The sequence below is a fragment of the Chiloscyllium punctatum genome, chromosome 36 (genome assembly GCF_047496795.1).
Source record: "Chiloscyllium punctatum isolate Juve2018m chromosome 36, sChiPun1.3, whole genome shotgun sequence".
Taxonomy (NCBI): domain Eukaryota; kingdom Metazoa; phylum Chordata; class Chondrichthyes; order Orectolobiformes; family Hemiscylliidae; genus Chiloscyllium; species Chiloscyllium punctatum.
In genome coordinates, this window is record NC_092774.1 from 51427503 (window position 1) to 51499591 (window position 72089).

The following is a 72089-nucleotide window of genomic DNA, read 5'->3' on the forward strand; positions in this document are numbered from 1 at the left end:
TTTTCGGTCTCCATTTGTCTTCAACGAAAGGGAGAGTCTATTTTAGGGTGGCAACGCTTTCACCATCCGGAACATAAATTTTAAAGACTTGACCTGCTTCTGCTATTACGTGACAGATTGCATGCACATCTGCATTTGTTATTCAGAAAATGTGTCTGTGTCCTTGAGCAGGTGGTAGTTTTACTGAACTATCACGCATTTTCTTGATTTAATTAAAATGATCCCATTTGTTATTTCCGATCCAAGTATATCAGTAAATCTCTGAATACATTGACACATTTGATCATCTCACTGGGTCTTGACTCAGACTGGTAACTTTGCCTCCAAACTATTGTAAAATTGTTTCTTTACCTTCCTCGCAGTTAACGTAATGACGATCTACATCCTGATTTATAAAGACTGTGGATTGTCTCGATGTGTCAGACGTTATATGGCGGCCATGGCAGTGGCGGATCTGCTTGTCGTTATCCTCGACCTGATATTAAGACACATTCCGATTGTTTATGACGAACTGTTCTTTTTCCTGGAGTCCATCCCCGTGTGTAACATTCACGCTGTCCTGCTTTATGCAGCCATTGACTGTTCAGTCTGGTTTACGGTCACTTTCACCTTTGATCGATTTGTTGCCATTGGCTGCCAGAAACTGAAAATTAAATATTGCAGTGAGAAAACAGCTGTCGTGGTTTTGGGAACAGTGACTGTGCTGAGCTGCTTAAAGAACATTTTCTGGTTTTTTATGTTCTCAAGTAAGTATTGGCTGAAGAACGAGCCCTGGTTTTGTTTTACCCCAATCAATGTTTTTGACTCTCGTGTTTGGGTCATAATCGAGTTCCTCCATCACATTCTAACTCCGACTCTCCCATTTCTCCTGATTCTGCTGTTCAATGTTTTCACCGTCAGACATATTTTCGCGACCAGCAGAGCCCGCAGGAGACTCCTAGATCGAAACAATGGGGACATTCAGAGTGACACAGAAATGCAAAATCGAAAAAAATCTGTTAATTTACTATTTGTAATCTCAGCCAATTTCATACTGCTCTGGTCACCATTGATGGTGTTTTCTGTATGGAGACGGATGTTTATGTTTGGGTATTTCTCTTTTCATCTCGATCGCTCTGTGCAAGAATTGGGTTTCATGATGCAGCTCCTCAGTTCCTGTACAAACACTGCAATTTATGCCGGCACCCAATCTAAGTTCAGACAGCAACTAAACAATCTGCTGAATTATCCCTGTTCTAAATTTAACCAATCAATAAAATTCACAAATTAAACAGTCCATTCAGGTGTTTCACATTTCAGTTCATTTTTTTACTAATAAAGCAACCTGTCGCCAAGGTAACAAAGTCAGCAGACATATGACGCTATGTTATCGTTCAACAGGCTTATTTGAAATCACAAGCTTTTGAAGCGTTGTGCATTTGTCAGGAGAAGTTAGTTCACTTGATGAAGGAGCAGTACTCTGAAAGCTTGTGAGTTCAAATAAACCTTTTGGACTAACATTTGGTATCTTGTGATTTCTGATTTTGTCCATCCCAGCCCAATGCCTGCACCTCCATACCATGTCTATGGTAACAGACTGAGTTCTGGGTTAATCAATCTTATCACAGGTATAATGTTGGCATATATCAATGCTTCTCTTCTCTCAGGGACCAGAGTGAAATAGCACCATTCCAGGCACTCTATGTACAACTTCAACTTGCAATGAACAAAACATGTTATTTTCAAAAGTGACAAACACCAGAGCCAACTTTCTTTTGTTCGTATTTTGTTTGGAGGTCTGAGCTGAATATAGACAGTCACCGTCTAAAGTCCTGATACTAAAGGAAGGGGCCGGGCCGAGATTATAGCGTGGGTTCGGGTTCACAGCACGTTGGCTCGTGAATAGAGAGGTCAGGGATGGAGGCCACTGCTAGGGAATTAGAGTGGTTGACGGCCAACAGAATATTTCTAGGTGAACAGAGGTGAGTGGGACAAGTAACAGTTGTTACGAGAAATGAGGGAAAGCAAATGACCTTTGGGAGAAACGCAGTAGGAATGCAGTCTGGGTTGTGGGAACAAGCTGTCGCTCGGAGTACAAAGTGGAGGTGCGGCTTTCGGCTGGTGTGAGAGAAACGCACCGGTGTGGGACAACTATGTGTAGTTAGTTGAACATTGCTGGAGTAGGTATACAGATCACTGCGAAGGGAACGAGGTGAGAATGAGAACATAGTCCGAAGCCCGGTGTACAAGTTGTAGAAGCACTACTTTCCGGTGTTAAGCAAAACGTTTGGCTGCAGCCAATAATCTTTTGCGAGGGGACCAGGGTAGAGGAGAAACTCGGGAATTACAATTGTTGGGATCAGCAGCTGGTTTAAGAGAAAACGGTGCTGCGTGCTGCCACAAACCATTGATAGAGGGTATCAACATTGATGAAAAGTGTTTCTAGTGGAGAACAGTGGAGAACAGACTACTGAGACCCCTTGGAATCCTAGTAGAAAACAAACCCACCAACACTCTCAAACAAAAACTAACAAACGTAAAAGACCCAGAACAACCGATGGACAAAACCAACGTCATCTGTAAAATGCTATGCAAGGACTGCCACAAACACTACGTACGACAAACAGGAAGAAGGTTTGCCACCAGGATACACGACACCAGCTAGCCACAAAAAGACACGACCCCCTCTCCCTCAGAGCCCTACACACGCATAAAAACTGGGACAACACATCTATCCTGGGATAGGCTAAGCAAAGACATGCCAGAGAATTCCTAGAGGCCTGGCACTTCAACCACAACGCCATAAACAAGCACATAGATCGAGATGCCATCTATCAACCCCTCAGAAAAACGAACAGGAAATGACATCACCACAAGCCCCAGGAAACCCATCCAGGAGAAAGATATAATAGAAAGCAGGAGACAACAGCTTCGCTTCACTTGGAGGTCACGACTGATGATGTTACCTAGCCAGGTAATGAAACGTCTGGATATCAAACCTACAGCTCAGCGAGCAAACCTACACCCTAAAGCTCAACCTGAGCTACAAACCTTCACAAACCTTGTTAAAGACTCATCTCCCGCCGACACTGACAGGCTCCCGTGTCAAACATCATGTGGAATCAAATTCTGCGTTTATAACCAAGGCATGGAACATGACATTATTACGACTGTTCACGTTAACGCTGAGAGACAAAATCCAGCAGATAATCTGAAAACAGAGATAAAACATTGTTGAGAATGTAGTCATTGACTCCGTGGTCAGAACGCTTTGCTGAAACTGTGCCGGGAATTAGTGTTTGATGTAGATTACTTCGTGGAACCTTCTAATGTTCACCTATTAGTTGCTACCCATCTGTTGATTTCTCTGGACTGCTCTAATGTGAATCTGCTTACTGCCTAAAAAATTGATTGAAATTATATTCCCGGATTGAACAAAAATAACAGAGTTCAGTCCATCATGCAAAGTGGTCTCGAGTCTATTGACTCCATTTATATTTTCTGCAGACTCGGGAAATGTAACCAAAATAATCAGCGACTCCTCCAACCCGGTTAAGTTTTCTTACAAACTCTCCCTGTAGGCAATATATATATATAGAAATATTTTAAAATTGCTTGCCTGTAAAAAATAGATTCAAGAATAGTTTATTTCTCTATGTTGTCAGACTTTTGCACAGACCCCTCAAATGTTCATATTGATCGCTCTCTCTGCAACTTCTCTGTAGCGTTAACATGGTATTCTCTTCCATGTTCTCCAAACTGATGTGCTTTATCTGGTACGAGCTGCCTGTATGGAACGCAAAACAATCCTGCTTCACTGTATTTGGCCTGATATCGCCCATCTGAGCACCCAATCTGTATGGTCCTGTAGGTTAATGCTTTCTTCCTCACTACTTACCAGGCCATGAATGTTTCTGTAATCTGTGAGCTGACTGATCACACCTCCTGCAATCACGTCTGTTACGTTTTAAAGTGAGAGCGACAGTTTTTTTATCAGGAAGGAAATCAAAGATTATGATAAAAGACAGGCAAGTGGAAATGCAGTTTATTAGATGAGCCACAATCTCATCGTTGAGACGAATGGCTTACTTATGCCACTACGTTTAATGACTGAATTCATCTCTTCAGGAGCGTTACACTGAGAATTAAAGATTCCCAAATTTCAATAAGTCTCCGGCGTGTCGCTAAAAAATGCAGATTCGAAACTACTTATCAGACCATGCTAAGATTACATTTCAACGACCTTCCTCCTTTGGCACTCTGACATAATCTCCGTCACTATATTGGGGTCAATGCGTTAATGATTTTGGCTCTTAAACATTAGGATGTTCCATTCGTTTTATCACAGTGTATCTATTAAGAACATCCACATTCTCACACAACAAGGGAGAGACTAAAGAAGTCACAGTGGAAAAAAAATGACAAAGACACAAATACAGAGTTGGTGGTGTCATAAGGATGTCGAGTGACAGAAAATATTGTTCCGAGCACATTGTGTCTTGACACAGTGTCTGATCCAGTGACGTAATTGCGCAAGAGTGATTGATGGGTTTGTTTGAAGAGGGAGATCTGCACAGTACAGCAATCAATCTCTGCTTAACTGAAATGTCTGATTTGTTCAGGTCAGAGGGAGATTTATTTTGGATGCAATTTGCAGTGCACGATCGTGACGGAGTGAGATGAAGATCGTGTGGAGATTTACTTTACATTTCGCGCTGTGTTGTTCCTGGGCTGGGATGATTTCATTCATTCGGTTAGCCGGGGATCAATATTGAGAAAACCTGAATAATTCTATCCCTGGCTAATACTGCCGTTAAAAGAAAACTATCCCCACCAGAAATAGGCAACAGTTTATCAATTTTCTTTTCTTGCATTATGAAGACCATGCCTTGCATTTCAGAATGTTCCAGTCTGCAACTTTTGGTTAAAGTCAACACTTATCAGGAAAAGACTAAAATCTTTCTGGCAGAGATATTTGTCTTCATCGGCATCTCGCAAAACTGTTTGTAGAATGAAGGTACCTCTATTACAGAATTGATCGGGCCAAACCTTTGCATGAGCCATTGCATTTCTCTCCTGACCAAATTGAGAAAGGCGCAAACTAGAGGATGGCATGCAACAGACTCTTCACCCCAAGTCACTCTGCCCAAGTCACTTCAATGACAGGCGAAAGTGTAGTATACTTTCCACCACGAGCCAAGTTCTGTCTTGGTGCCAATTGGTAGTTCTGGTGATGACTTTCTACCAAATAACTTTGACAGTCTGTTCACGGAACCAATTGCCAGAATGATAATTTCCTGAATTACCTCGAGGACATTTTATGATGATCGCTGTGAGATGGATTTGTTGTCAATGGTGCTTTTCCATGCACACTGCTTCTCTGAAAAGATCCTCAGCTCACCACTCCTCCGAGTAATGGTGACCATCGTTATTTTTATGCATCTCATTGCTCATGATTTTGAAACCCTCATTAAAAACCCAATTCAATTCTCTTTCTTAAAGCATTCCTAACGTCAGAAATTTGCGCTCACTACTGAAGTACCTTATTCTTGGAAACATTATTGTAAATCACGTCTACTCTTTGTCCAATGTGTTGACATTTTTTTCTGATAATGTGGTCTGTCACTGAACGCAATATTCCAGTTGAGGTTTAATAAATGACTTGTACAAGTTTAACATCAACTGCTTGTTCTTCTATTGGGAAACTGGCCAATAATATAAAAGAGGATAATAAAAGCAAAAAAAAAACTGTTAAGACTAAAATTGGGCCCTTGAAGACAGAAACAGGGGAATATATTACGGGGAACAAAGAAGTGGCAGAAGAATTGAATTGGTACTTCAGATCTTTGTTCACTGGGGAGGACACAAGCAATCTCCCTGAGGTAACAGTGGCTGAAGGACCTGAAGTTAAGGGAATTTATATTTGCCAGAGATTGGTGTTGGAGAGACTGTTAGGTCCGAAGGTTGATAAGTCCCCGGGGCCTGATGGTCTCCATCCCAGGGTACTGAAGGAGGAGGCTCAAGAAATCGTGGATGTGTTGGTGATTATTTTCCAGAGTTCGATAGATTCGGGATCAGTTCCTGTGGATTGGAGGGTGGCTAATGTTATACCATTTTTTAACAAAGGTGGGAGAGAGAAAGCAGGAAATTACAGACCAGTTAGTCTGACCTCAGTGGTGGGAAAGATGCTGGAGTCTATTATAAAGGATGAAATTACGGCACATCTGGATAGTACTCACAGGATCGGTCAGATTCAACATGGATTTGTGAAGGGTAAAATATGCTTGACTACTCTTCTGAAACTTTTTGAGGATGTAACTCTGAAGATGTATGAGGGAGATCCAGTAAATGTAGTGTACCTGGACTTTCAGAAAGCATTTGATAAAGTCCCTCACAGGAGCTTAGTCCGCAAAATTAAGGCACGTGGTATTGGGCGAAAAGTACTAATTTGAATTGAATATTGGTTGGCTGATAGGAAAGAGTAGTGATAAATGGCTCCAACTCTGATTGGCAGGAAGTGACCAGTGGAGTACTGCAGGGATGAGTACTGGGGCCGCAGCTTTTTAAAAATAAATGTTAATGATGTAGAAGATGGTATTAGCAATACCATTAGCAAATTTGCTGATGATACAAAGCTGGGTGGCAGGGTGAAATGTGATGAGGATGTGAGGAGATTGCAGGGTGACCTGGACAAGTTAGGTGCATGGCAGATGCAGTTTAATGTGGATAAATGTATGATTATCCACTTTGGTGGCAAGAACAGGAAGGCAGCTTACTACCTAAATAGAACCAGTTTAGGCAAAGGGGCAGTACAGAGAGATCTGGGTGTTCTGGAACACCTGTCAATGAAGGTAAGCATGCAGGTACAGCAGATAGTGAAGAAGGCTAATAGCATGCTGGCCTTCATAAAAAAGAGGGATAGAGAAGAGAAGCAAAGAGGTTCTTCTGCAGCTGTATAGAGCCCTGCTGAGACCACACCTGGAGTATTGTGTGCAGTTCTGGTCTCCAAGTTTGAGGAAAGACATTCTGGCTATTGAGGGAGTGCAGCGTAGGTCCACGAGGTCAATTCATGGAATGGCGGGATTACCTTACAATGAAAGACTGGACCGACTGGGCTTGCATACCCTTGAGTTTCGAAGACTGAGAGGGGATCTGATTGAGACATATAAGATCATTAATGGATTGGACACCCTGGAGGCAGGAAACATGTTTCCGTGGACGGGTGAGTGCCGAACCAGAGGACAAAGCTTAAAAATATGGGGTAGACCATTTTGGATAGAGATGAGGAGTAACTTCTTCATCCAGAGAGTGGTGGCTGTGTGGAATGCTCGGCCACAGAGGGCCGTGGAGGCCCAGTCTCTGAATTCATTTAAGAAAGAGTTGGATAGAGCTCTCAAGGATAGTGGAGTCAAGGGTTATGGAGATAAGGCAGGAAGAGGATACTGATGCAGGGTGATCAGCCATGATCATATTGAATGGTGGTGCAGGCTTGAAGGGCAGAATGGCCTTCTCCTGCACATATTGTCGTTTGTCTATTGCCTATATTGTCTATTCTTTGACATTCATGGCCAGGAAGAGATAGAAATTAGGTGTCTTAATGAGAACAGTGAAGGAGAACAATTCCATTGTATCCAAAGGCACAGTGGGTATCTGCTTAAGTATGCTCAAGCACTGCCTAACTTTGAAGAGAAGGATTCCGAATATAAATAATGTTGATCCAAACAAAGCTGTTAAGTAGATGTCATGAAGTACGTGCATCATTATCATAGTAGAGACGTGGGGAGTATGAGTTTGGGTATGAGGCTGTCAAGAAAGCTATCTTGAGCGTGTATCAACTATTGCCGGATGCTGTTAGGCAATGCTTCACCAATCCAAGGAGGAATCCTGGTCGAAGGTACTTTGAGTTTAAAAGAATCGAACAAAGTACATTTGTTGGGTGGATAAGGGCAGCGAAAGTAGGTCACACATGTGACACTATTAGTGAAACGTTTATTTTGAAGGTATTCATTAATTCACTTCCTGATGTACGAAGCTCTCATGAGGAAGACCATAGAGTTTACACTGCAAGATTAGCGACCGAAATGAATGATTACTGTAAGCTGTTTCATACATCAAAGTTTGGCTTCCCACGTTTATGCGGAATAGAAATCATGGTAAAGTGACATACTTCAGAGATAAGGGCAAATAAAGTCTCATGTTAGACCGTAAAATAGTTAACCACGTGATAAAAAGGAAATCCGTGTGGACGAAGGAGAAAGAAGGCAGCTCCAGTCTTTTCTGTGCAATAACGCATGTCACATGCAGTCCCAGATTTGGTGGTTTAGAAAAAGTCCTGGGAAGACGGAAGTGAGAAAAAAAACACAAGCTTTGTTGAATTTAAGCACACTAAAAACTAAACATCTGCAACAGAATATACGATATGATTAGCAGCTGGTTGAGAAGGAGGCGCCATATCTTACTAAAAAAAACAAATTATGAGTGAGAATCTGGCTTACTCATGTCCGCGAGTTGAATCAGATAATAAAGTTACATTTCTAAGCGTTTTGCGAGCATGTCAGTCATTGATATTACGAGATGACTAGTTGAGAAGAAGCATTGCGAGAAAAAGTTGGAATACCTGTAGACAAATCAATGTCCAGTTATCTAAAGTGAGGTCGGAATCCCCAGTAAGGAGTGATGAACTGAATGTCGGGCGGATAGAGAAATCTTCATTAACGGGAGTGCAATTTGTCTTATGTGGGATTGATGCCTTCTATGCTTTGAAAAGCTAGCTGAGAATCAGGTAGTGGAGAAACTACAGGAAATGTATCTTGGGATTTTTCATAATTGCATGATAACAAGATCATCAAGCCACAGATTAAAGTAGGAAGAGATATCAAAGAATGAAGACAAGGCTTTTGTAGGACAATCAGCAGAGATGATGTTTGAACAAATAGTTCCGACAGAAAAAAATAAAACAGATGGAGGACAAAGTGATTATTTTTAGTTCGAAGACATTTAATGAAATGCAACAGAAAGTCAAAAATCTAAATCAATTGTATCAAAAAGTGTACATCAAAAAATAACCTGACAGTATGCAAATCGTTACTATCGTAAAAATAAACTCTTGATGAGGAAATGGAGATGAACGAAAATTCAAGCGAATGAGAAATGGGAAGGCGTTTGTCAAGTTGTAAAACCATGGGGCTACGGAATTGCAGTGTTACAAATAGCACACGTATAACCAGTAGGAAATCATTTGGAAGTAAGCAAAAAACACGCCAAAATATAAACACATTTTCTTTTGCTCTGGACTGCCTAAGGATATATCTGGACATACCAAATATTCTGCTTTTTACTGTATCATTTTATTATTATTTGTGTTAGTGAGCAAAGAAAACATTTCAATGACCACTAACTTCCACTTTAAGCAACTTGTTTGCAGTGTGAAACAGTTCTTGAAAAGAACTAAATGTGTAATGATAACTGAAGTCTTTCCATACGGGGCAGAGTTCAGTTGTGATCAGACAGGGCCATAATATTGCAGTTTAGAGCATCAACTATCAGTTTACCCAGTAATTAAGACCCCGTAATTGGGCAAAATAGAGGTCAGTACATTACATGGGAAATAGCATCCTTTCTCATAGAGCGAGAGCTAAAAAGTCAGGAACAATGCAACTGCGGCATTCCTTTCGTATCACGGGCTCTTTATTCCTCATTGAATTCAGTGCTAGAAATGACTAATATTGATTGATGCACTCACAGAAAATATCCCACAGCGAGTGATTCACATGGAGTTTCTCTGAGTAGAAAGCTTTCCTCAAAGACTATCAGACTTTTGATTAAAAGTGGATGTTTTTTAACTGCTTCTGCTTACAGTTAACTATGAATATCTTTGATGCTAACATAAAGTGCCATTGATACAGATACAGTAAAGGTAGTAATATTACAACAACAACTGACACTGTACCTATTTCTCCAGCATATCTCCAACTGAACTTCGTGATATTACACAGAAAGTACAGTAGAAGATGAGTACACTCTATTGCTACGTAAAATCATAGTAATCGAGTCATTGAGTCATACAGAACAGAAATAAACGCTTCTGTCCAATCAGTCCGTGCTGAAAATAATCCCATTCCCACCGGCTTGGTCCTGTGCCAATTCTAACAAAAACTTGCCTGTTCATGTACTTTACAAAATGTCTTTTGAACGTTGTAATTGCACCTCCATCCACCACTTTTCAGGTATTTAATTACACACGCGAAACACCCTCTGCGTAAAACATTCAATCCTCATGTCTTTATTTAAATCTTTCTCCTCTAACCATAAAACTTATCGTCCTAGTTTTCAAATCCCTTCACCCAGGCAAAAGACAACTGAAATCGATCGATCTCCGAAATTATTGCATCAACTTCTATGAAGTCAACTGTCAACCTTGCACGCTCCCGTGTAAAAGGTCCCCGTCTATGTTGTGTTCTTTCTGATTCTAACATCTCACACCCGGCAACATTACTGGTAAATTTCTTCTGAACGCTGTCCAAAAAAACACTTCCCAACTCCAAAACAGCATCAGATCACCTGCTGTGGAAACCTCTATCCACGTCTTTGCACATGCTGAGCTCGTCTAAAGCAATTCTTCTGACCAACTTTCACCGACATCTATCTCTGCTCATCTACAATTCGGCTGCTTGGAACTTCACCCGAATCACGTCCAGTTCAAAAATCTGTGTCTTATTATATTCACTGGCTCCTGACCCAGAAATTGCTCACTTGTATAATCCATATCCTTAGCTTCAAGTCCGTCATGACATCGTCCTTCTGTTGTCTATAACTTCTTTCAGCCCAACAAACTCTCCAGCTGAGTGCTCACCTATCATTTTGTGCATTCCGTATTTTCATCTCTGCAGTGTTAACAGCTGTGCTTTCAATTAAACTTGTTATTCCCATTCTGGACTCTCTCATGAACCTTTCCATTTGTCAAGCTACTTCTTCTCTTTAAGACTCCCTAAAACCTCTCTCATTAGAAACAGTAGCCTGACGTTACTTGCCGTGATTATGTTATCTTTCTTGTGAAGTCGTAACGCTATTGGGAGAGTCTTCGGAGAGTCTGCATGCTCCGAACACTTTTATAAACTAAGGTCGTGTCGTAGTGAGCATGGCTGAGTTAATCTGAGTTTGATACTTAGCCATCTGAATTTGCATGCTTTAAACAGTCCATCGGTAAATTCAAATTCAAAACGCATCCTCTTTTTGGTTTTGGGAAGGTTTTGCTTTGAAACGACAATCAGCCTTCGTTCATAGAGACAGAATTACATTCTGGAATGGGAGTCAATCTTGAACCTGACCGCTGATAATAATGCTTTTTTCTGAATTGCAGGGTGTAGTAAGGCCAGAAGTATTCAAAGATTCCAGGCTTAAGTTTTTTTAAGTTTATGCTGTACATTTTTTTAATTCTCAAGTGCCATGTGACAGTATGGTTTTCAGAGACATTCAGGTGGATACACGTTGTTTTTCCGATAAAGGGACCAAAGTAAAAGAAGACGATTTGTGGCGATTGGGTTCAGTTCCTGCTTTTCTTGCCAAATGTGCAACATGACATAAAGCAACTGGCAAATTGTGCAGAAAAGTGAGACATGAAACTTAATCAGATAGGTGTGAAATAATCTGTTTTTGAAGGACTAATAAATGGAATGAAGAGGCGATCGATTGTGGGATTCAGTAAAAGACCACTGGTTACAGATCTGCCGCTATTACCTTGGACTGGTCAACATGTGACTTCAGCGAGAGCTCTTCCCTGTTCACTGAGTTGGTGCAGCAAAAGCCGAATGTTATTAAATGACGCTGCTGCAAAGAGCATTTCAGTATGTGCGGGATTATGACCCCAGAAATCAGAGATCTGCATTGATTTTCTTTTCATTTTTGTAACAATCTGTTGGTAAAGCCATGATTCAGCTCATCAGACAGTCAAAGGGCCAGCTCTCTGTTGAAATGCTGATAACTCACTTGTTGTGGATGTTGCATGCGTTGTTGTGATTGACTTGTCACCAGGTTATCTTCGATGGCCTCCTGCAGGGCGATAACAACACAGATCTCTGAAGCTCAACCGTGTCTTCTGACTAATTTCCCACATCAGACACTGGCAGGGCAATTTGGGAATGAGCAGCTCTGGGGATTACTGGTCGCAGTAGATCTCTTTCAGAGCCACACGCCGGTTCACAGCGATGAGGCACCTTAAATCCAGCTATGGCTGGAGAGCTGTTCCAAGTAACCTTGCTAACACTTTGTAGGGAGCTTTCCCAATATTTTGTTCCTCATTTCTGCACGCTTTTGGCACGTTTTGAACAACTTAATGTTCATAAACACAAAATGTGTAAATGTAGATTTTAAAAAATGCATGCGACTATCTGGCTGCAGGAAGAGCAATGAGAGAAAATGAGGCCGTTTGTAATGAAAGCTGATGACATAGTGAGAATGCCCCTGAATGTGTAACACCTAGATCCGGGGAGGGGGGGAGGGTATGTGAAAAAGCTCCATCCTTGCAGCTGGTGGAACTTACAATGAATTAGTCAATGAATCGGAACATATTACATACGAATGGAAATAGGGCATTCAGCTGTGCTTTATCATTTAAAGTAAACATATTTTTTTTCTACGACAGGTCATTTTACCACATCATGCTGATATACCCTACGCTACTGACAACGAGAAGTACATCTTTTACTTTGTCTGGAGCAGTTTCTTTGTCTGAGGCCACGACATCAATGACTTGGATGTAAATGTACAAGGCATGCTTGGTAAGTCTGCAGATGACAGTAACGTGTGTGGTCTAGTGGATAGTGAGAAGGTTTATCAGAAATTGCAGCAGGACCTTGATGAGCGAGATAAGTTGGTAGAAAGATAGCAAATGATGATTAAGAGAAATAATTGTAAGCTTTTGCCTTTAAGAGTCACATTCAGTCAGCAGTTTCATGGTGCATGGAAGAACCTTAAGGAATGTAGTGGAACAGAGAGACCTTGAGGTTTGGCTGCATGGTTCTCGGAAAATGGAGTTAAAGTGAGACAGTACAATGAAGAAGGCTTTTGACACACTGGCCTTCATTGGTTCATGCGCTGTGTATGGAATGTTGGAAGATATGTTGCAGCAGTGCAGTACATTGGAGAAGCCGACCTTGGAATATTAATTTAATTTCAGTCACCTTGCCGAAGGAAGGAAGTTACTAAACTGGAAAGAGTGCCGAGAAAAAATACATTAATCTTACCAGGACTGAATGGTCAGAGTTATCGGGAGAGGTTGGACAAGCTTTTTTTTTTCGTTTGAGCATAGAAGACTGAGCGAGGGTCTTATAGAAGTGTTTGAGATCATGACAGAGAAGAATAGGGTGAGTGCACTCAGTCTTTGCCCGAGTTGGGGTATCGAGGACCAGATTGCATCAGTTTAAGAATAAAGAGGAAAGAATAAAAGGGACGCTGAGGGGGTCTATTTTTAAGCACAAGGCAGTACGCATATGGAATGAGCTGCCAGCAGAAGTTGTTGAGACTGGTATGTGCAGAACATTTCAAATACATTTGAACAAATACCTGGATAGGAAAGGTTTAAAAGGATATGGGGCAAGAGCAGGAAAATGAGATTAGCATTGTTCGACATTTTGGTCGACATGGACTAGTTTGGGCCAAATGCCCCAACTCCATGCTAAAGAAGTTTAAGTGCATTTAAGTCGTCATTGGACAAGCATATAGTCGTACATGGAATAGTGTCGGTTATATGGGCTTCAGATTTAATGACAGGTCGGGGCAACATCGAGGGCTGAAGAGCCTATACTGCGCTGTAATGTTCTATGTTCTATAACTCTATAACTCTATGATTCCTAAGTCCTCAGGGATAAAGAACTCGAACGGTACGGGCTGTGCAGACTGAAGAATCGTTTGCCATTGTAACGTCGTTGCTCTTGTTCTGGACACGATCCATAGCTCGAGAATGCTGCAATAACCTGAAATAAAACCACCCTCAGTAATGGAGAGCATGCGATTTCCATCGCTTGAGTGAAAAATCTATTGCTTCACTCATCCCACTAGAGTGCGTCAGAGCCTGGAGAATGTAGAACACTTAGAGATTAGTGCAGTTAACACTGAATGATACAAAATTAGTAAGTGGTCAGGATTATTTTAAATTATTGACCATGTTCAGAAGATTGGGAAATCAAAGGCTTTGACCTGTGGTGTCAGAGCATCATACAGTGGGAAAACAGAACTTTCGGTCTAACAAGCCCAAAACTCCATTATAATTCCATATCTTTCTTATTAAAGACTTGCTTAACTGTCTTTTAAACGTTGTATAGGTTCCTTGAAATAAGAAACAATCTTTGGATTCCTTTGAGACTATTGGTCAGAGTTACAATGGAAAGCATGCTCCACGCCGAGGATGATGTCACGTGGAGTCGACAAGTCAGTGAGAAGGATAGGGAAACTACACTTGACGAAATTTAAGCAAAGAACTAATAAATGTGTAGACAGATTGGCGTTGCCGTCAGCACAGAAGAAATGATAGAATCTGGTTTATTTTCAAACAAAAAGTTTTCCTTGAAAGAAAGTAATTGGAGCACGGCTGGAATCTAAAAATGTCTGAGTGTATGCAAATTTACACTCCTAATCCATTTGGCCAAGTGGACAATTCAGGTAAAGTTCGAATAATATTAATTACGTTAATTTTTGTCAAAGAAAACTCATACAGGTATGAATTTCATTTCGATATTCTGGTCACGGACTTATTCACGTTGCTCATATTTTTCAACCACTGTTTCTTCAATTTTCTTCCTTGGTAAAACTGTCTGCCGCTTGACTTTGTCTTTTCCAAATCCACACACTAAATCAGGGTCCATTAAAAACCCCAAACTCTTTCTGGAGTTTTCCCTGTTATTTTGCCGAATTTCATGAATATTTTGAAATATTCAGGGGTCAGGCCACGTCAATCGAAGAGTTTTCTTCCACTGCATCTTCTGTACAGCCTCTGCCTCGTGAGATCAACCAGCATTATCAAAAACTGCTCTCAGCCCAGTTCCATTCGCTTTCCCCTTCTCCAGTCAGGCAGAAGATATAAACGCTTGAATGTCTGGACAACATATTCACAAGCCAATTCTTTATCATTATTATCAGTATTTTCTATCGACCTCACAACATTAGTATTGATCTCTCTCTCTCACTCACTGTCTCTACACCTTCTCTGCAGTTGTAACATGGTATTCCTCACGCATTCGGCTGTCCTGTTGCACCTTCTATCATACGATTTACCTGCAATGCTAAGAAAACAACACATTTCAGTTTATCTCGGGATATGTGATTATAACAAATCAAATCATATCAAAGCATCGATCCCTTGCTTTTGTTGGCATTGCACTTTACTGGAATTGGATGTGTGAGGTTGAATTTGCCGTCTGCAAAAATTCAGCCACGTGATTTGTCATGTTATTGCCTGCTGCGTAAACGGATGGATCCGGTTATTAGGTTAGAAATGCTATCACTTGTTTTTTGTTTGACTGAGAATGAGTAATGTTTAAATATCTGTCAGAGTGCTCAGCTCATTTTCCTGTTCCTATTACACAGTAAGTAACTGAGAATTTGACGAATTCTCTTACAGCCCTCCATTCCGACGAACACATGTCCCGACACTCATGAGCAATGACGTTCACAGAATAGAAAATAAGGCAAGCACATTCATTTTTTTTATATAGAGGAAAGAAACATTTGGGAATGATGGCTATGAAGACGAGTATTCAACACATGTGTTTCAAACAAGCATCAGTGAGATTGATGCATCGTAATGTAATTCTGCGTGTTGTCTTTCCGTTTTCATACAATTGAAATGTTTGTTTTAGACATTAAATCGATGATCGATGGATGATCTTCATGCAGATTATTTTGTATATAACATGCATTCCAATTGTGTTCCGTCTGTCAATCTCTGGCTTTTTAGAGAATATGGACTTCATTTTGTATTTCACTGTGTTTGATATTGTATGTGACCAATGAAATATATCAACATTTCCCTGTCTCTCACTATCACAGTCAGTCAAAACTGGGAATGCGTGATTCACGTTCTGTCATGAAAGCGGGTGCTCGTGTATTTCATTGAGTCATTGAATCTTACTGACTGTAATTGTGAATTACCATGCTTCTTCAGCAGTCTCAAATCTTGTACATGGCAGCAACGTTTGTTTTGCACTCTATTTTAGAACATAGAACATAGAACATAGAAGAATACAGCGCAATACAGGCCCTTCGACCCTCGATGTTGCGCCGATCAAAGCCCACCTAACCTACACTAACCCACTATCCTCCATATACCTATCCAATGCCCGATTAAATACTCATAAAGAGGGAGAGTCCACCACTGCTACTGGCAGGGCATTCCATGAACTTACGACTCGCTGAGTGAAGAACCTACCGCTAACATCAGTCCTATATCTACCCCCCCCCCTCAATTTAAAGCTATGCCCCCTTGTAATAGCTGACTCCATACGTGGAAAAAGGTTCTCACTGTCAACCCTATCTAACCCCCTAATCATCTTGTACACCTCTATCAAGTCACCCCTAAACCTTCTTTTCTCCAATCAAAACAACCCCAAGTGCCTCAGCCTTTCCTCCTAGGATCTTCCTACCATACCAGGCAACATCCTGGTAAACTTCCTCTGCACCCGTTCCAGTGCCTCCACATCCTTCCTATTTTCTTCTTCTCTTTGCAAGCATAGTGTACACCAAGGTTTTAGCTCCATTTGCAGGATGCTGTTTGCACTTTTGTCTTGAATATTGTAATATACAGGTTGTTTTGTACAATGCATTTTTTGTCATTAAGTTATGTGTCTTCTACACAGGGAAATCTACGTTATTTTAGAAACAGAAAATTCTGCCTCCACTCACCTGTTCCCACAATTTTTATGGAACGAAGATCATAATGAACTCTTCAGCTTAATAACATTTCAAAAGAACATTGACAGATTTTTCCCCCAGAATTATGTATTTTAATTTGATGTTTCCAGTGTCCCTTGCATCCATACTTTAAAATGATGCACGGATTTAATATTAATTACAATGTTTGCTGTTATTTGGCATTGATAGATTGAAACGCCATTTTTCTATCTGATATTTGATGTGATTGGAGACTGTGCCTTACGTCCAGTTGTATTTATTGAATGATTGAGAATTTATCTCTTTCTCTCGTGCTCTGCTTCAATGCTGGAATAAAATATATGGAATGTGAGATCAGAGTGGAACTGAACACTTCCCCTTTCTGTGCCTGTGCGATTCGGGTCATTCCATGTTTTAGTGATGACTAGTGTGCATACTGTCTGAGATAAGGAACTGCCTGCATTATTCCTTGTATATGAGTAGGACAGTGAAGTGAAGAGCTTTAATAAAAGTTTGTGATCGGCTGAAAATCAGACAAGGATAAATTGAATAAAGTTACAATAATGACCAAAGTCAAGGAGAGGATCAGGGGAAACTGTTAAAGTGAATAAACAAAATATTGAAATTAAAATCGCAGGAACCTGAAAACATTTCCGTCCGAATGCACACTCAAAAATTGAAATGTTGTTAGACGTTATAATATGAAGCACTCTGGCATGTTAGTTCATTAATTACATGATGCATAATCACTGTCAGATTATGCGTGAATTATCGATGATTTCTCATCATTAACTCAATGTTTGAAGGTTACTCATAGTGTTAAAATAATTTGTAACAGCAAACGGACCTTATTTCAAACCAGAAATGCATTCGTTTTACAAACTATCTGATGCTTTCTATCACAGGCGATGTGTCAATTTTCCTGTTAACACAAACAGGGAGATGTTGTCTATCTTTTGAAATAAAGGGATCTGTCCCTTAGCATATCGGAGGATCTTTGACCGAAAGAAATTGTAGTGGCTGTGTCCTTCATTGATCTGAAATCATGGTATGAACGATGGGCCTTGCACACAGATGTTTAACTCGATTCCCGACAGCCAATGCCATGTTATTCATTGAACGCCATCAATTCATTTACCGATCAGCCAATGAAATGTTAACTTCCCCAGAAGCAGTAGTGATACTATTTAGTATTCTCTCTCAGCGCATGTACTTAAACAGTAAAATTTAATCATTGTGCTGTTTTTTTTTACGCAATGGCTCATTCATGTGTAAATTATGGGCCACCCCAGTGCAGTCAGGAATAAACGAGCATGGTGAGACTGGAAAGGTGTAGATTGCATTCATTTAACCCAGATGGACATTGGAAGAGTAACAAGAAAACCTACCTGAGTGAACACATGGTGTGTCGATTGCAATCTGTACAAAATTAACTTTATTTACTGACACAATGACAGAATTGTTGAACTGCAGAAAATAAATTTCAACATGATTAATGCAGTTGCGTTCCTAGTCACTGAGCACATTGCTAGTCAGCAATGCTCAGACAGCAGGCTTTAGAATTTAGTCCCCAAGAAGCTAGAAATCAGGCGTTTAGTCGAAACTATACAGAAATGATGACACAGTCTGAATGGTAGATTAGACCTGATGAATAATTATCAACTTTTCAAGGTGCCACACACTGCCAAAGAAGAAAAATGCTGAATGACAGTACAAAGGATATGTCGTAGAGTAATCTCAAATGTGTTGAGATGCCGTTATGTTGAAAGGGCAGGAAACTGCAATGTTCTCCCGACTGTGCAGGGGGTGGGGGTCGGTGTAATGATGACGTTTTATGGAACTGTTCGACATGCTAGATAAATGATGGAGTGAATGGGAAAAGAAACTGTATACGTTCTGAAAATAAGTGGAACGCAAAGGACAGAGAATTTCAAAATAAATGAATTGCAATAAAGTCTTTGCTGTAGCGGATTGTTATAATCTGGAATTCGATGCCTCAAAGCACAGTGGCGCAAAATGCAATTATAAGTTTCATTGCGAGTTTTCAATAAGTGCCTGATGTTGGGAGGTTTCAGGGTAACAGGGAATATTGAGTATCTTCCAAATAGTACGTCCTGGCGTGGTGAGTCGCATAATAGATTTTTTTTTCAGATCTGCATCTTTCTCTTATTTTCTGATTTATTGAATATTTTAAACGTTGTCATAACCAGAAAGTGATCTCTGAGAATGTGACTAGTGGCGTACTTCAGTGATCAGTATTGATATAGCAGTTATTTTCAATACATTTTGTTGTCATAAATGACAGAACTAAACAGAACATTTCAAAGTTTTCAAGTGACACAAACAGGGATTCAAGAGTGAGCTGTGAGGAGGATATAGATTCGTTGCTATTGATCTTGGACAATCTAGGAGTTAGACATATCTGCAAGTGCACGCTAAATATTAATGGGGATAAATATGAGATTATCCAATTTGAAAGTAAGTTTGCAGATTTTATCCGAATTGGAGGTGTAGTGGATAGCAAGGAAGGTTACCTTAGAGTTCATCCTATAATGAACCAATCAGAACTGGACACATTATGCCATTTGTCGTCTAACCCAGGGCTCCACTGAACTGTCAGATAACATTGAAGCTCTTAAACTCAGTCCCCTCGCTCATGAAAACCAACCTTCAATATGCCTTCCTAAAAACCCTATCAAGCCGAGTGATAACTTTGAAGGATCTATCGACACGATGCCAAAGATCCCTGTATTTCTCCACATTGCTTAGAATCCTGCCTTTAAACCTGTACTCTGCATACAACTTTGACCTTCCAAAATTAATCACTTCATAGTTGTCCTTGATCAAATCAATGTTCACGGACCTTTCGTACCTCCATGTAGGTTCTTGTTCGGAAAGAATGTTGTTAATATATCAACGGACAACTAATATCAGACAGTGCATGACTAAGTTGAGTTTCTCAAAGCGTCAATGCTCCTCTTGGAAGGGTGTTAATCTGAAAAAAAAAATCAGATTCTGTTGCCTGAAATACAGAAGGTCCCTTTCCTGATGTGCTGTCAAAAACAGACAGATCGGCTAACAACGCTGATAATTAAAAATCATTGTGGTAAGAGCATTCATTTTATTCTACTGTGTTCGATTAAACTGTGATATTAAAGACGGATTTTTCTGATGAATATTCTTTAATGCCCCACCCTAAAAATCGCTGTTGCCTAACACCTCATCTGTTGCTGAAACCTTCACCAATGCCTCTGTTCAGCTTATGCTTGACAACTGCAAGGTTCACTTGATTAGTCTACAATGTTGCAAGTACATCTGCCTGCGATTTACGAAATCTTCATTCAGAACAAGTCATGTTGCCCACCAGTGGCGTCTTTATTTATCTTCAAAAGCCGCTGATCCGTCAATTTCGAAATCAACAGCTTATATTTGAATTCATCATGACATCCCACTTTGTACCATTTTCTGCAACGTCTTTTCTGCTATATTATGACTTCCTCATTTTAATCAAAATATCATGGAAATCCTTGCTTTCAGATGACCCGGTGTGAAATTCTGAAAGCCTCCGAATTTATCCAATGCCTTCCTCTTTCTAAGATGTTCCTTGAAATCTCCCACATTGACAAAACGCTATTATAATGACAAAAGCTTCCATGACTGAACTTTCGGAGATTTATTTGTTAGCAGTCAACGGTTGAGTATACTGGTGAGTAATGATAACTTTCAAACAATTGACTCAATAAAATCAGTTGCCCCTGTTCGTGCACATTGCGAGATCTAAATTGCCCATCAACACTTCCAAACTTTTTCTCGTTTCTCGTGGATAGATTCAGCGTTTACATAAAGAAAAGTCAGCATATTTCATTTATTTGCAAAGCCTCCTTAACCTTACATGGTTAAAACTCAGCATTTTTATATCCTCAGCTCGAGCAGTCTGCAGTACTGACATGCAATCTGTTAAACGAATCAGCTTGAGATTTTCAAATCCCCTTCATATAATCATTGAAAATTCTCGAACTATAAGATATACTCTGACAAAAAAAAAGATGCGATACCTTTGGGGATTCAGTCTTGTAGTATGTTGGAAATCATGAACCTCTATTGCCAGGGCTGTCAAACGATTGAACTCAATTTTTGTAACGATTGTAACCGTTCCAAAATGTTCTTTCTTTTCGGACAGAGATGCACTGAAAACACAGCTGCGGTTTCTGTTATTCAGGAGATTGTGTTTATTGCACAACAATAATCTCTACCTGGAAGTAAACAGCTATGAACTCACAACAAATAGCTCGACTATCTTAAATCTAGCCGACATATACATTGCCCCACATAAACATTGATATAGATGCAAGAATACAAAATGCGTTGTGGTTATGTAGTTAGAAAGGAAAGAAAGAGGAGAGCGTTACAGTTGACCACACAGTGCACTGAGGCGATGTTTTTTATGAACAGTATTTGACAGCTGTTGATCATGTTTTTCCCTGCTGTTAGCTGAGACACAGATTCATAGAGTAATGCAGAAAATAAAACCCTTTAGTCCAACTAATCCATACCGATCATAACTACAAACTAAACTCGTCTCACCTGCTTGAGGTTGACACATATGGTTCCAACCATTCTTATTCGTGTTCTTATCTAAATGTCTTTTAAACATTGCGATGGAACCGGCAACCATGACTTCCAATGGCAGTTCATTCCATGCGTGTACCTCACCCTGTGCAATTTATATTCTCTCTCATGTCTTTGCAAATCTCTCTTCTCACCTTAAAATTATACCCTCTGGCCTTGAAATACCCCGTTCAGTGTATTGATAAATTTGCCTTGTTGACAAATCTCATGATTGTAAAGACCTTTACACATCGCCTTTCAAACTCCCCACCTCCGACCACCAAACCATCATCTCCCCGACTATCCATAACCTCATCACCTCAGGGGATCTCCCATCCACCGCCTCCAACCTCATAGTCCCAGAACCCCGCACAGCCCGTTTCTACCTTCTGCCCAAAATCCACAAACCTGACTGCCCCGGCCGTCCCTTTGTCTGAGGCTGCTCCTGCCCCAGCGAACACATCTCTGCATACCTCGACACTGTCCTGTCCACCTTAGTGCAAGACCTCCCCACTTGCGTTCTGGACACCACCCACGCCCTCCACCTCCTCCATGATTTTCGCTTCCCTGGTCCCCAACGCCTTATCTTCACCATGGACATCCAGTCACTGTACACCTCCCTCCCCCATCACAAAGGCCTCAAAGCCGGCCGCTTCTACCTTTCCCGCCTTCCACTGACATCTTCCTTCGACTGACTGAACTGGTCCTCACCCTGACCATCTTCTCTTTCCAATCTTCCCACTTCCTCCAAACTAAAGGAGTAGCCATGGGCACCCGCATTGGGCCCCAGTAATGCCTGCCTGTTCGTAGGATATGTGGAACAGTCCATCATCCGCAGCTGCACTGGCAGCACTCCCCCACCTTTTCCTCCGCTACATCGATGACTTCTTCGGCGCTGCCTCGTGCTCCCACGAGGAAGTTGAACAGTTCATCCACTTTACCAACACCTTCCACCCCGACCTCAACTTCACCTGGACCGTCTCAGACTCCTTCATCCCCTTCCTAGACCTTTCCATTTCTATCTCGGGCGACCGAATCAACACGGACATTTACTATAAACCGACCGACTCCCACACCTACCTAGACTACACTTCTTCCCCCACTGCCCAATGTAAAAACGCCATCCCATATTCCCAATTCCTTCGTCTCCGCCGCATCTGCTCCCAGGAGAATCAGTTCCAATACCGTACAATCCAAATGGTCTCCTTCTTCAAAGACCGCAATTTCCCCCAAACGTGATCGACGATGCGCTCCACCACATCTCCACTTCCCGCTCCTCCGCCCTTGAGTCACGCCCCTCCAATCGCCACCAGAACCTCACTGGTCCTCCCCTATCACCCCACCAAACTCCATATACATCGTATCATCCGTCGTCATTTCTGCCACCTCCAAACAGACCCCACCACCAGGCATATATTTCCCTCCCCTCCCCTATCAGCGTTCCGAAAAGACCACTCCCTCCGTGACTCCCTCGTGAGCTCCACATCCCCCCACCAACCCAACCTCCACTCAGTCAAATCCCTCGAACTCAGCACCGCCTTCCTAACCTGCAATAATCTTGCTGACATCTCCGCCCCCACCCCCACTCCGGCCTATCACCCTCCCCTTGACCTCCTCCCATCTATCGCATTTCCAACGTCCCTCCTCCCTACCTTTTATCTTAGCCTGCTGGTCACACTTTCCTCATTCCTGAAGAAGGGCTCGTGCTCGAAACGTCAATTCTGCTCCTTGGATGCTGCCTGACCTGCTGGGCGTTTCCAGCAACACATTTTCAGTTTCAATCTCTTATGCTCCAATTAAATAAAGGAACAAACTTTTCAGCTTCTCTTTCTAACTAAAGCGTTACATTCCATTTGAAATTCCCTATAAAAGTCTGCTGAATTCTCTTCAGCTCAATAATAACTTTCTTACAAAAGATTGAACAGGATTAGACCATAGTATTCCATGAGAAACCTGACTAACATTCTGTAAAATTCGAAATGACAACCCCAATCATCTGAGCAATGAAATCAAACAGACAGAAGCATTCTTAATGCTCCTGTCTACATGTGATGCATACCTCAAATAGTGATGTCGTTCAACTCTGAGGTCCTTCGTTTCTTCAATACTATCTATGTCCCTATATTACTGGAATAATTTATGCCCTTGTTGTTTTGCAAAATAAGGTACTTCGTATTAATTCTTATTGCACTCCATCTACCATTGTTCAGCCCTTTCACCCATTCGATCAAGATGCCTTTGCACTCTGAGAAATCCAACTTCACTGCCGACGAGGCCGGTAATTCTGCTGTCGTCCACAGACTTACTATCGTTTTGATTCATAATGATTCACCTCCAAATCATTTATGTAAATGACATGTAAAACAGATCCCGCATGATTCCCTCTAAATCACTGCTGGCAACCGACCTCTCATCTGAAAAACATCTCTCCACCATTAATCTCTGCCTCCTGGTGGCAAGCGTATTTTATATCTGATGAGTTATCTAAACCTGAATCCCAGGTGATCAAACATTACTGATTAGACGAGACTGTAAAGCCTTGTCAAAGGCTTTACTGAAGTCAAAGAAAACAAGCTGTACCGGCCTCCCTTATCAATCATTTTGTATGCTTGGACAGAAAACTCAATCAAGTTTGTGAGTTATGATTTCCCTTGCAGAAAATCATGGCGACTTTTTTCAATCATTCCCTCCCTCAGGAAATGCAGATAAATTTTATATTTTCGAATCACTGGCAACACTTTTCGACATCTAACATGCAGGTAATTCTCGTGCAAATTGCGTTTTGGCACCGCGATTTGTCTACAAATTCACTGAAGATTTTGGGAACTTCATTTCTGAGAATTCTTACATCTATTTACAAATGCGCAATTCAAATGCTTCACATACATCACTCTACACATGTGGTGATTACAGCTGTCGTCAGAGCATATGAGAGATACAGTACTATGCATTTGCATCTTCATGTCAAAAATGAACAACTGGTGCTCTCCCTCAGAGACAAGAATATTTTCGTGTAATTCCTGTATCAACACGATATAATCCCTTCAGAACTGTAGTACTCGTATACATACTATTTGCCTTTCGAATTTCTTCTTGTAACTGGATATCACACAATCTGTACCAACCTCCCAGAAACAAACAGAAGACAATCAAACAAAGCTGTCCCCTCTACAACCACAGCTATACTTGAAGGTGGCGGTAATGATGAACCACTGTCCCTGCAGTAATAAAGTTTTCGCCATGTAATGTGTTAAATGTACATTTGCTTCTTATATATAGAAATATATATATACATATATGATTTAAAACTTCATTCACGCAATCCTATACTTTTTGCTCGATGTTGGGTGATGTTTGAGCGAACACGACTGATGCTGTTGTGCCACCAACCCCATAGGCTCCAAAACTTCCAATTAAGGGTTACTTTCTATTAAGTGTGGTTTCCCTGGAATGTTTTAGGAGAAGGAGCTGCATGATTATTTCTTTCTACTTGACTAGAATCTCAACAAACTTATTCATTTATTGATTGTCACCACGTGGTATGACAGAAATTCATGATGTCTTCATGCTTTTGCGGTGGCACGATGGTTCAGTGGTTACAGCTCACAGCTCAAGGCAGCCAGGTTGAACTCCAACCTCGGGCGACTGTCAGTGTAGAATATGCACATGCTATCTTTGTCTGCGTTGGTTTCCTCTGGATATTCTGCATGTAAAGGTGATTAGACCATTAGTGTGCACGGATGTATAGGTTAGTTGCATTCGTTGGGAGAAGTGCAATCTTCCGGGTAGGGAAATGCTTAGTGGTGGATGCGTTCGGCCAAAGGGCTGTTTCCACACAGAAGGTATTCGATGAAAATTACCACTGGAACAACAACATAATAATTCAGAAATGTCGTCTTCACACTTTAGAAATCTCCCCATTAGTCAGAGGCCGTTTTATGTGCAAACAGTCAAATCGAATCAACATTTGAAATTTCTTGTCGCATTCCATTTGTTGAACTATCTCTGGTGTCTCAACATATTTATTCCTCGATTACACTGTGATTATTTTTCGTGATTAAATTCGTTTCAGTATGGAAACAGGCCCTTTGGCCCAAAAAGTCCACACCAACCCTCCGAAGGGTAATCGACAAATACCTCTTCCACGAACCTATATTTACCACTGACTGGGCAATTTTGCACAGCTAATTCAACGTACCTGCACATCTTTGGAATGTGAAAGGAAGATAGACCACACAGAGGAAACCCAAGGGGTGAATGTGAAAACTCCAGACAGGCAGTCGTCCAAGGCGGGAATCAAACTCGGGTCCCCGGTGCGATGAGACAGTGTGCCACCCACATGGTTGCTTACAATCTCAACAATTTTCATTTTTAATATCAACCCGAAAATTACACTTGACTAGTTTTCAGAAATACTGTTGCTTGTTTCAGAAGTAATGCTTTCCTTACTGAAAACCTCTACTCCCCGTTAATCTTGCCTCCAATTCTATCATTCGGATAGCATTTACAACATAGATCATTGAGCATCCACACCTGCTATTTCCTGAAATTTCAGGACTAGACCCGACTTTGCAATCCCATCTCTCTTAACATTCACTTAGTTCATCAGCTTAACCTGTAAAATTCCTTTCCCTGAACAAGATGCAGTTTAATTCTTCAGAGATACTTCATTCTCTGATTCTCTGTTGTCTGTTCATTTTCTAATTAACTTGTTTTTTTTTGCAATCAAGATTTTCCGATTTATCTTTACATTTGTAAGGCTGCTTATTCTTGCTCCACCACACATCCATCCACACTAACATTTTTCAGTGCCCCGTAAGAGAATTAACAAATAGAGCGAGTGGTTTACAAATTAGAAATGTATTGAAATTATTTGTCAAGCGTTACATTCTACAGCAAAGAACTCTCGAAGAAAATGACCTTTTTCAGGACTCAGTTTTTTGGAATGCAAGAGGGCACAACATCTCTCGTTATGAAGATTCTATGGTTTTGCAAGTATCTTTCATATCCAGCGAATGTACGCTGGTTACAGCCACAAACTATCTGCAGTTTTCACCCGCAACTCGACACAATCAAACGACTCAATTAATTCTATATTTTGGGCAGTTCATGCTGCGGATGTCCTTCTTCCTGCCAGCCGATAAGCAACAACCCTCCACAATGTCTCGTGGCAGTCGTATAATGATTTTCTTTCTACCATAGTTCAAAGAATTGCAGCAACTCCTTTCAATACCCATCATTTTAAAACAGCCCTTTTACTTTCCAATTCACAATAAAAAATACAGAAACATAGGCATTTAAAAGTGCCAGAAACTTACCTGAAAATATTTAATTGTGAGAGCGAGAGATTTAGATTAACAAGTGAGGGAGAAAGAGAAATAGGTTCTCAGTGAAACCTGAGGGAACAAGGAACGAGAAATGCAATTGCTTCGCCACTTGCGAAGATCTTTGCTTCCTCGCTATCCACTGGAGTCGTACCTGAGGACTGGAGAAAGGCAAATGTAATTCATCTCTTCAAGAAAGGAAATAGGGAAATCCCCGGCAATCACAGACCAGTAAGCCTCATGTCTGTCGTCTGCAAGTTGTTAGAAAGGATTCTGAGAGATAGGATTTATGACATTCAAGAAGAAAATGGCTTTATTAAATGCAGTTAAAACGGCTTTGTGAGTGGCAGGTTATGCTTCACAAACCTTATCGACTACTTGGTGGATGTGACTAGAAAAGTTCATGAGTGTCGAGCTGTGGATGTGGTGTATATGGACTTCAGCAAGGCATTTGATAAGGTTCCTCATAGAAGGCTCATTCCGAAGGTCAGGAAGAATGGGATTCAGGGGAGGTTAGCTGTCTGGATACAGAATTGGCTGGCCAAGAGAAGACAGCGAGTGGTACTGAAAGGAAAATATTCTGCGTGGAAGTCTGTGGTGAGTGGTGTTAAACAGGGCTCTGTCCTTGGGACTCTACTGTTTGTAATTTTTATTAATGACTTGGATCAGGGCATTGAAGGATGGGTCAGCAAGTTTGCAGATGACACAAATGTTGCAGGTGTCCAGTTCTGGTCGCCCTATTATCGGAAAGATATGGATGCTTTGGACAGTGTTCAGAGGAGGTTTACCGGGATGCTGCCTGGACTGGAGGGCTTATCTGATGAGGAGAGGTTGACGAGCTCGGAATATTTTCATTGGAGAAAAGGAGGAGGAGAGGGGACCTAATTGAGGTGTACAAGATAATGAGAGGCAAAGATTGAGTCGATAGCCAGAGACTATTTCCCAGGGCTGAAATGACTAACACGAGGGGTCATAGTTTTAAGCTGGTTGGAGGAAAGTATAGAGGTGATGTCAGAGGTGGGTTCTTTACCCAGAGAGTTGTGGAGCATGGAGTGCGTTGCCAGCAGCAGTTGTGGAAGCAAGGTCATTGGGGACATTCAAGAGACCACTGGACATGCATATGGTCACATAAATTTGAGGGTGCGTACATGGGGATCAGTGTTAGGCACAACATCATGGGCTGACGGGACTGTTCTGTGCTGTACTGTTCTATGTTCTAATGCGGCACAGGGTGTGAGCATAAAAATAAGTCAAGGCCACTAGTTTTAATGCCAAAAATGAAGGAATGTTTCGAGCAATGGGAGTGCAAGGTATGTACATGCAAGACAAATGGATATGACGTAAATGGTTGAAAATTTGCGAAGCTCAGAGAAGCAGGTTGACCTGTTCATGATAATGTTTAAATCACAAGTTATTGCATAAATACTGAAGCCATTCGTAAAACTGATAAAATGACACCAATTCTCACTTGCTGAACTCAATGCAAAAATATGCCAGTTGTGTTTCATTTATCCAGGAGTTTGTGAAATCAGACATGGAGCATTGTAAAAGTCATTAATCTTCTTTGTTCAGGAAACATATAAAAGTTGTGACATCAAATCAAAAACGAATCACTCATCTATTACTTCGAACATGTGCCAGGAATGTTTGGGCATAAAATGCTCGCATATGTTGAAGCTTAAAGGTGCGACTTAAAATAAACATATACATTCGTGAATAGTCTTGTAATAGTATCGAAAACATGCTACATTTTCTGAAGAAATGTGTGGAACTGAAGACTATTTTCCAAAAAAAAAGTGCATTCTCTCACTTGAGGTCGATCCACGGAAAATTATTTTGTGAAAGTGGCACTTGGCATTTTCCTTCTCTAAATCCAAAAGAAACAGAGAATTGAATATTTATAAGGCAGAGGTAGATGAACACTTCCGAATTGGTAAGCATGTTGAATAATCATATCAGTCGTAACCTTATTGAATTAGAATGGAGGTGCAACCGGGCAAAAAATATATTCCTTCTTCTTTTCCATATATCTGGATGTGCATATGTATGTCTGTAAAATGCAGAGCAGCAAAAATAAATTTGTGAATAACCTGTGAATTGAAGCAAGAAATGTTAAATATGTTAGGAGTGCTGTAGTATTTGCAGAGCTTTGGACATTTCGCAAATTTTTGGGGCAGCGAGTTTTGAAGAGTTGTGGAATGCTGAAGGGACAGAGTAAGGGAAACATAGGCATTAGACGATTACAGAGAGTGGAATGGCCTCGGACCTGCCGGCGATTGTTGATCAATGCGTGTCAGTTTGCGGGTTATGCAAAGTAAAGGAAACTTCTAAGTGACTGATTAAAGAGGGTGATACTTGTAAATTCTGGAGAGCATGCAGAAACACAAATGGGCGTCATGGATAAAGGAATTCACAGGAGCAGATCAAGGTGGAGTGGAGTGAATGTTTTTGGGATATAGGTGATTACAATGTTAGGCAAAGGTATATATTTTGGAATAAGACATTGGATAAAAAATTTAATAAATTGGTATACGTTCGTCGTTGGATCAACATTTGCCATTATCTTCATTCACATTGAAATGACGTCATGAAATACAGGGAGAAGTAGCCATTTGGATTCAGAGCTGGTTCAAACGTAGAGACAGAGGGTGGTGGTGGAGGGTTGTTTATCAGACTCGAGGCCACAAGGATCGGTGCCTAGTCCTCTACTTTTTGTCAATTACATAAATTATTTGGATCCGAGCATAAGAGGTACAGTTAGTAAGTTTGCAGATGACACTAAAATTGGAGGTGCAGTGGACAGCGAAGTGGGTTACCTTAGATTACAAAAGGATATTGACCAGATGGGCCAATGGGCTGAGACGTGGCAGATAGAGTTTAATTCAGATTAATGCGAGATGCCGCATTTTGGGAAAGCAAATCTTAGCAGGACTTATACACTTAATGGTAAGGTCCTAGGGAGTGTTGCTGAACAAAGAGATCTTGGAGTGCAGGTTCATATCTCCTTGAAATTTGATTCGCAGATAGATAGGGTAGTGAAGATGGTATTTGGTATGCTTTCACTTATTTGTCAGAGAATTGAATACAGGAGTTGGCATGTCATGTTGTGGCTGTGCAGGACATTGGTTAAGCTACTGTTGGAATATTGCGTGCAATTCTGGTCTCCTTCCTGCCAGGGTTGGAGGATTTGTGCTGGAGGGCAAGGTGGAATAGGCTGGGGCTATTTTCTCTTTCGTGTCGGAGGCTGAGGGGTGACCTTATCGAGGTTTACCAAATTAAGAGAGACATGGATAGGGTAACTAGGCAATTTTTTTTCCTGGATTCGGGGAGTCCAGAACTAGAGGGCATAGATTTAGCATGAGAGGGGAAAGATTTAAAGAGAGACCGAAGAGGCAACTTTTTTCACACAGAGGATGGTACGGGTATGGAAAAAGCTGCCAGAGGAAGTGGTGGAGGCTTGTACAATTGCAACATTTAAGAGGCATTTGGATGGGTATATTAATAGGTTTTGTAGGGATCTGAGCCGAGTGCTGGCAGATGGGATTAGGTTGGGTTGGGATATCTGGTCGGCATGGACAGATTGGACCAAAGAGTCTGTTTCCGTGCTGTACATTTGTATGACTCTCTGATTTGTTTGTTCATTAATAAATGTGTTAACTAATGTCAACAAATATGTCATTGTGCTCTTTAGTTGTTTTCTGAACTTAGATTGAGTTGCCAGGTAAATGTATTTGTTTGTGCAACAAAGGTTTCAAAGTTTTCAAACAAATAAGCAGACAGGCAGAGTGATAAATCACCTACACTGAAAAAAAATGCAGTTGACCCAGACGTATGAAGTTGCTAGATATGGTGAAGAGCAAAATGTTCGATTTCTTTCTGCTCTCAGTTCCAGAGTCACCCTTGCTGTGACGCTTGAATTGTTTAAAGATTTTACTGACCACTAAAATATTCCTCACTGTCTCACAATTTAGAATTCGAATCAACCCAAAAGGCATCAAAGGTGTAAAAACGTTTTCAAACGACCGAAATCCAATGCATCTTGAATCAGTAAAATGGCTTGGTTTAATCATATAGCGCCAAGGTATGTTATTAACTATGTTCTTAGTTTAAAACTAAAGTGCATTGATTTTTTTTCAAGCAGGGAAGAATCCCTGCCGTTAGGAGAATGACTGTTGCTGTTTTCTTGGTGCAATATTCAGTTTTCTGATTTAGGCACCAAATGACAATAAATCAATCTAAAGTGAAAGCGACTGTGAACCAGGCAAAACAGTGTGTGGCTTCACGGAGCAGGACACAGTATGTACTGAACGCAGGAGTAATATCCAAAAACATTAATGGCAAATAAGAATCATCGATAGGGTTCAATAGGACGTAAATGATGATGACTAGAGCTCTGCTGTTGTCATCACCCCCAGCTAACGAATGGTTCAGGTGGCTCGCTCACAGTTTTCCCGGGTAAAGATCGAAACTGAAGTTAAATTCACTGAAAGAGAGACAGGAAAACGCATTTGGAAATTGATAAAATACACTTTTAGTTTCTGACAATCCGGTAATAATTTTACCTCCAGAGATATATGCATTTGGTATCATCACAGACTTCAAAGAAACGGAGAGGAAGTTAACTGTAACACAATGAAAAATGGATTCCCAACTGCTGGCAAGAATTCTCCGTTTCCAAACATCGTGGGCTTAGTTTCCATAGCCGTCTGTGTTGTTATTAATGCAATGACTCCAATCTGACCAAAAACTACGCATGTCCAAGGTAAGAAGCTTGGAATGGCATCCAATGTCAGCTCGCTCCTGTGCAGCATGGCAACAGGTTTAATATTTATGCAAGAACTCTAAATATCATTAATCCTTCATGTACTCTTGATCAATTCTAGTACTACTGGCATGAGGTCATACAACATCGCATTTAGATTAGAGTACTTACAGTGTGGAAACAGGCCCTTCAGCGCAACAAGCTCACACTGACAATTCAAAGACCAACCCAACCAGTCCCACTCCCCTACATTTACCCCTTCACCTAACACTATAGGCAATTTAACATGGACAATTCAACTTTCCTGCACATTCTTGGACTGAGGGAGGAAACTGGAACACCTGGAGGAAACCGACCCAAAGACGGGGGGAATGTGCAAACTCCACACAGACAGTTGCCTGAGGGGGGAATTAAACGCGGGTCTCTATCGCTGTCAGGCAGCAGTGTTTACTACTTTGGTTAGCTTTGGTTCTCATAATAGTATTTGAATACAAATCATTGAATATTATTTTCTTTACAAGAATGATATTACAACAGAATAATTTCAGATTTCAGCGCATCGTTGCTCATTGGATGCTGCCTCAACTGCAGTGCTCTTCCAGCACCACTAATCCAGAATCTGGTTTCCAGCATCTGCATTCATTGTTTTTACCCTCTCCAACAGTAAAGTTCACTGTTTTAAATTTGAAAATAACAGGATATAATAATGAATTGTTAGGCTGTACCAGAGTGTTTACTTTATGGAATTACTAGCGTGTAGAACAGTTGAGATCACAATATTTTGTGAGGGAGAAGATAAAGTTGGCAACAGTGACAGGGCATGCTTGCTGCCGTAGGTGAGCTGGAATGAATGGAACCTTTCATGGATCAGACTGTCTGATGCAACTGCATTGAGCCAAATGTTTCATACAATAGAATCGGGTTCCTACAATGTGGATACAGTCCCTTTAGTCCATCAACTCCACACCAACCACCCGAAGAGTAAAACAAGCAGACGCATTCCCCTACCCTATATTTAACCCTGACTAAAGCACCTGACCTACACTTCCCTGACACTATGGGTAATTTAACATGGTCAAAACACCTAACCTGCACGTCTTTTCATCGTGGGAAGAAATCGGACCACGTGAGTGAAATTAAAGAAGGGACGTGGAAAATGTACAAACTCCACACAGGCAATCGCCCGAGGCCGGAATGAAAACCATGTCCCTGTCGCTTTCAGGTAGCAGTGCCAATCACAGAATCATCGTGCCAACCCGATTTCAAATTTCACCATTTTGTTCCTGTGGCTTGAGCGTAAATAACATTTAGTATTTGTACTTTTGCACAGTAATAAATGTGCATTAAATATAATAATACATTTAAGATCTGTTGGTCCTCAGGATAAAGTGATGTTCCACATTGTTGCAGTTAATCCGTGAGAGAGCAGTAATCATTTCAGACGTACTTGATAAACAAAAACGATGCATGCTGGACATCCAAAATAAAACCATAAGTTGCTGGATAAGCTGATCAAATCCAGCAGCATCTCTGGAGTAAAAATGGAGTTAACTTGAAGTGAAACATTAACTGCTCAAATGCTGCCTGTCCTGCTCAGATTTTCCAGAGAGTTCTATTTTTGTTTTGTAATGACTTCTCTTGGAATGAATGCTGTTCTTCCTCAACAAAGATCTATATTTCACGAAGTGCAACGGTGTGAAAATTGAAGATGAATGGAAGAAATAAATAGTTGCTATAACAGGCTTGTATTGCACACTCATTTGATTTCTATCCAGTTAATATTATACAGAGTTTCTCTAGAAGTTTAAACTATCTAGTAAGACAAGAACAAAGATTTTCTGACGCGGAAGGAGGCTATTCTGACCATGTGTGTGTGTCTGCTTTCAAATAAAAATGTTTACGGATATCATATCCACCTATCTGTTTCCTGTTACAAACAAGCGACTAGCTTGTAAGGTTTTGAACCTGAGAGATATATGCAGCTCGTGAACAAAACTAAAGGGTTTCATTTACTTCAAAAACCGGCCAGGAACTCCAATGATGGCAAGCATCGGATGGTATATATTCCTTCACCTTTGAAATGATGATACTTTTTTTGGTTGCAGTATCATATCATGCCTTCTATGGACAATATTTTGAATTAAGCTCTGAAATAATGCATTCGTACTGTGTTGCCTTCATAAATTATGCAATATCTCTCATGGGAATCTGTTTTTTTTTAAAATTCAGAATTTTGTTTTTATTATACTTTGAGCAAGCAGTTTATTGATGACGACTTAATTCCCAGCAGTCGGAATTACTTCCATTAACAGTGGAATCATCGTGATTTGAAGTCAGTCACTTCTTAATGTCACAAATCTTTAATATTTGAAATGAGCAACCAGGGACTCTTGTGATACTAAGCACAGTCAGAAGGAAGTGTATAAAAAATTAGAAAATACACAAAACAACAGCCATCAGCTGGTAAGGAGTGCGTTCAGAAAAGCTTGTCCCACAACGGAGAAAACACGCAGGAATGACACAATGGTGGACTTGTGTGTTACTTTTAACGTCTTGTTTTGTGTGCTATTTCCTCACATGAAAGCAGAACTGTCGAATATTTAGAGTTCTCGAAAGTACCAAAATACCTAACTCATGGTACTAACCAGACCAGAAGTTAAATTATCAACTATTAATTCTGCGTTCAGTCTTCGATGTCGTGCCAATCCATGTAACCAATCTGAAGCCGATCTATCCTGCACTATTCCATTTTCATCCATATGTCTTTTCAGTAATTTTTTAAATGCACATTAATTTGGCGAGTCTACTCCACTTGCAAAAAGTGTGTTCCACACATTTACTACTCTCTGAGTAAAGACAATACCTCGGACCTCTCTCCTATATCTATCAGACTCAAATGCAAGTTAGGTTCCCTTGTGCTTGCCACTACTATCCGATGAAAAAGCCTCTCACTGTCGATTATATCTAATCATCTGATTGAATTGAATGTCTCACTTAAGTCACCTCAACCTTCTTTTCTCTAAAGAAAACAACCTCAAGTCCCTCAGCCATTCCTCATAAGACCTTCCCTCCACACCAGGAAACATCCTAGTAAATGCCCTCTGGTCCCACTCAAAAACGTCCACACTCTTCTGAAAATGCAGTAAACACAACTGTGTGCAATAATCAAAGAGCTGCCGCACCAGAGTTTTGTACAGCTGCAACATGACCTCGTGGCTCCGAAACTCAATCCCTCTACCAAGAAAACCTAGGACCCCGTTTGCCATCTAACTACGTCCTCAAATGGGGTGGCAACTTTCAGGAATCAATGCACATGGACACAGATCTCTCTGCTCATCGACGCTACCAAGAATCCTGACAATCGTCCAGGAGTCATTTTTGTTGCTGCTCCTACGAAATTGAATCACCTCACACTTTTCCGTATTAAATTCCATTTAAGACCATAAGACCATAAGACATAGGAGTGGAAGTAAGGCCATTCGGGCCATCGAGTCTACTCCGCCATTCAATCATGGCTGATGCGCATTTAAGCTCCACTTACCAGCGTTCTCCCCGTAGCCCTTAATTCCTCTAGACAACAAGAATCTATCAATCTCGGCCTTGAAGACATTTAGCGTCCCGGCTTCCACTGCACTCCGTGGCAATGAATTCCACAGGCCCACCACTCTCTGGCTGAAGAAATGTCTCCGCATTTCTGTTCTGAAATGACCCCCTCTAATTCTAAGGCTGCGTCGACGGGTCCTAGTCTCCTCGTCTAACGGAAACAATTTCCTAGCACCCACCTTTTCCAAGCCATGTATTATTTTGTACGTCTCTATTAAGTCTACCCTTAATCTTCTAAACTCCAACGAATACAATCCCAGTATCCTCAGCCATTGCTCATTTGCTAGACCTGTCATTCCAGGGATCATCCGTGTGAATCTCCGCTGGACACGTTCCAGTGCCAGTATGTCCTTCCTGAGGTATGGGGACCAAAACTAGACACAGTACTCCAAATGGGGCCTAACCAGAGCTTTATAAAGTCTTAGTAGTACATCTCTGCTTTTATCTTCCAACCCTCTTGAAATAAGAGACACCATTGCATTCGCTTTCTTAATCACGGACTCAACCTGCATGTTTACCTTTAGAGAATCCTCGACTAGCACTCCCAGATCCCTTTGTGCTTTGGCTTTATTAATTTTCTCACCATTGAGAAAGTAGTCAATGCTTTTATTCTTTTTGCCAAAGTGCAAGACCTCGCACTTGCTCACGTTAAATTCCATCAGCCATTTCCAGGACCACTCTCCCAACCTGCCTGTCTACCTAACTTCGTATCATCGACAAACTTCGCTAGAATGCCCACGGTTCCCTCATCCAAATCATTAATATATAATGCGAACAGCTGTGGCCCCAGCACCGAATCCTGGGGGACACCGCTCGTCACCGGCTGCCATTCTGAAAAAGAACCTTTTATCCCAACTCTCTGCCTTCTGTTAGACAGCCAATCCTCAATCCATCCCAGCAGCTCACCTCGAACACCATGGGCCCTCACCTTGCTCAGCAGCCTCCCGTGTGGCACCTTTTCAAAGGCCTTTTGAAAGTCGAGATAGACGAGATCCACTGGGTTTCCCTGGTCTAACCTACTTGTTACCTCTTCAAAAAAAATCTCAGCCCGACTCTGCAACTTATTTATGTCTCTCTGTTACCGACAACTTCCAACTGCACAACCCACAACCATTAGAGTAATTCGCAAATTTGTTATACCATCCTTCTACGCTCTCATCTAGGTCATTAATAAGAATGACAAACAGCAGTAGCCTCAAAACAGACCCTTGCGGTACACCTCTAGTAACTGAACTCCAGAAGGATAATTTCTCATCAACCATCACCCTCTGTTTTCTTTCCGCGCACCAAATTCTGATCCAAACCGCTAAATCATCCTCAATCCCATGCCTCTTTATTTTGTGTATTGGCCGACAGTGTGGAATATTTTCAAACGCCTTACTGAAATCCATACACTTCACATCAACTGCTTTATCCTTATCCACTTGTTTGGTCACCATCTCAAGTAACTTAATAAGATTTGTGAGGCACGACGTACCATTCAAAAACCCGTGTTGACTACCCTTAATCAAAGTCATAGAGTCATAGTGTCAGAGATGTAAAGCTTGGAAATAGACCCTTCGGTCCAACCCGTCCATGGCATCCCAACCCAATGTAGTCCCACTTTCCAGCTCCCGACCCATTTCCCTCCAAACCCTTCCGAATCATATCCCCATAAAAATGCCTCTTCAATGTATTCCTGTGTAGAAGATAGCAAATCGCATTTGTTATTAACCTTCCCAACACTTTACCCATGAAAGAAATGTGGCTCATTGGTCTCGAAATACCAGGGTTATCTCGACTTCCCTCTTGAATAAAGCGAAAACTTTTGCTATGCTCCAGTCTTCTGGCAGTATTTGTGTAAACACTGACGATATGAAGATCATAGATAAAGGCTCTGCGATGTCCTTCTGGCCTTCCCATGAACTTCTTGGATAAATTCCCATTCGGTCCAAGGGACTTATCTGCTTCCACACCGTCCACAACTGCTGGCATCTCCTCCTTGCCACCCTCAATCCTTACGAGTCCAGTAGACTGTATCTCAGTATTCTCCTCAACAAAATTGTCTTTTTTCCATCTGAATTATGAGGAGAAATATTGATATAGCGCTTCCCCTATCTCCTCGGACTCCACGCACAACTTCCCACTATTATCCATGATTGACCCTAATCTTTCACGAGTTTATCCCTGAAGTACAGATAGAAATCTTTAGGGCTTTCTTGATGTTCCCTGCCAACTACTTCTCCTGTCCCCTCCTGGTTCTTATGACCACTTACTTTAGGTCTTTACTAACTAACTTGTAACTCGAAGAATCCTAACTCAGCCTTCAGGTCTCATTTTAATGTAAGCCTTCTTCTTCCTCTTGACAAGAGATTCAACTTCTTTATTAAACCATGGCTTCCTCGATTGATCACTTCCTCACTGCCTGAATGAAATATCGTTCTTAAGGGCATGAAATTAATATTCCTGGAATAGTCTCCACATTTGAATTGTGCCCATCTCCTGCCGTTTCCTTCCCCATCCGATGTATCCTAAGTAAGGTATAATTGCAATTTAATTGCCAGTCTTTCAGTAATAACTCTGACCCTGTGTAATATACCTATCCAATTCCATCGTGAAAGTAAACATAACCGGTTTGTAGGCGCTATCACTAAAGTGCTTACCTATCTCCAAACCTTGCAGCTGGCCAGGTTTATTATAAAGTACCAAATACATTGTATCTCACCCCTATTTGGCTTTTTTACATATTGTGTCTGGAGAACATCCTGCACACATTGGACAAAAACCGACCCATCCACTGTACTCGAACCATTTCATTTCCAGTCAATATTCGGAAATTAACGTCCCATGTAACACCACACCTGTTACTCTCACTCCTATCCAAACCAATCTTTTCTATCCATTTCTCGACTTTTCTGGAGGTATTCGGAACCCTATCAAATATTCTCAAGAGTGTGAACTCTCCTTTCGTGTTTCAAACCTCAACCCATACTGGCTCAAACGTCCTTTCTGCTACTGTAATACCGTTCTTGACTAACAATGCAACACCTCCACCTCTTTTATCATTTTTTTTTTGTTCTAACTGAAACATCTAAATCGTGGAATCTGCAACAGCCTTTCCTGTCCCTGGTCTATCCATGTCTTTGAAACGGCCACAACATTGAATTCCCAGGTACCAAACCATGCTGCGAGTTCACCCACTTTATTCTGGATGTTCCTGGTGTTCAGGAAAGCACATTTCAAACCACCTTCCTGCTTGCCAGTGAAATCTTGCGACCATGAAACCATATTTCCGACATCACTACTCTCAACTTCCTGGACGCTGGAGCTCCAATTGAGCTTCCCATTCCCCTGCTGAACTAGTTTAAACTATCTCCGAACAGCATGAGCAAATTTACCCTCAGGATATTAGCACGCCTCTGTTTTAGGTGTAGACCATCGTGTTCGTAGAGTTCCCACGAACCCACAATGAGGCCTAATTATCCACGAACCTGGAACCCTCCCTCTTAGCACCATTCCTGTTGCCACAGGTTCAACACTTGTTTCCTTCCTTATTCCTCACCTCGTTTACATATGGCACGGGGAAAAAAAAACCGCTCTCGTTCGTCTAGTACGAAGCTTCCAATCTAACTCTTTGACTTTCTTCCTTCAGTTCCCATTCCATTTCCTATCTATGCTGTTAGGGAACATCTAATATTTGACTTGGAGCTAACGAATCAAACGAAAGTTGCCTTATATGCCGTGATGTGGAATTAACAGTGTTTGACCGGTGTCCACAAAGTCAGAAGTTAACCACACCAATTGATAGCACAGCAGGTTAATTCAACATCACAAGCTTTCGAAATACTTCTTCACCCAAGAACGCAACAAGATTTTTACTGTTGTACTTTTGTAAATATAACATGTGACCCTGATCATTGTTTCCACAGAAATTTGACAGGAAATCCACAATTAGGTCATTGAAATAACATATTGTGGAAGCCAATTAAGAAACGGGTTAGTTTTGATTCTTTTTTTCTTTTTCTCTGAAACGTGCTTGTTTCCCTTTTGTATGAATGATGACTGAATTTATTGGCTTAACGCCTAGGTGTTAACTGGATTAAATTCGATGTATTAAATACTTTGTTTAAGGTAGAAAATAGGTGTCTATGTTCAATAAATCGCAATAAATGGAATGAATTGTGCGGATGTCTGGTGATGCATCATTGGAGTAACTCTAGTGGGTCTTCTAAGGGTCTGAATTTCGTGATCTGCAAGTGCAGAGTTAGGAAGGTGCTTCTCTCTCTGTGGCAAGGAAACATCTTGTGCTCTGATAAGCCTACTCCAGGGATTTCTACTCTCCAATTCCATCTGATGGCTGATTGAATTTCAGCAACATGCAATTAAAAAGCTTTCATAACTTGTTTTCGTAAACTCCGGAAAAAAAAATGTGAAAACGAAATTCAAACTAAAAGCTAACCCCCAGGAGCTCCACGGTGCTATAAAAGATAATGCGTTGGAAAGTTCAAACTCAGATTTCTGTTTAGTGTCATTACATGCATCACAGACAGACAACGAGGTTTCACACGTACAATGCATGGTTCACTTTTATTTGCCAGGAAAATATATTACACGATCCTTGCTGTCGTTGGTGTTTCAGGTAAGTGTCTATAAGCTTTAAAACTGCATCATTCTCGGTACATGCTCTGTTGTCGTTTCAACATGACATGGGATTCTTTTTGTTCCAAGTTGGACAGATATACATTAACAACATTGAGCTGTTATTACAAGAAATCAATGTCTCTGACCACCGACCTGACGATTTTCCCAGTCAATGTTAGCTTACAGACACTATATTCAACAATTATTTTATTCACTGTAAAGATGCTTCATGTTCAAACAAACCTCAAAACAGGAAAATGTCTGAAGTGTACATGTCTAAGAGCATTTCTAAAAGTAGATGTATTCTCGATGTGCTCACTGAATGTTTTCGTAAACATGATAAAACTTTTCATGTATTACTTGGTATCCTGTCATACTGGAATAGTGCTGAGTGTAATAAACTATTTACAGTCGTCCGCGGATCACAATTACCATGCATCTCCTCGAGTATCAATTATTCGAGTTCAATGCTTGGACAATCTTTTCATCTTATTCCTGTTTCGATTAATAACATCAATTTCTTGTACCAATTAACTAATTTCCCATGTTTGGTCCGAAAAAACTGCTAAGTCAGTTGATTGAATGAACAATTCATTTCCATATGATGAAAAAGATATTGTTGATTGGACCTACTCCAATTGTTTAACAGAAAATTACTATGACAAATAAAATGGGGATGTCTATTTATCTGGGGTATGTTTGTTCCCCACAATTGCTTCTACTTGCAAGTGTGTTGATTATTGACTTCCTCCTGTACATTTTGTTTTTAAGTAGTACTCAGTTCTGGGTCATGCAAGTCGCTGGCTGTTTCAGTATTTGTTGCCCATTCCTCGTTATGCTTTACAATATGTTGAGTAGCGTCCTTCTTAGAACACGGCAGTGCATATGTTGTGTATAGACACATAATGTCACAGAAGAATAGAATTCCAATAGTGCGAAAGCAGACCATTTGGCCGATCAAGTCCAAACCATTCCTCTGAACAGCATGCCCACCACACCCACCGCATCCTTGTAACTCTACACTACCTGTGGTTCATCCACCTAAAGTGCACATCTTTGGAAACTATGGACAAATGGTAATGGCAAATCCAATGAAACTGCACATTTTCTTATTGTGCGTAGAAACCAGGGTGCCTGAAGGAAACCCAAACAGACACGGGGTGAAATGAGCTCACTCTATACAGACATTAAAATTCGGGTGGAATCAAACTCGGGATCCCCACGCTGAGAGGCAGCATTGCTAACATGTGAGCCACTGAACCAGCAATTTTGCTCAAATATTCTCCAGCAGAAATATGCCAAGTGGTATAAATCACACATTTTGAATATTGGGCAGAGATTTTCAACAGAAAAGTTGAATTATATTTTCAGAAGCACAAATTGATTTGTATTCGGATCCGATGACCAAGGTAGCGTGGGAGAGGTCTCTCAGACACTCTCTCTTCCCCAATAACCTGCAGAATATTGGTGCATACCGCATTGTAATGATTTTTTAAATCAGTGTTTTCCATCGCCACTCTGACTAACACATTCAGTACTGTGAATAATCGATTAGCTAGGCATATATTCACAATTAACTGTAGGTCCTCCCATTATCTTGTAATATTTTTTCCGAAGTTCATCAGGTATTCGTGAGCTTGCACAACGTATTTATTGATCATATTCCAATAATGGCTGTTTTTTCCCTTTCCATGCACATGGTTCGAATACTTGCTTATTTATAATGAATTTTCTAATAATATTACGCAATTTGTATTCCATGCTGAATTTGTACGAAGTTCAGAAAAGGATGTTAGTTTCTACTAAGTGTGATAAAGTTTGCAATGTCAGTTCGAGTAGGAAAACACTTCAGCATTTAAACAACTTTCCATCTCATGCTAAAATTCTGTGACAACGTTGTTAAGTTTGAGAGCATCTTCATTCTTACACGATTTTGAAAAGTGAAGTAACAGCATTCTGTCTGTCCAGCAGCTGCCATTCACAACTTCTTGTATTTGCATGCTGTACATTGGTTTCATTGAGAAGTTAATTCTCGGATAGGCCTATTGTGATTACTTTAAATACGTTTCAAATCTGCACGTTCTACTAAATAAGATGGCATTCATTCAAATGCCACTTTTGGCGATGAAATTTAATCACTTTTCCAGATCTAACAAGTCATTCAAGTAAGCTTACTTGGATTGTCTAACGTTCTCCCGGCTTGAACTCCTTATTAAGTGTGTCTTCTATTTTATCTGAACCATTTTCCCCTTGTTTCTTAGCCTGTGCGTTAGGACGGATAATAAGCAGTTATTTAGATTTATAAATCATATGACCAAGTTTTAAAGTTGTTTCAGAATCCCGTTGTTACGTTATTTATGGCTTTGTACTCTTTTTCATTTCATTTGTTTTTCAATGCTCTTTCGTTGTTCTAATGTCGCTGCTGATGGAGTGAAACTGTTTCTATTCTGCCTACAGCAATGTAGTTAAAGGAAATCTAGTTCGTTATATTAATGTTTATTCGTCAACTGCATTTATAATTTTAACATGCCCAAATAAGTGTGCTGTATATGTAGTGAAAAAAGGCTTCCTGTAAAGGGGATCAAACTTTCATACAGTCATGGATCTTAGCGCTGGTCCATCTGAGTTGTTGGAGTCATTGAGATGTACCGCACGAAACCAGACCCTTCTGTTCAACTTGTCCATGTCGACCAGATGTTCCAGCCTAACCAAGTCCCACCTGCCAGCACCTGGTCTATATCCCTCAAAAACCTTCCTATTTGTGTGCCAATCCAGGTGTCTTTTAAATGTTGCAATTGTACGAACGTCCACCATTTGCTCTGGCAGCTCATTTCATACATGTTCCATACTCTGCATGAAAATAGATGCTCCTTAGATCACTTTTGTATCTTTCCCCACTCACCCTACCTCTATGCCCTCTCGTTCTGGACTCCCCGACACCAGGGAAAGTACTTTGTCTGTTTATCCTACACATGCCACTCATGATTTCATAAACATTACCTTTGCTGTCTAAAATTAAAAGCAGAAGATTCAAATCAGACAATTTCCATTGGATCTGCAGTTTGTAGTCAGTGAGGAGGAGGTTATTCGTTTACATTCTACCCCATCTTAATGAGACTATATCATAATTTTCAAATGCATTTAATTACCTGGTAGTGACAGTAATAATTTGAGCTGTACGAAACGCGGCATTAGCTCCAACTCTAACACTATTCATTTTGTATCTCTTTTTAAATAAAAGCTATTTGTCACACTCAGTCATGGACAGCGGCATTAATTTCAGTAAAGTGTTCTCTAACTTTTGAGGCTCTCTGTAGAATATTAGCTTCCATCTCTGACCAGCATAAAATTTCCAGGCATTTTTAGTATTACTCTTGAGGAAATTGTTGATTTGACGACTTTTACATCATCACCTTAAACTGTGGTTATTTTTAATTTAATGTAAAAACTTTGTGCAGCTCAGACTACGTAGAATATTCTCTTGAAAACATATGGTGGCTGATGGTTTCCTATTCCTATTCCACATGTGATTATTGGAATGATTACATTCCAATGTCAGATCTTTATCAGAAATGTTTGGTTTCACATCAACGTGCACTGCATTATTTTAGTGGAAATGTTATTTCTGATGGTCTGATTGCCATGAATCATATGATTCATATTCCAATCTTGTACATTAATTATTCATACTGAAAGTAGCATGCATGCTAAAATAATATTTGAGGTTTTTTTTGTTATTTCTGATCAGAGTCGTCCGTAGATATCTGATTTAAGAAAGAATTATTCACAGTAATTTTGGATGTTTCTTTCCATCTTTATGTAACATAGTCAATTCAGTCGCAATACTGATCCTGTCCAGGGGCAAGTGTGGACTCTCTCCTTGCACTACTCGCTATCTTGTGGCCATGGCGATGGCGGATCTTCTGACAATCATCACTGAAGTCATACTCCATCGGATCACCTACTTTTATTTTCCATTATACTTCCTCAGAATCACCCCTGTGTGCAGTGCTGGCTATGTTCTCATACGTATAGCAATAGACTGTTCTGTTTGGTTCACAGTCACCTTCACTTTTGATCGATTTATTGCCATTTGCTGCCAAAAGCTAAAATTAAAATATTGCACAAAGAAAACTGCAGCCGTGGTCTTATCAACGACTGGGATTGTGTTCTGTTTAAAAAACATTCCCATCTATTTTAGATTTAAACCGATAAGTATAATTGACAATGTTCCAATTGCGTGTTCAAATAAGCCAAGTTACTTTACTGACCCTAGATGGATCGGATTTAGAATGTTTGAAAAGGCTTTATCGCCATTGATGCCATTCGGATTAATTCTCTTGCTGAATGGTCTTACAGTGAGACATATTTTAATGGCCAGTCGAGTCCGTCAGGGCCTGAGGGGACAAAGCAAGGGAGAGAGTCAGTGTGATCCAGAGATGGAGAGTAGAAGGAAGTCTATGATTTTACTCTTCTCCATTTCGGGCAGCTTTATACTTCTATGGTTTGTATACATGTTATTTTTTTTTGAAGTGGAAGAGTACTTGGATGAAGATGCAGCTCATCTTTTTGAAAAAGTCTCTTACATGCTGCGGAATTTGAGCTGCTGTACAAACACATTTATATATTTGGCAACACAGTCAAAGTTCCGAGAGCAGTTGAAGCGTGCTATGCTATATCCTGTTCACTCAACTATTAAACGATATATTAAATGAATATACGAAGAATATCCAAAATGTCTACACATAAGGATCGATTTGGCTGGCAGTGGGCCCGCTGCAAAATGGTACTGGAGTGGGAGTGCAGCTATCCTGCTTGCTAGTGGAAAGAGTTGCCAGAGGAAAGAGATGCCAGAGAGCAAGAATATTGGGCAAAAATCAGTAGAAATTGACAGATACATCATAGGAATCATGTTATTGCAACAAGTGGGATAAACATTTTGGACAATTCTGAGTAGGACAGAAGCAAGAGAAAATTCTCCATGAAAGCTAGCTAAAAGATATATGGACATTTGCAGATGCACCACATTGATAGTGAGAGGTGACCGTGATGTATTAGGCTAACAGTAGACGTCAGGCAAATACATTTGAGAGATCACGGTCCTAACATTGGCATTCGGGGAAGGGGTTGGTGACGATTCGCCATGCAGATTTGCCACCGATGATTTGCCAGTGTCAGTTCGTCACCAACGTTTCTCCACTGGGGTCGTTTGATCTCTGGAGACTATTTGCCATCGGAAATATATATATGTACTGATTGTTTTCCCTCCCTCCTGTTCTTTCATCTTTTCAGTCCCCTTTATTTATGCAACTACATAATATATATTGATATAAAAAGAGGTAAAATAAATATTATTTTATTGGTTTATGTATAAAAATGAGTTACAAACTTTAAAATAACAAAGGAAATATATTTTAAAAATCTTTGCAACGGCAGCAACATTTCACATTAATAAAAATGAAATTTCAGTTCTTTTGATAGTTGTGCGTTATTCCTCGAAGATATTCCAAACAATTTATTTCGCCGTATTCAAGAACAACTGCTTTTTTAAATTCTATCATCTGCGTCTCGATAATTGTTTTTGCTTTATTTGTGGTGGCCCCTTTGTTCACATCGCCAAAACTTAATACTTGAATCACTCTTGAATATTTTATCAACAATATATAAAATCATCGTGGTAAACTTCTTATTTCCACGTTTATAAATACTTTCTGTTTCCATACTAAAAATTCCTGTTCCAGAAATTCAGGATTAAAAATAAGCTCTCCTGTAACGAAAATAAGTTGTTACTGAAACAACACAAACACTACCTTAACCAATATAACGACATTTTTTTGTACGACCAATATTCAAAATATACGACTTACCTGGAGTGGCGAATCGTATTCAGTGGCCATTGGGCAGTAGCTAAGCATCCTCGGTGGTTAAAGGGCAGTGGCTAATCGTCGTCGACGAATCTGCTGTGGCGAATGGCCCCATCCTGTCAGGGAACAGATTGGAAAGAGATGTTGTCCACAACACAGTCCTCTTTCTATTCTAACCTCCTCACCTATTCTCACAGAGAGAAGGAAAACAAATGACTTTCAAATAGCAAAACTCATGAAATGTTGGACAATACGTTGGTTGTTATTAATATTAGCACTTTCACTGCACATAATCAGTGAGAATAGTACAGATTAATGACATCGCCGTTCCAGTTATTTGGTGAAACTGTTGTCTTCTGCCTCCCTTCCTTTCTTCGCCTCCCACCACTCAATTTGAGATTGAGGAGAGACATGGGGTTCACTGTGTCAAGTCTGCTCAAGCAGAGACCATGCTCTCCTGTGGAGAGACGGGATGAAATGAGATAACCGATGGGGTAATAGTTGTCCCACGTTTGCAACAGGATCTGAAAATCTTTTAGGAGACTTTTTTTAAAATCCATTCCGAAATGACACTGACTAACTGCTTGGAAAGTGCCTTCAGATTATTCTCTCTTTTCAGCTTGTTCATTCCACACTTCTCCCTGTCCAATCGGTCACCTACCTCATTTCACTTTCATGCTGTTCTATTTCTATTTCTCATTCCGGACGTTTGTTGGCCGCTCTTAAATGGCCAGACTGTTTCTTCATGTCATTATTCAGTTATTCACTGTGCTAAGGTCCTGTTTTAAAGCTTGTTGAACTTAATATTTTTGAATTGCTTTGAACCTTCTGCACTTTCCCTGCAACACACCATCTCTCTTATTTTTCTCTCTGCTCTTTCGTCCCCTTCACATTTGTCTCCCGTGTGTTCCATTGCATGAAACTACTGATGTGGTATTCCTTCTTTCCACCTCTTTTTCTTAATAGTTATCCCTCCCATCAGAATTCCAAACCAAAATGGAAACCTTGCCTCGAAGCCAAACTGTGAATGAAACTTAATTGCAAATCAAAGGCAATTTTAAACTGCACGTACCTATCGGTGAATGCTGACCTTGAACATGCGTACAGTCCAACAGTAACACGATCTGATAATTTGATAACCTAACAGTCAGAATGACCATAACCAAAATTACAATACACAAGCTACTCAAACTTAATTTCTTCTTCTACGTCATAGCCTAGACGTAAACAGGGTTTGTATACTCCTAATCTGAAACAAAAACATAGAACATAGAAAAGTACAGCACAGGACAGGCCCTTCGGCCGACAATGATGTGCCGGGGATTAATCATAATGTAAAATAAAATAACAATCTTATGCACCCCTTGGTTCACCGCTGTCGTTGTGCATGTCCAGCACTCACTTGAATGTCCCGAATGATTCTGCTTCCAACACCACAGCTGGTAACGCATTCCATGAATTCAGAAATCTCTGTGTTAAGAACCTACTTCTGACGTCTCATCCATATCTTTCCCCTAATATCTTAAAATGATTACCTCTCGTGCCAGTCAATCCTGCCCTGGAAAAAAAATCTCTGAGTAGTAACTCTATTCATGCCTCTCATTAACTTGTACACCTCGATCAGGTCACATCTCTTCCTCCTTCTCTCCAGATTGAAAACGCCGAGCTTAGTAAACCTCTCTCCAGACGAGAAGACCTCTATCTCAGGCAGCATTCTGGTAAACCTTCTTTGCACCCTCTTTAAAGCCACTGCATCTTTCACATAGTAGGGCGACCAGAACTGGATGCAATATTCCAAATGTGGTCTCACCATGGACTTGTAGAGCTGCAGCAAAACCTCGCGACTCTTAAAATCAATACTCTGTTAATGAAAGCCAAAACAACATGTGCTTTTTTTTAAACAACCCTCTCCACGTCGGTGGCAACTTTGAGGAATCTCTGCACTTAAGCATCAAGATCCCTCTGTTGCTCCACACGACCCAGAATGCTGTCTTTAATCCTATGTTCAGCAATCAAGTTCGACATTTCAAAATGCTTCACTTCGCATTTACCCAGGTTGAACTACATCTGTCATTTCTTGCATTCTGTCTATGTTGCGCTGCAGTTTGCAGTCGCTCTCGGTACTATCAAAAGCACCTCCAACCTTTGTGGCATCGGCAAATGTACTCAACCATCCTAAATCTCCTCATTCAAGACAATTATAAGAACACAAAGAGCAGAGACCCAAGAACACAGCACGGCAGAACCCCGCGCAGCACTGACCTCCAGGCTGAATATTTATCATCCACAACCACTCTCTGCCTTCTGACAGGCAACCAATTGTGAATCCAGTTAGCCAAATCTCCCTGTATCCCATACCTCCTGACGTTATGAATAAGCCAACATGGGGAACCTTATCGAATGACTTGCTGAAGTCCATGTACACAACATGCACTGCTTGAACGTCATCGACATGTCTTGTTGCTTCCTCAAACATCTCAGTAAGATTAGTGAGACCTGACCTTCCCCTCACAAAGCCATGCTGACTGCGTTTAAACACGCTATGCTCTTTCAAATAGTCATAAATCTTATTCCTCAGAATAATTTCCAAACCCTTGCTGACCACAGAAGTATAACTGACTAGCCTGTAATTGCCAGGGATTTGCCTGTCACCTTTCTTGAAAAGAGAAACAACATTAGCCTCCTTACAATCCTCTGGTACGATTCGCATGGAGAGTGAGGAAGCAAAGATCTTCGCCAGCGGATCAGTAACCGCCTTTCTCACTTTTTCGGACCAAATTAGGATAAATATGGTCTGGCCGTGGGGACTTACCAATCTTAATGTTTGTCAAAATTTCCAGCACATCAACTTTATCAATCTTGATCTGCACAAGCCTCTCTCCCAACTCCTCAAACTTCTCATTTACAACAATTTTCCTTTCCATAGCAAATAACTCATTTCGGGCTTCTTCTATCTTTTAAGCCTGGAAGCGCAATTTCCCTAAGCTATCCCTGATCGACCCTTCATTCTCCTTGATCATTCTCCTATTCCTCACCTATGAGTAAAACGCGTTTAGGTTCTCCCTAATCCTTCCTGCCAAGCCTTTTTCGTGACACTTCATATATCTCCTCTCTCCATTTCTGAGCTCCTTTCTCGTAAGCCTGCAATCCTCTAAAACTGTGCTGGATCTTTGATTCCTCTACCATACGTAGGCTGCCTTCTTCCATTTGACGAGAAGCTACCCTGTTCTCATCATCCAAGGTCCCTTAATCTTGCCGCTTTTAACTGTCTCAGAGGAGCAAATTCGTGCATCACTCGCGACAACTGCTTCTAAAACAGTCTCCACAAATCTGCTGTGCTCTTTCTGTGAAAAATTGCTCCTAGTCTGTGCTTTCCAACTCCAACCTGACAGCCTTGTAATTTCCTTTTCGCCACTTACGTATCTTCCCTCGGTAACTGCTTCTTCCCCTCTCGAAGACTATGGTAAATGTGAGGCAGTTGTGGTCACTGATACCAAAGTGTTCTCCCCCGGAGATCTGACACCTGTCCTGGCTCATTGCCGAGCACCAAATTCAAAATATGCTTTCCAACGCTGGTCTGTCTACAAACATGCGTGAGGAAACTCTCCTGAACACACTTGACAAAAATGGCTCTGTCCAAACCATCCGTAATAAGGAGTCTCCAGTCGATATTGGGAATGTTGAAGTCACGCATACCAACAACCCTGATACATACTCATTTTTCCAAACTATGCTGGCCTTTGTGTTCTTCAATCTTTCTACTGCTATTACGGGGTCTGTAGAAAACCTCCAATGAGGTGGCTGATCCCTTGCTGTTCCTAACTCCCACCCATACTGGCTCAGTAGGCAAACCTTCCTCAAAAACCTTCATTTTTGTAACTGTGGTGCACTCTCTGATTAGCAATGCTACAACCTCATTTCTTTTCCCATCTTCCCTGTAATTTTTAAAAGTTCTAAACCGTGGAACATCTAGCAACCATTCCTGCCCTTGCAAAACACACATCTCCATTACGGCCACTACATAATCGTCTCAAACCTGATTCAGGCACGAAGTTAATCACTCTTATTTCTGACACTCATTGCATTAAAGCAGACACACTTTAACCGATTCCTCTGTTTCATCACATGAGAAAACTTCCCGATGAATTCTTCGCATCCTGTCACTGCCCCATTTGCAACTACCCTCCTCTCAGCTGAGTAGCTCTGATACATACCCCCTTGCCAAGCCAGTTTAAACCCTCGAACCACATGAGCAAATCCCACAAACAGGACATCTGTGCCCTTCCAGTTCAGCTGCAACCCGTCCTTCATATACAGGTCCTACCCTTCCCCAGAAGTCATCCCAATGGTATAGATATCTGATTCCATCCCTCCTGGATCAGCCTCGCAGCCACGTGCTATGGTGCATTCGCTGACTGCAGCAAAATTCGCAACAAACAATGAAACAGGTTGCAACGCCAAGTGACACTTTAGCCATAAATGAACTTAAAATGAGTAGGCTCGATGGCTGAATATCTCACTCACTTTCCATTGTTGTTCGTTTCCGATGTATTCAGAAATACAGCCTAACTGTTGTCAAATGGCATATATGATCTCTAATCCCAAAATTAAGGCTAAACCCATTGTAACATAGTGCGTCAACAAACAAGACGTTCTGCACATTATTTACAATAGTGAGTTTTGAGAAGATTTGTCGCTGAGGTTGAGGTTTTGGATGTCGGTTTGCTCACTGAGCTGCAAGGTTAATTTCCAGCCGTTTCGTTACCTTACTAAGTAGAATCCTCAGTGGGCCTCAGGCGAAGCAATGCTGAAAATTCCTGCTTTCTCTTCATATGTTTGGATATCTTCGGGTTTGTGATGCCATTTTCTCAGTGGGTGGTAAATGGAGTCTAAATCGATGTGTTTGTTGATTGAATTCCTGTTGGAATGCCATGCTTCTATGAAATTTCGTGCGTGTCTTTGTTTGGCTTGTCATAGGACGGATGTGTTGTCCCAGTCGAAATGGTGTCCTTGCTCATCCGTATGTGAGGATACTCGTGGGAGAGGGTCTAGCCTTTTTGTGGCCTTTTGGTATTCATGTATCCTGGTGGCTAGTTTTCTGCTGTTTGTCCAATGTAGCGTTTGTTACAGCCCTTGCACAGTATTTTGTAAATGACATAATAAACAGAAAAATTATCCGACTGACCCTTAACAGGCACTGAGAAAGCCGTCTTCGTCACAGGATTAAATTACAACTGCCAGGATATGGATAAGAAAGATTTCTCAGCAGAATTAGAAACAACACTAAAAGACAAGCAACTTACATAAGAAACCCAGCAAACCATCAGACCGGTAGTGGCACCAATATTAAGCAGCAAAAAGGAAGAAAACACGTTCAATACAAAAGAAAGGAAGGCACTAGAAAGACTAAAGAAAGATAAAAACATTGTTATCCTACCTTCAGACAAAGAACGCTTGACAGTCATTCTAAATCAGAGAGGCTACATTGAAAAAGCGAATGCACTCCTACAAATACCAACACTTACTAACAGGTGGCGATAGACCCGACCTCACATCTAGAGAACCAAATCACAGCCCGACTCAAAAACCTCAGAAATGTGTAGAAATAAGTCAGACCGACTTCCAAAAGAATGAAACCAGACGGATCCAACATACCACGCTTCTACGGAATACCAAAAATTCTCAAACCAGAAACCCCCCACAGACCAATAGTCTCACGACCTCCAAACACCAACTTACAGATTGGCCAAGGAGCTACTCCAAACTCTTAGTAGAAGTCTCACGCCAATCCACCAAAGAATTCCTGCATCCATCAAAGATGCTAAGGTAGAAGAGTAAGAAATAATGGTCTCCTTTGATGTAACAGCCTTGCCAACGTCAATCAACATGAACCTGGCCAAGGAAACACTGGCTACACTATTAGAAGACCCAATAACACATATACCAACCACCACTAACTACATCAACAAGGACAGTGTCATCAAGCTAGTGGACCTCCACGTAATCGCACATTGAACCTTCAACAACAAAACCTACAGACAATCCAACGGAACACCCACGGGATCTCCGCTATCAGGGTTGTTAGCAGAGGCAGTAATGCAGCGACTTGAACAAACCACTCTGCCAACCATCCAACACAAACTTTGTGTCCGCTATGTGGATGACAGCTTTGTCATCACTAAACGAAACAAATTAGAGGAAATATTTAAGACCATTAATAATATCCTTACTGGCATAACATTCACTAAAGAGGAGGGAAACAACAACATATTGATATTGCTACAAGTCACAGTAGAGGGAACAGCTAATGGGAATCTTCAAACCAGCATCTACAGAAAACAACACATACGGATTAAATATTGAACTACAGAAGCAATCATCCCAACACGGACAAACAAAGCTGCATCAGAACATTACTTCAACGAGCCATCACACGCTGCAGCACAGAATAACGACGCAGAGCAGAGAAAAATCATCCATACCATGTATTCAAAAAAGAATTGGTATGCAATGAACACAATCCGTTGATTTCTCAGCAACAAATCCAAACCAGCAGACAAAAACAAGCCCAGAAACCCTAGCCACTCTCCCCTACATCAAAAACATCTTGAAAATGACTGCCAGACTACTCAGGCCGCTTGCTATCATGGAAGCCCATAAACACACCAACACACTAAAACAGAAGCTAATAAACTTGAAAGATCCTATACAGACAACGTGCAAAACTAAAGTCATTTAGAAAATACCGTGCAAATACTGTAAGAAATACTACATTGGACAAACAGGCAGAAAACCAGCCACCAGGGTACATGACCAGCAATTTGCCACAAAAAGTCATGACCCTTTGTCACTATTATGCTCAAATATGGAGGAGAACGGACACCACTTTGACCCTGACAATACATCCATCCGAGGACAAGGCAGACAAAAAGATGCACGAGAATTCCGAGAAGCATGGCATTACAACCAAAACACTATTAACAAACACATTGAGTTCGACCCCATCTTCCACCTCCGAGGAATGGAACAGGAAGTGGCTTCACCACAGGAACTAGCATCACCACAGGAAATGACATCACCAACCCAATGAAACCTGAAGATATAAATAGAAAGCAGGATTTTTCAGCAGTGCTGGAGGTCCACTGAATTTGTTAGCTATTTGGGTAACGAAACGTCTGTAACTGAACCTTGTAGCGCAGCGAGCAAACCTACATGCAATATTATTCACTATAAAATAATACGATGGCATTTATTTGATCCAGTTGGAGTAATGCAAAAACGTTGTGCCAATCTAAACTGAATCTTATAGTAAAGTCATTGCCACTAATCTCAACCCAGTTTTGTCCAGAAAACTAAGACTTAACCAATTTTAGAAGCTAGGTATTGTCTAAAATCAATTTTATGTCAATTAAACCCATTAACAATTTGGCTACGAATAAAATACTAACATAAAAAAACACTACCGCCTAATGGGAAAAAAAATAACAAGTGTAAAACCCGAAAACAATTTGAATTTCAATAGAATCCCTTTTTTGGAAATAAACCTGAATTTAACAAACAGCGCAATAACATTCTCACCAAAAGCAAAAGAAAAAAATTACGAAATCTATTTTCTTTTCAAATTCGAACTGACAATCCAACCCCAAAACAGTAAACAGAGATGGTTACAGCAGGAAGCGTTCAGACTGCCTCTACCCTGATAGTCCATAAGAATCTGACTGCTTTAACATACCAATTTAGTTCCCACTCGTCTTCTGATTCCTCTTCTCTCTTCTCTCTCTGTGAGTTCCTCCCTCCCTCGCTCCCTCTGAGTACTCTCCACCTTTACTGTCGTTGTTCCCATCTCTGCATCCACTGAGCCTTCTTTCCCCTCAATCTGTAAATCGCGCGACCCTCTTTGCACGATGACGTCAATGAATTTGAATGATGCATAGCTTAAAACATCCGCAAGTGTATTTGCCCACATTTGCTGATCTCACCAAACACTGTTCTGCACTGTCCTTTTCGAAGTGAGCGGAGGTGGGCTTGAAGAGACTGGACTGGGACTAGCGAAAAGCAATCAACAGAAGTTAGATAAAGGAAGCGGTGCTCCCTGCAGACCCTGGGATTTGGGCTTTCCCATTCTTACTCCAATGGTCCCCATTCTAAGTAGCCTTCTCCCCACTAAAAACTCAATTGTAATATTTACTGTGGAAAATTGTCATTGTTAATATTTCACGTACGAAACTCAAAAATCCCAGACAGAGTAGACAGGAAGCTAGAGCTGTTTTGAGTGGGACAGACAAAGCATTAGTCGTTTTTGATGCGATTTTTCTCAATAGGGCCAAAAAAATGTTGAATGTGACAGTGTAATCACAGAAGGAAGGAGAGTTACAGGCTCTGAAATTGCCTTATCATCAACGTGTAACTGCCTAGTCTTTCAGACTATATCCATTGTGGGCAGTCACACAACAGTTGTCCCTTGTTTTCTTTTGAAATTTGGTCCTGTTGTCCAATTTTAATATCAAAGGGAAGTGTTCGAAAAATGAGAAAATATTGGGAGTCACTAGGTGACTGCATCCTGTTGTCACTTATTCTTTCTAAAATAATTAACCTTTGTTTTCAACAATTTCAGTCTCTCAACTAGGAAATTGACGAAAGACTAAAGTTTGCATATAAATAGAGGGAGAATTGTCATTTGTGGGGGTCTTCTGCTGTCCTGACACCAACCTGTCAAACAGAAGCGCTGGTACAGTCCTGCGACTAGACTACAACGTCATGTGCTCTCATTCCTTGGGTTTGCACTAGGCCTGTGCTCGTCAAAGTGTAAGATTGTGGAAATGGTGATAGAATCGTTGAAGTTTAAAGAAAGTTCATTCCTCCCACCCCTTTCCACAACAGCAAGGACAATTTACTTGAAAGCTGTAACTCAGAAGGGAAAGGGAGATAGAGAAAGAGCTGGGGCCTAGAGAGATGCAAAGCGAGAGGCAGATAGAGCGATTCATTCTGCCACAATCAATCGGTCGGCACGAGCTGAAACAAGGGAAAGAGTACCAATAAACTGCCTGGTCTTATTCTCAGTTATCTATAAACATTCTGGTATGAGATGATTGTGTAGTTTATGCTGTCCCTAAAATTTTTCATGCGAGGTGCAATTGCAGGATTGGATGGGAACAAAAAGTGACAGAATTGTCAAGAATGACTGATGCACAGAGCCCAGACTGATCTTACAAACGTCGCTATGTCTATCTCTCACGACAGCTCTAATCTCTGTTTTCAATGTAACCAGAAATCGTTCCCACCGTGTCATTAAATCTCTATCTCTCCTTATTCTTCACATCTACACCATGTTCACATTTTCCTTTAGATCTCTTCACACAATTATCTCTCTCCTCGCTCTTCTGGAGCTTCTTGTTTGCAAATCATTCCATTCTCATTTCATCTAAAATCTGATTGCAAAAGCAAACGTCCATTAATTGTCAGAAGAGACAAGCATTTTTCTTGGTTCAAGTTTGTTGTGACAACGGGAGGCATGTGCACTCATACACACCTTACGCTATTATCTCCCAAACCATAATATAAAACTATCAACAGTATCTAGTGGACCTGACATAAAATAGAGAGCATTATCTGGCAGACACAATATGAAAGAGTGAACATTATCAGCGCGACCCAATGTAAAATGGTGACAATTACTAAGTCATGGAAATATATGGCACATTATCTCCGGGCTGATCAGTTATCTTCAACTGAATTAGTCCCATTTACCTGAATTTGCCCCCTGTCCTTCCAATGGTTTCCTCTGCGGGTACTGATGTTGTAATTGCATTTGCCATTACTACCTCATCTGGAAGCTTGTTCAATACACGCTCTGTGTGAGAGCAATATCCCTTTCATTCCTTTTACATTTCCCTTTTTCATCTTAAAGTGATTCCCTTCAGTTTTGCAATACTAGAGCTTCGAGAGAAGACCTCAGCTAATCATCTTGTCAAGGCACTTCACGAATTTATAAACGAGGAAGAAAATGTCCCACCATATTCAAAGAATAACGAACAACGAAAATTCACAGCCCAGAAATAGGCCCCTTGGCCTTCCAAGCATGAGCTGATTCAAATCCACTATCTAAACCTGTCGCCAAATTCCTAAGCATCTGTATCCCTCTGTTCCCCACCTACTCATTCAGCTGTCCAGACGCACCTTAAATAAACCATTGTGCCTGCCGCTACTACCTCTGCTGGCAACACCTTCAAGGCACCTACAACCTTTTGGCTTGCTGCGTGAAACCCCCCCTGAACTTCTTACATCTCACCTTGAACGCGTGACCTCTCGCTATTGATTCCCTCACTATGGGAAGAAGCTTATTTCTATCTACCTTGCCTATACCCTTCACGAATTTGTAGACCTCAATCAGGTCCCCGCTCAATCTCCTTTTTTCTAATATTCTGTGTCTTTCAGAACAGGCAACATGCTTGCAAAATTTCAATGCACCGTTTCGAGTTAAACAACATGCTTCTTATAGCAAAGTGAACATAATTTCACACAATATTATAAAAATGGTCTCACCAACTTCTTGTATAGCATGATATGCCAACTCCTAATTTCAATGCTCCAACCAGTAGATAAAAGTTGTTTGTTTCCTACCCTAACTACCTATGATACATGTTGCAAAGCACTGTGAACTTGCGACCCTAGGTTTCTCTGTTTGGTAAACACACTGGGAGCCAACCATCTACTGCGTAATTTCTGGACTAATTTCCTAACCAAAATGCAACACTTCATATTTATCTACATTAACCTTCAACTAATTCTTCTTTGCGCATTTAAAAAAAGATGCTGCTTTACACAAAGTTCACCTTCCTATGGTCCATTATATTATGGGCAAAACATTGAAAACCACGTCTCCGATATTTCATCTAAATCAATTATATAAATGACGAAAAGCAGGGGACTAATCACTGATGCTTGCAGAACATAAGTCTCACTGGACCCCAAAGATGAGATATTTCCTCAAAGAGGCATTTCTGCTCAGATCCTATCTCTAACATATATGCATTCATGAAGCGATGCACCGTACTTCAGAAACGAGCTGTGACTTTGAACAGACCACTCTTCCACCCTCATTATCTCCGCATGGAAACGATATTCCAACAAAGCAGTCACCTCGCCAGAAACAGAGGCGATGAAACTTATGATGACATTTCGGTTGCACTCCAGGAGCCAAACAGATTTGTTTCCTGAAGAATGGGGAGATATGAAAGCTGCACTGTGCCTTTCAACTGCTGTTTCGTCTGACATTAAAGATGGATGTCCTCACGTCTGGAGCATGTGGCAAACGAAATCAATGAAACCCAACTTATTATACAGGACAAGGAGCTTACTACCGCTCCACTCACTAAGAATGCTGCAAAGAAATCCTTGGCACCGCCGCCTCGTGTTCTTGATCATATTTGGGGCTGCCAGAGGTGGAATGTAGAGAAGCAATTGAGAATCCCACTATCCATAGCCTACCAGGTTCTGTCTTGGAGATTGAACATCTCATAGAAAAAATAGTGGATTTCCTTGGCGGGCTATTACTGGGACATTGTCTGCGATCAACTCTATACCCTGTGCTCCAATTAATTCGGCAAACCTCATCTTCTACAAGGTCATCTCGTCTTATGCCTGATACCACTCCCACATTGTGTCGAGAGGTTTTTCAGGGATCACCAGTTAGACAGATCCCTGCCTCATCCCCACTCGCCATTGTCGACAGAAAGGGGATTTCATTCATTGAACTTCAAGTCTTGGAATGAAAGTGAATATGTTTCTCTGACACAAGTATGCAAATTGGTAAATTCAAACGTTTTGCACATTGCTATTTACAGCGCCATCTCAGGTATGAAGTTACCTCAGTGTAGCTTCTTCGGCTACAAGATCGTAGAAAGTAGAGAAATAAAAGTTCACAACTGCAGAAATAGGAACTTCAGAACAAAAATCTTCCAACTAAGTCGATAGTGCCAGTCAGTCTCCAGTCGTACCGGGCCTTGTGTTCAAACCACATCGGGCTTTTAGTGGAAGTTGATGAGGCTAGAAGCTCATGCTGGAATCATATCGAGACAGAGAGACCCCCCGGTCCCGCCCTGAGCGTATGCCTGGCTGAGCGATCGGCAACTGCTTCTGGAAGACAGCGACATGAGACTAAGAGGTTGCCGCAGCAGCAGTTACCAAACCACTCTGGCAAGCAATCCCGGGGTGCTACTACACCAATCCAAGCATGGACGTCATAACGTAAGGTTACGAGGCCGCCACGAAACTTTAGGAGACCTGTACATCATTCTGTTAGTCTTTAGTGCCAAAATAGGAAGTTGGCCACAGATCCGCTGCACCAGCCCGAGCCGTCTGTTCATGATGTGTTCCCTGTGGCCATGAGTCATGGCAAACTAGAATTCATTAGAGGTTGGTCGTTATTGGACACCAAGAGTCATCAAGGGCCAGTGGAGGAGAAAGAAATGAACACGAAGAGGAAAGTAAAGGAAAAAAGAACGGATCACGAATGGGCAGAGTGGTCGAGCTCTGGCTAAAACATTCTACTCCTTCGTTATTTTGAAACGTGTATGCCAGATTCAAGTAGGATATTGATTAAAATGTCAGGCGCCTGGGACAGAGTTGTTTGGTACCCTAATACAAGCCCGGCGCCAGGCCACACTTCGTGTCTGGGAGAAGTGCTGAAGTACAGGAAATTAAGGCCATGGAGGGATCCAGGAGGCCTAATTCTTCATCACTGCCATTTTGGCTGGCATCAGTTTAAGTTTCTCCATCGCAGTCCCGGTCAGTATAACTAACACATCGGGAACTTCCAGTTCTTGTTTCCTGGACACGATCTCTGTAATCACCCCATGACTCAAACTTTGTTGGGATTGAAATTCCTCTTCAAGTGCCCCTGCCAAACCCACCGTTTCAAACAACGGGTGAGGGACCTTCGACACGGACGTTTCCACTCTCTTTAGTCCAGGTCTGTATGCCACAGTTTGCTCATGCCACCCTACTTTTTATTTTATTCTTACATGTTCTTTGCTTGTTCCTTTCCTCACACCCTTGGGATCTACCTTATCATCTAAACCCCTGTGAGTGTGGTCTGTAACGTACCAAACAAATTATTTGTTATGTAATTCTATGTTACATGACCACATTTATTTCTTTTGGCGCTATAAGGTTCCGTGATCTAAAACTACAATTATTATTCCAAAATGCTGACCATAGTAGGGTGGAAAAAGCTGTCGTGTGTTTACCATATCTCTGCGTACATTTATGGAATTATGCCAAATGATTACCTCTACTGGTTGCTACTGTTATTAAAAGAGCCTCCTTTTTCTGAATTAGGTTATCCTGTTTCGCCCTTCCTCTTTGTAGCCACGAGATAATTGGAGTTTAGGCACATTGAAATTAATATTTTATGTTCGTCATCATCTAAGTCATGTGTCAGCCTCTGGGAGTTTGTCTTTTGTCAAGACCTCCACGGGGTCATTAGCGAATTGATATGTGAGTGCAATTTAGGAAATATTGGTGAGTTCAGAGAATCCAAAAGACGTGGAATATTAAATGACCACCAGAGCATTCTGCGCTGCGGCACAATTTGTCACTACAGGAACTTTTAGAACAGATGAGCAGGGTCCTCCCCTTTCCTCTAGAAATGAAGTGGTGGTGGGTGCGGGGTTGGGGGGTACCATTCCTGTATATCAAACTAATGGTGTACCACCATCTTCGTCTAATAAACCTTAACAATCCATGTTTCTATTTCCTTCCCTTCCTCTTCAAATGATGTGCATTGGAAGGCACACAATGTAACTCGCTGAGCTGTGGGGCATCTCTTCTCTTTACCTGCTTTTTATGTTCTATTTATTGCAGTCCTCAAACAATCCCGTTGCTTTATCTATGGTGTCCCTCACATGATCTTTTTTAAAATCCAAGTCAACTTTATCTTTCCGTTTGGAATGTAGAGCATAAAACATCACGACGCAGTACAGTCCCTTCGGCCCTAAAGTTTGTGCCGATTTTTGAAACCAATCTGAAACCCATCTCATCTACACGAATCCATTATCATTCATATGTTTCTCCAATGCCAATTTGAATCCCATAATTTTGGCGAGTCTACTGCAATTGCAGGTAATGAGTGTTGCGTTCACCTCTGATATCTCTTCCATATCTATCAACACTGAATTTGAATCAATTTCAAATCATGTTGCCGTCAGCATGCGAGGAAAAAAGGCTCTCACTATCCACCTTATCTAATCCTCGGGTCATTTCGTATGTCACTATTATGTCAACACTGAACGAAATCACATTCAAGTACCTCAGTCTTTCACTATAAAACCTTCAATTTAAACCAGGCAACATCCTGGTAAATCAGTTCTTTATCTTTTCCAATGTTTCCCCAAACCTCCTGAAAATTCTATTAGATTTAAAAGAATGATGGAAAAGGATAGACCAGATCTAAAAGTTGAAGTTCTAATTTGGAGAAAGGCCAATTTTGACGGTAGTAGGCAAGAACGTTCGAAAGCTGATTGGGGGCAGATTTTCGCAGGTAAAGGGATGGCTGGAAAATGGGAAGCCTTCAGGAATGAGATAACGAGAATACATGGAAAGTATATTCCTGTTAGGGAGAAAGGAAAGTCTGTTAAGTATTATGGATGCTGGATGACGAAAGCAATTGAGGGTTTGGTTAAAACAAAGAAGGAAATATACTTAAGGTACAGACAGGATCGATCGAATGAATCGTGAGAAGAGTGTAAAGGAAGTAGGAGTACACTTAAGAGGGAAATCCGTTTGGCAAAAAGGGGACATGAGATAGCTTTAGCAAATAGAATTAAGGAAAATCCAAAGACTTTTAACAAATACATTAAGGACAAAAGGGCAACTATGGAGAGAATAGGTCCCCTCAAAGATCAGCAAGGTGGCCTTTGTGTGGAGCCGCAGAAAATGGGGGAGATACTAAATTAGTATTTTGAGTCAGCATTTACTGGGCAAAAGCAGATGGAAGATATAGAATGTAACGAATTAGATGGTGACATCTTGCAGAAGGTCCATATTGCAGCGGTGGAAGTTTTAAATGTCTCGCAACGGGTAAAGGTGGATAAATCACCAGGACTTGATTATGTGCAACCTAGATCTCTGTGGGAAGCTAGGGAAGTGATTGCTGGGCCTATTGTTGAGATATTTGTATTATCGATAGTCGTAGATGAGGTGCCAGAAGACTGGAGGATAGCTAACGTGATGCCCCTGTTTAAGAAGGGTAGTAAGGACAAACAAGGGAACTATAGACCAGTGAGCTTGACGTCGGTGGAGGGCAAGCTGCTGGAGGCAATCCTGAGTGACAAGCTTTACATGTACTTGGAAAGGCAATGACTTATTAGGGATAGTCAACGTGGCTTTGTGCGGGAGAATTCATGGCCCACAAACTTTTCTGAAGAAGTAACAAGGTGGATTGATGAGGGAGGAGCTGTAGTTGTGATCTATAAGGTCTTCAGTAAGGCGTTCGTCAAGGTTCTCCGTGGGAGACTGATTAGCAAGGTTAAATCTCATGGAATACAGGAAGAACTAGTCATTTGGATACAGAACTGTCTCAAAGATAGATGACAAAGGGTGGTGGTTTAGGGTTGTTTTTCAGACTGGAGGCCTGTGAACAGTGGAGTTCCACAAGGATCGGTGCTGTGTCTTCTACTTTTTTTTGTCATTCACATAAATAATTTGCATGCGAGCATAAGAGGTACAGCTCGTAAGTTTGCAGATGCCACCAAAATTGGAGATGTAGTGGACAGTGAAGAGGGTTACCTCACATTACAACAGGATCTTGCCCAGATGAGCAATTGGGCTGAGAACTTGCAGATGTAGATTAATCCAGAATAATGCGAGGTGCCACATTTTGGGAAAGCAAATCTTAACAGGACTTATACACTTAATGGTAACATCCTAGGGAGTGTTGCTGAACAACGAGAACTTGGAGCGCAGGTTCATAGCTCCTTGAAAGTGGAGTCGCAGGTAGATAGAATAGTAAAGAAGACGTTTGGTATGCTTTCCTTTATTGTTCTGAGTATTGAGTACAGGAGTTGTGAGGTCATGTTGAAGCTGTACAGGACATTGGTTAGGCCACTGTTGGAATATTGCGCACACTTCTGTTCTCCTTCCTAACGGAAAGATGTTGTGAAACTTGAAAGGATTCAGAAAAGATTTATAGAGGTTCAAAACATTATGAGGGGCATGGATAGGGTAAATAGGCAAAGTCTTTTCCCTGGGCTCAGAGAGTCCAGAACTAGACGGCATAGGTTTAGGGTGAGAGGGGAAAGATATAAAATAGACCTACGGGACAATTTTTCACACAGAGGTTGGTATGTGTATGGAATGTGCTGCCAGAAAAAGTGGTGGATGCGAGTACAATTGTAACATTTAAAATACATTTGGATGGGTATTTGAATAGGAAGGGTTTGGAAGGATATCGGCTGGGTACTAGCATGTGGGACTCGAGTGGGTTGGTGTATCAGATCGGCATGGACGCGCTGGAATGAAGGGTCTGTTTCCATGCTGCACATCTCTATGACTCTATGTTGCGATCTGAACTGAACACAATACTCCAAGTACGGCTGCACCTGCGTTTTGTACATCTGCAACATAACCTCATGGCTCCGAAACTCACTTCCACTTCCAATAAGAGCTAACAGATAATATACCTTCTCAACAACCCTCTCAACCTGCGTGGCAACTTTCGAGGATCTACATACATGAGACTGAGATGTCTCAGCTCATCCATACTAACTAGAATCTGACCATTAGCACAGTGCACTGCATTGCTGTTACTTCTTCCCAAGTGAATCACCTCACACTTTTTTTCACATTAAATCCATTTGTCACATCTCAGCCCAACTTTGCAGCTTATCTATGCCCCCCCCCCCCCCCCCCCCCGTAACTTGGAACATCCTACAACACGTTCCACGAGACCATCGACCTCAGTGCCATTTTCAAATTTATTAGAACACCGTTCTACGCCCTCATACAGTTTATTTATAAAAATGAAAAAAACAGTGGGCCCAAAGCAGGTCCATGCCTTACATCATTAGTATCTGACCTCATGGATGTACATTTCCCGTCACCGACCACTCTCCGTCTTTTTTCAGTTAGCCAATTTCTGATCCAAACTGGTAAATCACCCCAAATCCCGCGCCTCCGTATCTTGTGTAATAGCCTCCCATGGGAAACGTATTAAAGGTTTTCACTATATCCATATCTATCATCTCAACACTACACCCTCATCAACCTGTTTGGTCATCTTCAGAACTCAATAAGGTTGTGAGGCACGCCTCGCCCTTCACAAAATCGTGTTGTCTATCCCTAATCATCTTATTTATTTCACGATGATTTTAAATCCAATCCGTTATTAACTTTTTTTGACACGTTGCACATTACCGAAGTAAGGCTCACTGGTCGAGAATGACCAGGGCCCTCTCTACTCCACTTCTTGAACAAACGGACAACAGTTGCTATTCTTCCTATAGACAACTACGTCATGAAGATTAAAAAAAAACGTTTCTGCAATCTCCGCCCCAGTTTGTGAGAGAAACCTCAGAAAAATCCCATCCGGCCAAGGGGACTTTTCAATTTGCATACTTTGCCGAATTTCAAACACCTTCTACATTTCAAAATCAATCCCGTCTAGTCCCCGAGCGTGTCTCTTACTTTTCTCCTAGACAACATTGTCTATTTCCAATGTGAATACTGACAAAAAGCCTTGTTGTTGTACCTATACTATTTCTTTGGATTCCACGCACAACTTCGCACTACTGTCCTTTACTGGGCCTAATCTTACCCGAGTCATTCTTTTCTTCCTGATTTACCTCTGGAAAGTTTTCGTAATTTCCTTGATCCTACCTGCCACAGACTTCTCATGTACCCTCTTGGCACTTGTTGACCCTCTCTTTTAGGACCTTTTGGCTAACTTGCAACTCTCAAGCATCCAAAATGAGCCTTCACGTCTCGTCTTTACGTTAGCCTCCTTCTCCACTTGACAAGAGAGTCAACATGTTGAGTAAATCACGATTCCCTCGCTTGACCACTTGCTCCCTGTCTGGAAGGTACTTATTGATCATAGGCACACTATAGGTATTATTTGAATATTTCAACCGTGCACATTACCCGCAGTTTCCTTTCGCTTTCTAAATATTGACTAATCGCATCATAAATGTCTGTTCCCCCAGCTATTCTCTTGGCCCGCAGTATATACCTATCAATTTCTATCGGGAAAGTAAAACCTACCCAATTATCACCAAAGTGCCCATTTACCTCCAACTCTAAAATCTAGCCTGGATGCTTATCCAGTATCAAATTCAATGTGACCAACAACCATCTTGTTGGCCAATTTGCATAGTGTGTCAGGAAACCCTCCGGAAAACATTGGGCAAACAAAGTGTCCCATTTAAAGTCTCGAATGGTCGGGTATCCATTTAATAAGCGGAAAGATGAAGTCCCCTTTAACAATTACCCTGTTACTTTCGCTCTTATCCCGAATTATCTTTGCAAGCCGTTTCTCTACATATCTGGAACTTTTTTGAGGTCTTGAGAAAGCTCCTAAAAGTGTGACCACTCCTCTCCTGTTTCTAACCTCAGTCCATGCTACTACAGCAAACGAGACGTCAGCAAACGTCCTTTCTGCTTCCTTAATACAGTTGTTGGCACACAATGCCACACCTCCTCCTGCTTTGCCAAATTCCCTGTTCGTACTAAAATATCTGACTCCCGGAACCTGCCACAGCCGTTCCCGACTTTGCTGTGATCATGTCTCCAAAACGACCACGATGTACCAACCCATGCTGAAACTTCGACCACCTTATTCTGGATGCTCCAGGCTTTTAAATCACCACACTTCACACCACCTTCCTGCCTGCCAGTGCACTGTTGCGACCTTGAAATCTTATTTACGACATCACTACAATAAATGTCCTGTAAAATGGAGCTACAATTCAGGTTTCCACCCGCCTGCTCAATTAGTGTAAACCCTCCCAAAGACCATTTATTAATTCGCTCCTCCCTCAGGATATTGGCACGCCACTAGTTCAGGTGCAGGCCATCCAGTTTGTAGAGGTCGCATCTACCTCTGAACGAGCCTCTATTATCCAGATAAATGAATCCCTCCCTCGTGCAGCAAACCTGTAGCCACATGTTCAAATGCTCTGTCTCCTTATTCTCGCCTTATTAGTATGTGGCATGATCAACAAAGCAAAGGTAACAAATCTGCTTTTTTCACCTCTAAGCTTGCACCCCGACTTACTGAATTTCTGCATTCTGTTCCAATCTCTTTTCCTATCACTGTCCGTGAGGCATCAGTGGACCATGTTGGTTTTGCTTCACTTCCGCCTTAAATATTCTAAAAACATCGTGCCAGATATCATGAACTCTGGCAGTTTGAGACAACATGTCAAAAACGAAACTGTCTCTCGGTTCCATAGAACGTCGTATCTTTCCACTAATTGTGACATCCCGCCCAATCGTATCCAAAACTGCATACATGGTTTTGAGGGAAATAAGCAGAAGGGACCCCTATTCTGTCAGCCAGTTAAATTTCAATCGCCTGATTGTAATCAATCTATCTAAGACTACCTCACTTTAATTCATCTCCATTTTCCACTTACCCTTCCAAATGATCTAAATGTCACCCAGCCACAACTCCAGTTCCCTAAGAAAGTTTTGGAGGAGCTGCAGTTGAGGCTACTTCCCCCAGATGTAGTCAGTGGGGAAACTAGAGGTCAACCTTATCGCACACATTCTACAGGAGAAGCGTTCGACTGCCCTAACATCCTTTCTCACCTTTGCAAGTGGAGATGAACACGTGGCTGAAGAGCTAACTTAGGATAGAAGTCTTCCCATATGTGGACCATTTGCATACCTTCTGAGGTTGAGGGCATCTTTACTAGAAGAACGAGTTGCTCTTTAACTGGACGGCGCCAATATCCGGGGAGGAAGTTTGTGAGAGCTTTTCCAGAGAGTTTAGATTAGTTTGGCAGGGGGATAGTGACAGGATCGGCTGATAACAAAATGGGCGAAGTGAGGAACATGCATATGCAGCGTACAGAGTCTGTGAGGAGTGTTAGACTTTGGGGAGAGCAAAGTTGCATTCCGGGTGATGGTTTGCTGTGTATCTATTTTGATGCAAGAAGTGTCAGGAAAGTGGGTGTTCGTCCTATTGCATGGATCAGGACGTGAAGGAATGGTATTGCGGCCATTTCGAAGACATGAATGTTAGAGGAGCAGGAAAGATTTTTGGATGTTCTACAATTTTGATGTTTTAGAAGGAGACGCGAGAGAGGTAAAAGAAAAAGTGAAGTGGCATAGTTAATCAGGGATAGGTTTACAGTAGCAGAAACAGAGGTCGTTGACGGCGGTTTGTCAGCTGAATCAGAAAGAGTTGAGGTGTAAAACATGAAAAGACCATTAATTTCATTGGGAAGTTTCTTTCGAACCCCCAAATAGCAACGGCAAAGCGAAGGGTCTGATTGGGAGTCAAACTTGCAAATGTGCGGCAGTAACAGGGTTGTTGTTCTGGTAGTTTCAACTTCCCTAATATTGATTCAAACCTGCTTCGTGCAAATATTTTGGATAGAGCAGGTTTTGACGGGTGTGTCAGGAAGGATTGGTGAGACAACATGGAGAGAATGTCATAAGAATGGACGCCATATTGGATTTGTTTTTTTGGCAACAAGCCAAATTGAATGTCACATTTCACAGTGACAGAGCATCTTGCTGATCGTGATCACGACACCCTAACATTTGGAATAGCCATGGAGTGGTATAAGAGCAGGCAGTGTGAAAGTGCATTTAATGAGGTGGCGTGTGATTAAAAAGTTAATAGGCAGGAATTTTGGAACATAAATTGGAAGCACGTATTCTCAGAGAAATGCACGACAGAAATGTGAAGATTATTCATGGAGGGCTTGGAGTATGTGCTGGATAGGTTTCTCACCCTGAAGCAGGAATGAATGACAGTATGAAGGAATCTTTGATGAAAGAGATTTGGATTATCTAGTCAGGAGGAAGAAGGACGCTTATTCAAGTTTGAGGAAGCAAGGAATAGACAGAGGACTAGAAAGTTACAAGGTTGTTAGGAAGAAACTGAAGACATGATTTGGCAGCACTGGAAGAGGACGAAAAATGTTCAGTGTGTAAGACTATGGAAAATCAGAAGGCGTAAGACCCTGATGTGAGAAACAAGAGGATGGGTAGAGTGAGGGTCGGGCCGATCAAGGACAGTGAAGGGAACTTGTGTCTGGCGTCAGAGTAAGAAGGGAATGTCGTTAATTAATACATTGCTTCAACGTTTACTCCTGAGAGGGAATTTATGCATTATGAGGACAATGTGAAACAGGCTGATATCGTCTAACAGTCTAACAGGTTCATGTTAAAAAGGAGAATATGCTGGATGGTTTGAAAAACACGAGAATAGGTCAGTCCACCTAGCCAAACGGGATATACCCAAGATTAATATGGGAGCCAACGTCTTTGGGGATAATACTTGCATCCTCGCTCTTCATTAGAGTATGAAAATATAAAGGGAATGTTTTTCTCTTCTTCGAGAAACGGAATAGGGCTTAGCCTGGGAATTACAGAACGAGCAATCTTTCGTCGATGATGCACAAATTATTGAAGTCAATTCTGAGAGACAGGATTTAAAATTATTTGGAAAAGAACAGCTTTATTAGAGATAGTCGGCATGATTTCCAGAACGTCAGGCCATGCCTCACAAATCTTGTTGAATTTTTAATAATGTGATAAAACGCATTAATGACATAAGGAGAGTGCATGTTTTGTGCATGAATTTCAGCAAAGTATTCAATACGTTTCCCCATTGTCGCCTCGTTCAGAAAGTAAGGAGGCACGGGAGAAGGGACATTTGGTTGTCTGGAGAAAGAATAGGGTGGCTCATAGAAGACAGAGGATGGTAGTAGATGGAAAGTATTCAGTCTGGAGTTCAGGGACAAGTCGTGTTCGGCAGGCATCTGCTGTGGGACTTCTGCTCTTTATGATCTTTGTATTTGACTTGAATGAGGGAGCAGAAGGGAGCTCTAGTAAGTTTGCCAATAACGCAAAGCTTGGGGGAGGCATGGATGGCGTAAAGGGCTCTTATCAGTCGCAACGGGGCATTGGCAGATGCAGAGCTGAGCTGATCACTGGCAGATGGAGTTCAATCAGGAGAAGTGCAAAGTGATTCATTTTACAACTTCGAATTTCAAGGCAGATTACAGGGTTAAGTGCAGGATTAGTGTCAGTGTGGAGCAGCTGACAGACCATGGGGTCCACGTATATAAATCCCACATTGTTGCAACTAAGTTGTTAGGCTTTATAAGAAGGCATATGGTGTGTTGGCTTTCACTTGCAGCGGATTTGAGTTCAAGAGCTGCAAGATTATGCTGCAATTCTATAAAGATCTGGTTAGACCACACTTGGAATAATGGGCCAATCCTGATGAACAGCTTATTTGCGAATCGTTGACTCTCCTGCTTCTTGGATGCTGGCAGACCGGCTGTGCTTTTCTAGCACCGCACATGTTGACTCTGATATCCAGCATTTGTAGTGATCAAATACTCCCTATTGTATATTCATTATAGCTTCATTATAGGAAGGTAGCTTCATTATAGGAAGGTTATAGAAGAATTAAATAGGATTGAGAGGAAATGTTCAAGGATGCTGCCTGCACTGAAGGGCTTGTCCTGCGAAGAAATCTTGAGGGAGCTTGGGATATTTTTATTGAATTGCAAAAGGATAGGAGGTGACTTAACAGATATACACAAGATCACGAGTAGCACAGTTAGGGTGGATAGTCAGATTTCATTGATTCCCAGTGCGGAAATGGGTATCAGAAGGGGAGATGATATTTGCGTGTTTGGAGGAAGGTTTTGAGGGTACTTCAGAGGTTGGTTCTATACGCAGACGGTTGTAGGTGTCTGCAATACACTACCACCAGTGATGGAAAAGGCAGATACATCAGGGAAAATTAACTGACTCTCGGATGGGTACATGGATCTTAGGAAAATGTCGGGCATGTAGGTTCGTTTGATCTGAGCTGAGGTTAAAATGTTCGCACAACATCGAGTGGCGAAGGCAGAGACTGTGCTGTACTGTCCTATGTTCTATGTCCTGAAGTGTAGCATTAATGCAGACTACCCTATAAAATACTATGATGCTGATCTCTCATTTCCGTCCTTTGCAGGAGAAATTCCAGACCAATTAATGATAGAGGGCTGACACTTCCTACAGGTCGATTGTAGTTCCTGATGCTGGCCTGTAATGATCTCTAACCTGCAGAATACACAAATTCTTACTTCAAAGAGTTGGAAAAAATGGAAAATATCTTTTTCCTGTTTTGGCGCATGGCGAGTCTTGTAGATATTATGCAGACTAACACCTGTTACAATTACACTGGTCGGAAAATGTTTGAAAACATGTCAGATTTTATAAGTATGATCACATGGACATCAACTGATTTATGTGAGATAATCAACATGGTTTTCTTTGGGGAATTTCGTCTCTGCTGTACTTGGCTACCTTTATGTGAAGGAAGAAGAATGGTCAATGAAGAAAATGTTGGTGATGAGAAACAATTGGATGAGCAGAAGATTTGCGAATGACATTGATCAAAGTAACTCAGTTGAGAATGTGTCAAAATAAAAACCTCAATGTCCTGGTTTTCAGCTACGTTTCTTGTCAGATTTACTGGCTCATAAATTCATTGGATAGAAGAGAACAATTAAGTAATTTGTCCCATCGGTTCTGCCCACCATTCGATTACGGCTGCTGTGCTTCTCAAGCAAAAATTTCTACATAATGCAAAATCGCTTTGCCAAATAGCAACCTGACCACCTCCATCTTGTATACACGACATGAATTGGCCGTCCACAGCCCATTGCAGCAGTGCGTGCCTTAGATTAACCAACCACTGGCTGAAAAGGTCCTTCATCACTTCAGTTTTACATGGTCATACTTCATTTGTGGCACTAGCCTCAGGAAGTAGTCTCTTGTAATAGTGGGAACATCTTCCCCATGTCCACACCAAAGAGATCTCTCAGTATGGTGCAAGCTCCAATCTGAATATACCCGCTACCACCGAACATCCTTTTAACCTTAATGACACACCCTTCCTCCCCGGGTTTATTTGTGCAATCATCGTTTGCATCCGTCCAACGACAACATATCTTTCCTTACATACGGGTAGAAAAATGATTACAATATCAAAAGTTATTTTGACGCGAGCTTATTACAGATTCAACAGTACGTCGCTACTCTTGTATTATAGCATTCTTTAAATGAATGCCGACAATATGTTCGCGATCCTGTCAACTGAACTATAGCTTTTATAAAATCCTGAAATAGCATCCCCCCCAAAGCAAATTTCGCAGCTTAAATTTTCTATAGAATTTTTCTGTGCGGAAAATATTCTACTCCCTCTAGTTTTCTGTCAAAAATGCATAAACTCTCACTTTGCCTCATCATTTTTCATTATTTGCATACTCGCCTCACATGTCCGTTCCCTTCAGCCTTTTGGTTGCTTCCTCAACACTAAATATGTTTGTGTCAGCTGCAAAATCAGCAACAATGCCCACAGTTCCTTTGTCCAATTTGTGTACCGTGAATAGTTTCAGTCCAAACACTATCCACTAAACTCCAATAGCCATCAAATGCAACCCAGTAAAATACATCATCTTCCCAATCTCTGCCTTCTCCAAGTCAGAATATTCCCTTTCCGTGCTTGAACCTTCCCCCTAACATCACGTGCTCGCTATTATCTTGTTTAACCGCCTCCTGTGCGACACGTTGTCAAAGGCCTTCTGAGAATCGAAATAGATTCACGTTCATTGGTTCTCCTTTGCTTAAGCTGGTCGTTACCTGGTCAAAGAAATCTAACAGACACGCTCAGGCGGGACCTTCCTTTCATGAAGTTGAACTGGTCCAGTCATATTCTACCATGCGCTTCCAAATACACCAGAATGACCGTTTAAGACTGGACACTAAAATTTTCTTAGCGATTAACTTCAGGCTACATAACCTCGAGAGTCGTGTCTTCTTCCCCCAGCCCTTCATAAATACGGTTGGTATGTTAACCATTTTGTCGTCCTCTGTGATCTACTCTGATTCCTGAAAGATCACCACGCACGCCTCAATGAACACATTGCGACAAATGGCTTCGTTATGTATTGTAAACGTTGTTGTATTACTGAGCGATACAGAACATTCATGTCATCAAATAAGTATGAAGGAATCTGACAAGTTTTCAAGTCAATTCACCATCGCCGTATCAGACGATTGGGTTGGTATCTCAATAGAGTGAGTTCAGAGGTATTGATTTAACCGGAGCGTCACGAGATTTGGAGGGGTGAAGAGATGTTGAGAATGAGTGTCTTTCGTTGTGTGTAGAAAGAACCCACGTTGTGGGCACCACATTGCTTCAGATAGCAGCTGCGCAGTTAACTAAGGTAAACTGACAACTGTCATGTTATACTGATAATAAGTACATATCAAAATGTAACGACAGACTCGGGATTGTTAATATGGAAATCTCCTTCGAAAATGAGTTTCTAGGGGATCCTCATTGGCAACAATCTCGCCATAAATGTCAGAAGGATGAAGGATCTGTTCATTTACTTCACTAAGTGGAATTGAGAGCACGTCAATGCCTGCATCAACAGTGCTAAGATATCAATGGTCGACAGGGAGTTCCTGGTCAATCTACGTCGATTGCATGGTCAAGTAAAAAACGTCAACGCCTCTACTAACTCAGTCGAGCAAGAGATATTCGACATTTCCATAAAGACTCTTAACAGAATTTCATTGTATAGCTTCACCATAGAAAGCATCCTGTCTGAATGCATCGCAGTGTGATATGGCAACTGTTGTTACCAAGACTGTAAAGATTCATGAAGGGAATCCAATCGACTACAGCGCTCAGTCTCTTGACTCCATCTATACGTCTGGATGCCTTGGGAGAACAATCAGCATTGTCAAAAACGCCTCTCATGCGGGATCCAATCGTTGGTTAGAAGATATAAACGTTTGAATAAGCGTGGTGACAGATTCACGAATCGCTTCTTCCCCATTCTTATCATACTTTTGAACCGACCTCTCAATGATAATATTGATCTCTCTCCCTCCCCCTCTTTCTCTCTCTCGCTCTCTCTCTCGATCTGTACTCGTTCTGCTACCCTCATGAATCATATATGGTACGATTTGCTCAACACAAAACAACGTTTACAGTGTATCTTGATAAATGTGATAATAATAAATCAAATCACATCACAACATTGGTCAATTGTTTTCCTTGGTTATTCACAAAATCGAATTTGCAGACGGCAAAAAGCCAGCCAAATAATTCCTCGTAAGGAATAAGGTTGAAGAAATATCTGGTTAGTTGGTTAGAAATACCGCCTGATATTATTCAATCTGTAAAATGCTCGGATTGAG

The 72089-nt window shown here is 41.2% G+C and overlaps 1 protein-coding gene across 1 annotated transcript; it reads left to right on the forward strand.

The window, feature by feature from the left end:
* The first annotated feature begins 39708 nt into the window (after positions 1-39708).
* LOC140460091 (uncharacterized) lies at positions 39709-44492 on the forward strand. Its single transcript, XM_072554492.1, has 2 exons — positions 39709-39775; positions 43552-44492. Exons 1-2 carry the CDS (start codon positions 39709-39711, stop codon positions 44490-44492), a joined length of 1008 nt encoding a protein of 335 aa, XP_072410593.1.
* The last annotated feature ends 27597 nt before the right edge of the window (positions 44493-72089 follow it).

Bases quoted from the DNA above. Each gene is read 5' to 3' on its own strand.
- LOC140460091 (XM_072554492.1), top strand. From the start codon at position 39,709: ATGCATGGTTCACTTTTATTTGCCAGGAAAATATATTACACGATCCTT. The intron at 39,776-43,551 runs GTAAGTGTCTAT...ATCTGATTTAAG, and splicing joins TGCTGTCGTTGGTGTTTCAG to AAAGAATTATTCACAGTAAT.